The sequence below is a fragment of the Castor canadensis genome, unplaced genomic scaffold (assembly GCF_047511655.1).
Source record: "Castor canadensis unplaced genomic scaffold, mCasCan1.hap1v2 HAP1_SCAFFOLD_120, whole genome shotgun sequence".
In the NCBI taxonomy this organism is placed as follows: domain Eukaryota; kingdom Metazoa; phylum Chordata; class Mammalia; order Rodentia; family Castoridae; genus Castor; species Castor canadensis.
Window position 1 is genome coordinate 3,937 of NW_027395347.1, and position 72,089 is coordinate 76,025.

A 72,089-nucleotide genomic window follows, 5' to 3' on the forward strand; every position below is an offset into this window, starting at 1 on the left:
TAAAAGAAGTAATTTCTTCTAAAGATTACAATTATTTGAAAAAAGGAGAAAACAAGTAACTGATAATATAAGGGAATGCTAAGGAGAATAAATACCAGAACAAATTAATTTTCCAGAAATTGCTAACTGAAAATATCTCTGATCAGCTGGAAATAAATTTGCCATATTCACACAAGTGAAGGGGGAGATTTGAAATACTTTGATGATAGAGTAAAACAGTAGAATATCTGCTTACCTATTCTACTTCTACTTTATCAAAGAAAAACAAGATATTTATGATGAGTTAAGCATAAAATTAGATGAAGAGGTAATGATATAAACCAAAGTAATTACAAATTATTTTAAAATTTCCAGGCTTTTGCTTGGGCTGGCCTGGATCACGATTGTTCCATGCATGGCTGGAATGACAGGTGTGGCCACTATGCTGTCTTATTGTTTGAGATGGGGTCTAGCTAACTTTTTGCCTAGGCTGGCCTCAAATTGTGTTCCTCTCCACCTCCCAAGTGACTGGGTTTACAAGTCTGAGTGACCATGCCCTGCTAAGCATGTAGGTTTGATACGAAAATACTTTCATTAATCGTAAAGAAAGCAAATAAGAAGATTCATGAGTTGAAAATATGCCAAACTTTAAAAAAAAAACAACATAAAAAGAGAAGAATGATAGGATTCTGGAGTCTGTAAATCAATGAGCCTAAAGTCAAACCCATAAAACTTAAGATTGCTAAAGAACTGATTGAGAAGTAATAAAGAAGACAGCAATAACTTTGAGGAACTATTATATTTATTACCTTATCATTTTCTTCCTTTATTTGGGGGGCAGTAGTGGGGTTTGAACTCAGAGCCTTGTGCTTGCTTGGCAGGTGCTCTACCACTTGAGTCATACCCCAGCCCTCTTTTTTTTCTTTTTTGCTTAAGTTACTTTTTACATAGGGTCTTTCACCTTTTGCCCAGGCCAGCCTGGACCATGATCCTCCTATCTATGTCTCCAGGTGCCTGGGATTACATAAACTGGGCACCACACCTGGCCCAGGTGATTAGTGGTTGTGGGGAGGTCTTGCTAACTTTTTGCCCAGGTTGGCCTCAATCATGATGTTCTTGATCTTTGCTTCCTAAGTAGCTGAGATTGCAGGTGTGAGTCATCATGCCCAGCCCCTAAACATTCCTTTTAAAATAGTTCTAAAGTGGTATCAGAAAAATGTCATGCACATCTTCATTCCTGATTTTATAAAGGCTCCCTGTGACATTTTGTGTTATCCTTATGGATATTAGTTGAATTAAACAAATTTGCAGTTGATATAGCAACTATTTTGAAATAATGGTGATTACTGGATCTATATTAATTTGGAATAAAGACTGTTGCCCTCTACAAATCTCTAACCATGATATGCTCAGTTTTACCAATAATGATAAAAATGCAAAAATCATAAAAAATAGGAAGGACACAGAGCTAGCAAATATATAAAGACTGTTATATAACAATCTTTATTGGGATATTTACATACTGTAACACTGAATATAGAACAAATATGAAACAATAAAGTGACAGTTGTAATCTCAAGACTTGCATTTAGTTAGCAAAATCAATTGAACAAAAAAATTAATACCAGAAGGCTTAATAAAGAGCTCATTGTCAGAGATCTGGCAGGCACAGTTATGATGCAATGGCTTAAAAATTTAATGTGATATTTGGCTACATTAGTGGAAGTAAAGTACAAATGAAAATAAAAAGTATTTTGCTGTTTTCTGCTCTCCTAAGACCATCAGACTTCATTGGCGCAACATATATTGGGAAGAAGGACAAGTTACAAATGGTACAAGTATGGCAACTGGGATGATGAGAAGTTTGAAAATCAGTTGCTTCAAGATACAAAACCTGGAGTGAAGCATCTTTAAATGTATCAATCATGTCTTTTTATTTTCTGCTGATTTGATATCCGGGACCTACTGATCCTGGAGAGATTCTTGCTCTAGCTACTTCTTGGAGATAACATAGTCTTCTTGCCTGACTGCACACTCTTCAAATGCAAATCAACCAATCCAGAGCTTCTACCTCAGCCACCAATTATTTCCCTGCTCTAATCACCCCAGGGTCATGGACCAGGCAACTAAGACACCTCAGAACCCATTGAAAGCATTCAAAGTAGCTGACCTTAAGCTGCTTTCCCTGCATTTGCCTTCCCTTCCCTCCAGAAACCACATTTTTGCCTTGTTTCCTCTGCCTCCTGACCAACTCCAGTGCCTCTCCAGGTAGCCCTACATAATACTACATGCCTCTTTCTCTGGGGAACTGCCAATAGCAAACCATCTTTTCAATGTTAGTCATTTCCTGCCTGTTGGATCATCCAAATGATAACAAAAAAGTGCATTTTAAGATCATAATGAATAGAATTTTAAGAGCTTGAAGAAATATTTATTTATTTTCATCTAATAATCATTTATTGAATACCTACTAGATGTCAAGTATCATTCTTCCTAGAAGCTTATTTAAATTTAATTTGCTGCTCTTTTGTGATTTCCTTCATGATTACACTGATTCTAGTTCTTTCTAAATCCTAAGATTGCTGATTATATTAGCCATACTCAAAATAGTTACCAATCAGCATGTTATACTATTGACTAGTCACAACTGCTGGCAGATGAGGGTTGAAGACTGGAGACAGTTTGTGGGCCAGGTTCATTTCGTTGCTGAGTAGCTGAAAGGTTTGGGACATCTTGGGGGAGGGTATACAGTGATAGTGGCATTAGAGATAGTATTGTCACATTTTACATTGTAAATAGCTAGCATGAACATGCCAGCCCTCTTAAGTTGAATATTAAACTTGATAATATATCCTTTAGTCTCCTATCTTATCTCTTGCCCTTCATTTTGTGAAGCCATTCATTTTATGAAGTAAATTTTATATAGACTTTGGCCATCCTGCACTGTGTAATGGCCAGTGTCTTTCTTAAATTGTGCTGCCTAGATTACTCTGGAAGTGTCTACCAGCTCTGAGTGGACTCTGCATCCTGGTTGGTACTCTCCACTTCTATTAAGACCACTAAAATTACACTCTGTATTCAATATTAATAAAATGAAAGTATAGTGTGCCTTTTAATAAAATGCTCCACTGAAATAAAAATGATAGGATTTATTGCTTCTCTACTAGCAAGCAAACTAATTGAAAGATTATCACATATTTCTTAAATCATCAAGTCTTTCAATATATTTTAAATTATATTTTGGTACTATAATCTTTATTTCCATATTGGAAAAGTTAATGTGCTTACCAATCTAAAATGTTATATAATTGGCCATAGACATCTGCTAAACTTGGAAAAGAAGGAGAAAAAGAGCCATTATTTGAAAAATGATGATAATGCAATCAAAACTACAATCCACAGTATGACTTCATGTTTTCAGGAACTTGTTACACTATTAAAAATTTTTATAATATTATCTGAAAGAATGTTAAATATTATCTGATACTGACAAAGAATTCTAAAAAAAACTCTATTAATTATTTTATCATTAAAAATTAAACTACTAGATTTGCCAAAATTTAGGTACAATTCTTCAACTGAGAGTATTTTTTATTGATAATTTTACTTTTCTAGGGCTACCTTCTCTTATTTTTGAAGCTGTGCAGTAGATACTTCAGACAGTGTGGTAGTTCAGTTATCAATGTAAAATTAATCTTTACTTCAGAGATGGTACCTTTCAAAAAAAGTCTCCATTTAAAATTTCAGTTCAATTCTGGAGCTAGTACTTATTTGATAACTAAGTTTTTTTTAGAAAAAATCAAACTCTAAAGCTGCATTCCCTTTGATAGTTGCAATCATCAAATGCAAGTTTGCTTAAGCAATTTGTTTAATGTTCCATACTAAGTTATTAGACAGAGCTTTGAAAGCTAAATTAAATGGGCATCAAATTCCTCTGTGAGTTGCATGTGTCCACATTGTGCAAGAGGATAATAGGTCAGAAGTAATTTTCAATACTCAATGAAAATGACAGGTGTTTGGCTATAGATAGTGAAAGTAGGGCCTAGAGTTTCAGATCATAGTCTCAGATTCTTAGTTGGAAGGAGACTTTAAACATTCTTTAACTCAATCACCCATTTGAATATTGCATCCATGACCTTCATCCTTGGTTTGAACACCTATTTGTTCTGAGGGCAGCCCAATGCTTCTTTGAATGTTCTTTCATTGGGAAACATTTATGTTCATTTAAAAATCGAGAGCCTCCAATCTGATGGAGAAAAGCAGGATATAAACTAATTTAGGAATGTAACAGCGAAGGGTTTCCTCCAGAATAGTTTCAGCTGAATTGGAGTAGTTTCTATATCAACTGGTAAATAATATTCAATCATGTGGAAAGTTACTCTAGAAATCCAAGGGAAAAGTTGCTCTGTAACTTCTACCTCAAATTCTCCATTTCTCTTATATTGCCAGGATTACCAATAAGTAGGGAAATCTACACTTAAACCTGTGAATTGGGTCCAAGAGGCTAGTGGGGAAACCCAAGTGGCACAGTTTATGTAGAATCACAAGACTTGAATTTCTGGTTTTAATTCTGTCACAAAGTAGTTACTATATTTCTGTGATTCTCATACATAAAGGAAAAATAATTATACCTATAAAGAAATATAGGAAATAATACAGAAATATTGTGAGAAATGAAGGAACTAACACAAAATATAGAGAAACTTAAACAATTGGTCTTTTCTTATTAGACCTTTAAATTTAGCTGCAATGCAATTTGGAGCTCTAATGCCTTAATGGTAAGTAAGTCTTAGCTAATGCATGTTTATAAATTGTATAAAATTCACATTAAGGAAATCATATCAATACAAAACAAACTTTTAAACGTACAGATTCTGTCCCTATTACCAGTTACTTTAAACAACTCAAGAGCCCAGGCAAAAATTGAAGATGATAGTTTTATGATATTAAATATAACGATAATAAAAATAACAGCTGCCATCTACTGAAAGTTATGTGCTAACTGCTGCTCTAAATGCTTTACGTATACATTCTCTTTTATGTTGTAATGGCTGGGGACTAGCTAATCCAGGACTCAGTCTTTCTTCCTTATCTATCTTCCCTTGACCAATAAAAAATCCATTGATTTATATTTGATTAAACATTAAAGATACATTTAGTCTTATTTCTGAAGATGAGGATCTTCATCCTCCATGACTGTTCTCTGCTGCCTCAAGCACCATAATCTGGTTTGTCATCATATAGTTAGAAATGACATTCCTAAGCAATCTCTGCTTGCACTTGAATTAGGAGGATAAGAATTATCAGATTATAAGATTATCAGATCAAATCAATTCAGATTTTGATTTAGAATTATTCTTTCAGTTTATGATGAAATTGTAAAAAAAACATGTAACTCATATTCTTACCATATTTGCTCTCAAGTATTAAAAATTTTAAATATGAACACAATATTGGCATCCATTGACTCACTCACATGATAATAGAACATCTATTTTTCTAAATACTGTTTGAGTTGTAAGGGATAAAACAGTGAATGACTTGTCTTTTTATCAAACTTGCTCTGATAAACTATTTTTGAAGGCTACCAAAACAGCAACAAAAATAACAAACCTTCCTGCCTTCTCTCACTATATTTACATATTTTCTTCCCTCACAAATTCCTTTCTCTTTTTCGTTACGGATTTACTTAGCAACTTCACAAGTAATCTCCACATCATCACTTGGTGATTAATATTTTTAAAATCAGCAGTGTTAAACTTCTGCAGATAACAGAATCAATGCTTGCTGTACTGAGATAGAATTTTTAGTCCTATTGCAAATTGCCCAATTTTATATGCTATTTACTATCTTTAGTTTTTTGGAAAAAAGGTGACTCTTCATCTTATAGGAGCTTGTAATTTGTTTCATGATATAAGTTTAGACAAACCCTATTCTTACTTTTTGTACAAGATATCAATCCATAACAAGGATGCCCTCTAAAATGTTTATTTTGGGGAGTAGATTAAAGTTAAAAAACAAGCATGAACTCCTGATTTTTTATGTCTTTAAGAAAGAACAATAGAGTTTATGAATTCTAATACCTTCTTGTATAACTTTGATTATAGTACCACAAAGGTGAACTACTCAAACTTAAAACTTTTACTGTGAATTCCCCTGGTCCAAATCATAAACCCTTCAGTATAAACAATATGCCTTACTTAAGCCAACCAAATGTTCTATCCATATAACATGTATGTTTGGAATATCTTTTCATTTCCTAGATGGAGTCTTCATTGTCTTGTGACCACTTTATGGTCTCTTTCCTGGTATTTTACTTTAGTCTTATTTCACTCCAGTTTATCCCAACACATAAATTTTACTGGTATTTCAGGATGTACCCAATGGCATTTCCACAAGAACTCATCCCTTACCACTCCCAATGACACTTCTTTCTCTGAACTAAGAGTTTTGTATTTACAGTTTGACACTAAATCATGGACTATCTCATTTTGTTGGAGATTTGATCAATGTGTATATTCTGCCTTCCTAGTGCAGTAGGAAGCTCTTTCTGGACAGTAGATAAGTCTTATGAGCTCTGTCCATAGTGTTACAGTAACAGTTTTGCATCTTGTGAAGTGTCTCTTAAAATTAGACCCCTTAAAGCATTAACATGGTGATAAGCACCCAATACATGCTCACGAGCCTCAAACTGAAAGACTGCAATCCCAAGATCTTCTTAATGATCAGAGAGAAAAGCTGCTTAGAGAGGGCCAATATGCCAAAGTCTCAAGGAAGTTTTTAATATGAAAACCTTGTTATTTCTCTAGTCAATATAGGCTACTTCAATGCAGTAGTCAAAGTAAGGTACTTACTAAGGCAAACTTTTTGTTGAGAAACATCTGCTCCACCAAAGATGACTCATTATGGAAGAGGTGGGGCTGCATGTGACTCCACATGTGCGGAAACCACCAGAATTCATCCACAGACCCCAACAGACAGTCATCTCCTTCATCTTCCTCTTGAGTTCCTGCAGGGGAAAATTATTATTCAGTTAATTGAGATTACATCTGTCTATCTATCTATCTGTCTATTATCATCATCATCTATCTGTCTATATTGAAATATGTACATATCATACATGCTATGATATCATATGTGGTATTTATAAGACACCATTTATATTATCTTACATATAGTTGAGCTTTTGAACATAAAATGAAGCAAAGGAAAATCTGTTAGGGAGCAACCAGAGAAAGGACAAACATTCTAAAAATGTTCAACATGGATATAAACATCATTGTGGAGATGGAAATATGTAACCATTCCCAGGAACATCAGCACTCTTAACTTTTAGCATCTTTGTACAATTTGTAGTTTGGAGAGAATGGGGGCAAGTAGCAAATGTAATCATGAGAATATGCCTGCCAAAAGGAGTGTGAGAGTCTCAGTAGTAAATCATTTTGACATGGTTGTATGTGCAGTCACAACAAAATAATTTCATGATTCATTTGTGTCCCTCAGCACACGATATCATTTAAGTCAGTTATTTGTTGCAGTTTTCACACTGAAAATAGGCAGAAGTCTCTTGGCATTTCCCAGTAGTCAATTCATTCCTGACTTCCACCTCCCCAGCAATGAGATTGTGATAAAGTGATCTGAAATTCACTAGTTTATGAAAAGTCTCCCATGCTTCTGCTCCTAAGCTTGATTCCTTGTCATATATAACTCCTATCCTTCCCTGCATCTATCCACTAATTTCTCCTTCATTCATTTTCTAAATAGACTTTGTTCAGAGTTTATCATGACAGAACAACTGATCTCAGGGTTCTTTAGGAAGATAGCTCAAGTATGTGTTACCCTTTTTTGACTATCACAATGAAATCTGCAATAAAAACATTTATGCATTGGAATCATCCGGGAGGTAGGAAAATGATGTCTGCCTTCTGTCAGATTTATCTTAATTCATGGTAGGCATAATTTATGTCTTTCCTTTTTTCTTAATAGCTCTAATTAATCTTATTTTCTTTAATTCTACTTCAGGGATGTTTGAAATCAGAATTATTATCTTGTGAACAAATGTCTGTTGCTTATTACTTTAAACACTATGATAAAAAAAGTTGAAATGCTCATGGTTGGATTGTCCTTGCCTCCTTTGTCAGAACTGGGGGAAGACAGAAAAACCAGAGATCAAATTCCTTAAGTTGTAAAAAATATACTTAAACCTCATAAATTTATTGCAATGTTTAATTTATTTTATTATATGTATGTTTAAACAACAGTGGTATTTTACCTGCATTATTTCCTTCTGTGGTATTATTATCTTTAAAACCATTACTGAGATTTTACCTTGGTCAAGAGTTTTTCATCTTTCATTTAATTATTGCAACACCTTAAGAAGTAAAGGCCACTACTAACTTCCTTGTATAGGTTAAGGAAATTGGTCTTTAGAGAGATGAAATAACTTATCCTAAGTTATTTCATAAGAGCTGAAAGACCTGAATTTCGTTTAGATTAAGCAACTTTAAATTCAGTGTCTTTAGCTATCATTTGCTGACCAAATGTAGTCTAGATATAAGTTTGATATTTACTAATTCATTATCACACTGCTCTTTCATGTTGTTAGTTAATCCGTGATGTCATTAAACCTTCCAGACAACTCTTATTTCTTAGTAATTTAGTGAAATACACCAGCCTTACTAACTAGAATCTTTTGCCGTTTGGCTTCCCTACTAGAGGACTGCCAATTAAATTGCAAAAGTTCAATTTCTCTTGTGCATAAGAATTGGGTTCTATTGTAAGAACTTTTGTAAATGCCACAATGTACCCCCAACCCATCGCAACAATAAAAAATATCAAAAAATGGGTTCTGATTAGTTTAGTGTTAAAATAGTCTTATTTTTGGTACCTAACTAACTCTCTGACCTGGGGCCCTTCTAAGTTTGTTTTTATATAGAAAACAAGGGAATATTCCTAGTAGTCAATGGAAAGGTATAGGAAATGTATATGAATATGGTTATTGCTCATTAGTAGGGAAGTCTGATTTTTATTTTCATGTACTTCTCACAAAAATGCATTAACTCTTCAAAAGTTAAAATTAATCAAAGAAGATAAAGGTTTCTCCTGGAATAAAGTCTTAACTATTGTGACACTACTGCTTTTCTCTGTCCTTAAGAATTAATTTTTAAAAAGGTATTTTTTTAATAGTAAAAAGAATTATTCATTTAGAATGGAAGACCATGTACTTCAATTAAATTTTATAATAACTAATTTGGAAAGACTGACAATTAAATTTTTTATCTCTTCCCACTCAAAAATTATTTTTTTCTAGTCCCAGACAACACCAGCTACAGCTTTCTAGAAGCTTTCATAGTATACAGATACCAAGAACCTTCAAACTTAACCTTAGCTTCTCCCTGTGTTCCATTTTCTCTGGCTTATACAGAGAGAGCACTTTTATTGTAAGGCTGTGGGACATACTTAAGTAAAAAAAAAAAAAGGTCAAGTCTTTAAGAGATAAACATGAAGGAGAGGGACAGCTGGAGTCATTTTCTAGCATTCAGTGTTTGGCAGGAAGATAACTCAGGTGCCAGGAGTTTTTCCTTGTATTTCTTGGGTGAGTTTGGGTTGTCTTGATTTTGTTCCTATGGTTCTTCCTATAATGACTCTCTGTTATGGTTTGATATGAAATGTCCCCATAGACTCATGTGTTAAAGGCTTGATCCCCAGTTGTGGCATGATTTTGGGAGGTTTTGGAGTAAGAAAGTCACTGGGAGCATGCCAGTGTCATGTGTTTGTATTTGTCACAGTGATGAAAAGTCTAACACACCATCTCTCAAACAGTCTAAATATTCTGTTTGTTCTTGATCTTGCCCTGATGATTCCTCATCTGCATGTTAGTTTTCTTTTCTTCAAAGAATGTCAAAGAATATAAAATAATCAATAAATAATTATTAAAATAATCAATTGAAAATAGTATATGTTTAGGGCACTCTTTTATTTTATTAAGTTCTTGGGGCTCCCTATCATAAAATTTAGTAGTATGATGGGTTTAACTTTGCTAGAAAGATGATGGAACTTCTACACATAAAGAGGAAGTTCTCATTTCATGTATCTATGCCAAGGTAGTAGAACTTTACTCTAAGTAAAGTTAGAATTACTTTACAATAGCTATCAAATTGTGCTTTCATAATTGAGATTACCATAAGAACAGCAGCTTATTTGATCATTAGAAAAAGTTAAATTATGATTATGAGATTCCCAATTGTTAATCCTTAAAAATAGAAAAAATGTATTTTATATAGTAATCTAAGTAATTCAGGGGACTAAGTCTTTTAGAATTTCTTACATTAAGTTACTCTTAAAACAAAAACAAATCAATAACCAAAGACATGTAGTTGTATGACTATATACATTGTATGTATTATACATCAAGTGACATGAATATACCTGAGCCAAGTCTCATGACTCTCTAACTGCCATGGAAACAAACAGAAATTCACTTACTACAGAAATGCAATATTACTTCTATCTAAAAGTGAAATTACTATTAGTTACTAATGTGCATATGAAAATTATATTGATTTTGTATATAGGTAGAATTCTCACCAGGGAAACTTATTAAACCCTTGAAGAAGACCATTAAATAAATATGAAATAATTCATGTCCATATTACAAAATTAAAAATTGAAAAGCATTTGAAGTTATAGAAAACTATTTGATAAACTTGTTTGAGTATATCAGTTTTAAAAATTATTTGCATACTTGTTTAGATTACACATGTACAGATGACATAAAATACAAGAAGTACAAAAGTAATACATGAAAGTAACTCCTTTTCATCTCTGATACTCAATCCCCAAATTATCTTCTTCATCGATACCCGCTAAAACTAGTTCATTATGAATCCTTGCATAGATATCCAGTGTCTGTATTAATAGCTGTGTGACAGTGACCACATTACTTAACCACTCTTAGTTTTATAAACTTTAAAATAAGTTTCCCATAGTTACGTAGATTCCATCCCCTTTTATTTTCATGCAAGTTGTAGCATGTTCTAATCTCAAGAGCTCCTTCTTTATCAGTTACATTTAAGATAATATTTGCTTTTTAATGACTGAAGACTATGTCATTACAGGATATATAACTATATGTAATCTTTCTTTTAACTTCTGAAATATTGCCTGATTCATTCAATACTATTGTATTCAGCTATCCTCAGATAAGATAAAATATATTTGAACAGATTATGTTTTGAAAATTATTCTTAATATTTTAGAGTGATTTTTTTCTTTTGCAACACAGCAGGGTCAAATTTCATATGGTGGTCTTGTTCCATGTAGCTACTTACAGTTCAAGGTGATCTTACTACCACTAGCTCATTTGTTCATTAATTCATTTTTAATAGACACTGTTATAATTTCTGCTATTACAATAATAAAGGTTTCATGGGAAATCCATTTTAGTATAAGAAGAGATAATGAAATAATTATAAAACAAACTCCCTTCAACACTCACTCATAATGAAACTCTGAGTAGCCTAGGGAAGGAAGGGAGGGTCCTTAAGATAATAGAGTAGTTACAAAATATTTTATTGCAAGATTCCTCTTGAGAACAAGAAGAAATCTATTGAAAGATTTCCCACTAAGTGAAGAATAAGTGATATTACCATCATCACTTTTATTTAAAATTGACCTGAGGCTAGGCATGGTGGCATAAGCCTCTAATCCCATTACTTGGGAAGCTGAGACAGGAGACTCATGACTTCAGGCCAACCTGGGCTATATAACCAGACATGTTTCAAAAATAAAATAAAATAAACTTCTCAAGATCTGAGCCAGAGTCAGTGCAATCAGCCACAAAAAGAAACAAAATTCATAAGGTCAGCAAAGGAAAAATAAAAATGCCAGTATTCACAAATTACATGATAGCATAGGTAGAACATGTAAAAGAATGAATAGATAAACTATATAATTAGTAACTAAATGTAGCAAAGTTACTAGATACAGCATCAATGCACAAAATCAGTGTATTTTTAAATGCCATCAACAAAAGAGTGGAAAATTAAATAAAAACAATACACCACTATTATACTAACAAATTAATAAGTGTAACTAAAGAAGACCTAAATATATCCAAGTACTTGAAGATGTAACATTTAAAATGCCAATTTCTACAAATTAATCTATAGGTTTAATTCAATCTAAATCAACATTCTTGCAAAAATTGTTCTCAGATATTGGCAAGCTGATTCTTAAAATTTATATGAAAATGAAATGGCCAAGAATAGTCAAGTCAATCTTGAAGAAGATGAACGAAATTGGAATTATTATTGAAGACATGATATTATTATTAATTATGAAGTTACAGCAAATAAGACATTGTGATGGACACAAATAGACCCAACAAACAGGAAAGGAAATCCAGCAAGAGTCCACATGGATATGTTCATCTAATTTGTGATGACACCACAGTGCAGTGGGAAAGGACAGCCTTTCTAATGCTTGGTGCTAACTGGATAACTTTACGTTAAGGAGAAGGTATCTGATACATACACAAAAAATATTCCAGATGGAACACATATTTATAAATTTTAAGAGGGTAGAAAAATATTTTCATGATCTATGATATGCAAAGATTTCTTAAGCAAGACACAAAAAGTTGACCATAAAGAAAAGAAATAATAAATTGGGCAACATTAAAATGAAATATTTTGTTCAAAAATACCAATAGGAAAAAGAAAAGAAAAGCTAGGCAGTGAGAGAACCTATTTGCAACACATATAATTGAGAAAGCATTCATTAAGAATATATAAAGACTTTCTACAAATCAATAATAAAAACCAGCTTGGAGGCTGGGGAAGAGAAGAGGTGGTCAAAACAACGTATACAGGTAAGTAAATGTAAAAACAATAAAATAAAATAAAATAAAAAATAAAAACCAGAAAATAGAAAAAAAGTGCTTTTCAAAAGAGAATCTCCAGAATAACTAAGAAACCTCTGAGAGAAACTCATTTGCTATTTTTCAGAGAAATACACATTAAAACCATCAAATGATATTTCTATATGCCTTCCATAAAGACTAAAATTAAAAAGAAAAACAGGATGAAATAGTGCCAGGTTGTAGAGCCACAGGAGTATCACTCAGACTATTGCGATATAAGTTGGTTAAACCAGTTTGGAAAGCTAGTTGACATTTTCTATTAAAGTTTATCATATGTATGCCATGCTAGCAATTCCACTCCTGGCTGATAACCAATAGAAAAAAGAAAACTTAAGTCCTCTGAAAGGTAGTAGAAAAATGTTTACAATGGCTATTCAAAAAGCCATTGGAAATCCAACAAACCACACTGGAGTGTAATGGACAAAGAAATGTTAGTATATTCAAACAATGAAATAATACACAGAAGTGAAAAATGAAAGAATGACAACATATACATAACAGTATTTATTAAACCAAAATAATGAACAAAAAATATGAGTGCAGGTGGATCCTTTAGCACCTGTCTCAAGTCAGGCAAAACTAACAAGATGTTAGAAGTCAGGATAGTGGTATTCTTTAACAGAAGCCAGCAAGTGTTAATAGGTGCAAGGCGGAGGGATTCAGGAACTGTTCTCTTTCTTGATCTGTTATGAGTTGCACAGCTATGTAGTTTCTGAAAATTCACTGAAGATCACATTTGTTACTTACATATTTTATATATGTAGATTATAGTTCAATTAAAAAGGCATTAGATAGTACCATAAACTTTCAAACCATTAACATTTTCTAAAGGTTAAAAATACTAAGTTCAATGGAGTTAAATGACATGAAGAAAAACCAGGGAAGGATGTAAAGAATGTAAGAAAGTGTGAGTAAGAGGGTTGTACAATTTTAAATAGAGTGACCAGAGGACCCTTATGAGTACAGTTAATCTTCTTTTCTTACCTGTATGGTAAAATTTCCCTGAAAATCCCAGGTTGAATGTAAAATTTGTGATTTGTGCACGCAGAAGATTCTGAGTATCAAGCAGGGCCTGAAATACAGAATTAAAAAAAAATATTTATCAGACTGAGAATGGTATCAGGTAGTTTTAAAGACATCTTCCTTTTTTCATTCAGAGAATAGAACAGTTCTATACATGAGAGAATTAAATGATGGAAAATTGTTTATCACTTTAAGATTGAGGCATAATTCTGAGATTACATAAAACTCATACATATATTTGTCTTTTAGCTTGCAATAAATCAGCAAAAAGTATCATCAGCTGGAAAAGGGAAGTTAAATGAAACGTTTAATCTGTGTATATCAAAGGAATTTGTATCTAGTACCTAAGATATTATCCCTTTCCTCCATCCCTCCCTCTTTTCCTCCCTCCCTTCCTTCCTTCCATTTTGTGGTACTGTGGTTTGACTCAGGATCTCACGCTAATTAGGCAAGCATGCTACTACCTGAGACACGCACCCAATCATTATGTTTTAGTTTGTTTTTCAAATAGGGTCTTGTGATAACTTTAACGGTTCTAGATTACAGGCCTTTGACACCATGCCTGTCTAATGGTTAATCTTGTTAACCTTACTGCATTGAGAATCCCCTAACTGATTATAAAGCATACCCTTGGGTTTGTCTGTGGGGTGTTTCCAGAGAGAATTAACAAAGAGGAGAAGACACTCCCCAGATTGTGGACAGTATCACTCAATAGGCTGGAAGCTGGGATGCAATAAAAAAAGGAGAAAGGCAGCTAGCACAAGTAGTTTGTCTCTCTCTTCCTCCTCTCCCTTCTGGATGCCATGATGTGAGATGCTCAGCTCTATCATTCCCCCCCTAACATGATGGACTGAAACCTTTGAAACTGTGAACCAAAATAAATAATTCCTCCCTTTAAGTTGTTTATGTCAGATGTTTTGTCACAGTGACCAAAACCAAACAATACCCTACTTTTTTCAAGTAAAACTATTTTGAAGCAAGGTTTTGTTATATCCTATAAAATATTTACTGGGCTATGAGTATTCAATGGACTATTTTTTATTTCTCTCCTTTTCTTCTTCTCATTTAAATTCCAATTCTTATGTTCTCTCTTCCTCCCTCCCTCCCTCCATTTCTCTCTCTCTCTCTCTCTCTCTCTCTCTCTCTCTCTCTCTCTCTCTCTCACACACACACACACACACACACACACACTCACACACACACACACTCACACATACAGTAAGCAAAAAGTAGCACTGCTAGTTTTGTAAAGAATCTTGGTTTACACAGGAGGAAACTGAGATGAAATAACTTGCTCATTTTCATAGATAAAATTAGCGATACATACTAGATTAAAGGTATAAAGCTGAATTGGGTCCCATCCTAGATCACTGCCCTTTTTCATTAGTACATCTCAGCCACAACTAAATCTTGTTCTCTTGATAGTAGAACTGACACCTGGGAGCCCTTGTGTTATCATGTTCACATTCTCAAATTTTGGGGAGATAAACAGCATTGTATTCGGTGTCCATTTGATGGCTGTTTGCCTTATCTGAATGCAAGTGATTCTCCCTTTTGTGCATAAGCAGAGGAAGAGGACTCCTGAATCTCAAATTTAAATTCCCCTGACCATTTGTCAATTTTTGAAATTTAGGCATATATTTCTTTTTTTCTAGTACTTTTTTGTTTACATAAGCAAACTCTTTGGTGTATATGATTGACCCATGTAATATGTGGGTCCTGAAGGCCTTAAAAAATGGAAGGCAGGCCTTTTGCTGGGTTCTTCACACTTAACTACAGGACCAAAAGGATTAACTGATGGGATGGCAGTGCCAGTGGAGACAGGTTAGGTCTTGTCCTTCAGGCATTGATTGGGCAGGTAAAGGAGAATTGACCAGCTGAGCACAATGAAGTGAAGAAGGGGACTTCTACGTGGTAAGATAGAACTTGCAGAGTGCAGGAAGGGGTGCTAGCTGTGTGTTAAGGTGTGAGAATTTCCCTTTATGTCCTTGTAGAAGGTGTATCAGGTAAGGTCTCTTGGACTTAGAGTACAGGATAGGCGTGGGAGTCAGATTTCTCAACTGGAATTCTGGATCTAACCATATTCAGCTTTGAGCATATTGTTAAACTTTCCAAGCCTCAGCCTTATCATTTGTAAAGTAAGAATAGTAATTATTACCTCAAAGCTCTCTTGTGAGGATCAGTGAGATAATGAATTTACGCCGAGTTATAGTATGTGTTCAACAATTATTAAATGCTGCTCTTCTTCTACTACTACTGCTATGTGGCTGTTACTATTTTAAGTGATGTGGGGCAGTACATGTTACCTATCTGAACTTTTTCCTTCATTTGTACAATGGGAAAAAAAGAAATATAAGCTCTAAGGGGAAGGGAAGATAGGAAGATTCAGATTGTGGCCCACTTTATTGTTTCTTTTCTTATGGTCAACTTTTTGTGTCTTGCTTAAGAAATCTTTGCATATCACAGATCATGAAAATATTTTTCTACTCTCTTAAAATTTATAAGTATGTGTTCCATCTGGAATATTTTTTGTGTCTGTATCAGATATCTTCTCCTTAACATAAAGATATCCAGTTAGCACCAAGCATTAGAAAGGCTGTCCTTTCCCATTGCACTGTGGTGTCATCACAAATTAGATGAACATATCCATGTGGACTCTTGCTGCATTCTCTTTCCTGTTTGTTGGATTTATTTGTGTCTACCACAATGTCTTCTTTGCTGTAATTTGCAATTAATAATATCATGTCTTCAATAATTACTCCCCCGATTTTGTTTATCTTCTTCAAGATTGGTTTGACTGTTCTTGGCCATTTGCATTTTCTTATTAATTTGAGAATCAGTTTACCTATATCTGGAAGATTACAGGCATGAGACGCTGCTCCTGGCTATACTTCTCATATTTAAATTGTTTTTATAAGCCAGGTTTTGGGAGTGTCTATGACAAAACATAGTGTGCTTATTACTGACCTATCCTTGCAAGAAACATAAGCATCCAGCATTAGTCTCATCTTATATCCTTTCCACCAAACTCTTCATTACCAGAATAATTTCACTCAGCTTTATTCTATTTTAAGTTGAAATAATGTACTCATTATAATGTTCCCAAAATAGTGTAAAATGATATAAAATGATTCTTTATTCTCTATATGCAATATGTCTAAAATGAAGTGATAATATTTAAAACTTTAATCACAGTAAACTAAATCAATCCTGTAATACCTCATTCAAACATTGTTTTGGGCCACCAAACCCTCTGACTTGTGGGCCAAGGAGGAAGTGAGCCGTTGTCTCACTAAACAGTCACCAGTTAGCAGTGTCCTCACACACCAGCCCAGGAACCCTGACACAGATGCTCACTTTCAAAAGTGATTTAACTATTGAAAAATGGTGATTTTATTTTTAAGTGTTCCAATATATAGTATATATTCAGGATGGTAGTGTATATTTACAATTTCATGTGCCAGTGATTATTTTAAAAATAACACAATTTTCTAAGTAAGATAATTAAGTTGATATACATAAGGATATTAATATTATGAGTGTCATTCTTATTTTTCCAGTAATTAAGTAAACTTACGTGCGTGCATATGTACATAGGTATAGGTAAATTAGAGCCATAAAATAAAAATTAGAGTATACCAATTAGGATTAAAAGTAGGTTTAAATTTTTCATTTCACAGTATATTATGACCTTTCGCCTATCATACTAATCTTCCAAACTAAATTTTCTAATGGATGCAGAATATCAGTTACTCAGATGGGTGTACTATAACTCACTTAACCATTTTATTTTATTGTTGTACATTTAAGTTGTTTACATTTTTTGGCATATATTCCTACTGCTTTGTGTGTCAGTGTATATATAGTAATAAGGCAGCCATGTACATGGCACAAAATAATTTTGTTTATTCTTCAACAAACAAAACCACCTTCTGCAAGTCTGAAAATGCTTATCAAGGAATTAATAAGGAGCATAATGTCCAATAAAAATAGATGAGAATTGCATTTTGAGTGTAACTCAGCACAAAAACCTTCAAAATTATTTTTTTCAAATTTGAATCTAAGCTATTACCTTAGTTTTCAAGTCCTCAGACTGAAAAGCCGAGAATATTTGCAAGCATTAAAAAATCTAGTTAAAAGCAAAAATCTAATTTAAAGAAATCAAGCTCCATGAATTGAGCAAAATGGTAGCTTTTATATAACTTTGGATGTTATCCAACTTCCTTTATAGACTGAATACATCAAACAGAGTAAATTAGAGACAAAAAGTAAAATTAAACATAATTATAAAAATTTTATATGGCTATGTTAGTATTCATTACATGTGTGACATTCTTTGGGGGAATATCTGCTAATTTTTGTTTCTCATTTATGCTTTCTAGATTGCATTTTGACCTTTTTTATCATTTGTAAATGAACAAACTAGGTTAGTGAATCAAATTAAGGATGGAGAAGTTTTAGTGTTGGGTGTAGATTTTTAGCAACAGAAAAAACACTATATTTAAGCACAGAGTTTTTAGAGTTAAGATTTTCCAATCAATCATATACTACTAGTATATCCTAACTATATGTATCTATATCTGTCAGAGTAAATGAAAGCAATCAGGAAGTTAATTATAAACTCATTGTAATGGTTGGTTTTAATTGTCAACTTTATTGGATTTAGAAATACCTAGGATGTGGGTCAGGCATACCTCTGGGTGTGTCTGTGAGGACATTTCCAAAAAGGATTAACTGAGGTAGGAAAAAACCACCCTGAATGTGAATGGTAGTATCCCAGGGTCTGGGACTAAAGGAGGAAAATGGAGAAAGCCAGTCCAGTGCTAGCATTGCCTTTTCTCTGCTTCCTGGCCACGATGATGTGAGTTGCTCTGCTTTGCCAGGCTTTCCCCACCATGCTGGACTGAACCCTCTGAAACCTTCAGCCACAATAATTCTTAACTCCCTTCAATCGTTTGTCAGGTATTTCAGCAATGCAAAGTACTAGCACACCCCTATACCTTTCTACCTTTCTCTCTCTCTTACACACACATACACACACACACTTGTGTACATGCAGGCATCAAGAATACTCAATATTCAGTGTAACTGATATTATTCCCATTTCAGACATGGCAGACATGACTCAAATAATTTAAGTGACTTCTCCTTCGTTGCAAAGCTGGTTAAATAGTGAAGAACTGATTTACATAAGGATTTTGGATTTCAAAAGTCACTGCTTCTGTTGTCCATAAAAACAAGAATGCTAACACTGAGTGTTGTTACCACTGATATACAGTAATATAAGGTAATATAATCCTTTAGAAGGGCATAGGATTGTATTGTGAGTTTCATTTTCAATAACTGGTTATCACTTTTAGTTTCCAAAACCTAAAAGTACAGGAGGAATCGGTTGGTCATACAATACCTGGGTTTTAAGATTCTCAAGAGAACCAGGACCAGTAAGAGATTTTATTAGCAAATGTGGTTATGTAGGCATGCTAGAGAACCATGAAGGCTGGTGGTATAATTTGCCTCTAGTTTGAAGATCTGAGAATTGGGATCTGATGCTAAAAGCTTGAGAATAAGGAGTGCTGTGTCTAAGGATAGGAAAGGATGAATGTCTCAGCTCAAGCAGAGAATGAATTTGTTTTTCTAATTTTTTTGTCCTATTCAGGCCTTCAATGCATTGGGCAGTATCCCTCACACTGGGGAGGCCCATATAATTTATTCAGTTCACCATTTCAAAAGCTTGTTTCTTCCAGAAACACCCTCACAGTCATACCTAGAAGTCATGTTTACCATATGTGTGGCTATCCCTTAGCCCAGTCAAGTCCACACATAAAATTAACCATCACATCAACCAAATTAGAAATGTTTACCCCTCTAGATTAAAGAACACTCATTCAGTGAACCATTTGTATAGTTGGGGCACAGGATGCTGAAGAACTATGAAGTGCTCTAATGGTCCTACATTTGGTCTCTTTCTAATCACATAAGAACTGGGAAAACACTGTATATTAAAGACTTATTCCTAGGCAAGGAAAACATTGAAATACACTGAAAACAGTTAACTAGGCTTAATGTTAGAAGAGAGTATCACACACAGCCGGAGGAATGATACCTTTAGAGAAAAATGGAAAATCATAAGCAATAAGGCCAGGATCAACTACTATTCCCCTCTCCACACACAAATAACATCAGCATGGACATCAGTAAGAAATGCAGGGAAGATAATTACTGGGAAACGTAATAGTCACTTTCCGCAATAACGTTTAGACTCTTGTCAGGAAACCTATACACAGCACTGCTCTACCTAACTTACGACATTCCTAATGTTAAAACAATCCCTCAGCTCCAAACTATCCATATTCTTATGTAATGCCTACACACTGAAAGGGGAAATCTGCTTAAAATATAAGAACCAAATGTGAGAATATGCTGTCTATGTCTTCCATGGGCTTTCTCCTCAGAATTTGCTAATTGTAAGAGATGTTTTAGGGATTGTCTTTCCTATCAAGTTGCTACTGGCCAAGGCCACCATCTGCTGAAGGCCAAGTCCTTGAACATGACCTCACCAACATGGCACGATGAATGAGTAGCAGATTTAGAATAAGAGTGGCTTAGGATTCTGACTTTGCCATTTGACAGCTGTGTAAGCTTGGATGAGCTACTGGCTCTTTCCAGATCACGGTTCCCTTCTGAATAGCAGGTCTGGTGTGATGATCAACTGACAAAGCAGTTATCGCCCCCAAACCCTTCCTAACATGTAGAAACTGAGTTGTAGCTCTATGAGTGAAACCTTTTTCACTTTCTTCTACCAACCTTAAAAATTTTTATCCTGTCACAAAATTCCATTTCCTATTTCTTCCTATTTGTTACCCATGTGAAAAATAAGACAAAGGTCTAAAATTTTAAATTATATATTTCAGACTGATCCTTAGTACTTTTAGGATTGTTTAATCAGCACTACAGAGGAATGTTATCTATCAGCTATCTATATAACCTTCATGGGCTTTGTATTTCTTTCTACATGATAGTAGGGAATTCAAATTGCACCCAGTGTTCATTCATTTCTGTTTGAACTGTATCAGCAGAATAAGGACAAATGTTTGTGTGAAAGCTAAGGAGAAAAGATTTACATAGTACTCTCAAATTATTTTTATTGCATACTTTAAATGTTCCACAGTATAAATTATGCATAAACTTTAAATTACATAGTAAGGGATGATTCTCCTAAAACATTTGTTGAAGCAAAATTGGCAGATAATGATATGTGAGAAGGAAACAGAAAATTATTAAGTGCTAGTCTCACTAAGTGAGAATGGTTATGCATATTTTATTTAGATTATGGTTGATATGCTTACATAGTCCAAATACTAACATACTTTTAAAAGAAGAAGTAAGTGTAAAAAGTAGGTCACAATTCCTTACAATATAGTATCTTTGGGAAACCATTATCTATGTCTCGTTCATTTAGTTATACAGAAAAGGGATTTTGTATGTTATCATTTAAATAATTTTAGTATCTTAATACTTTAAAATACTTGCTTTTTGGCAGCAAAGCAAAAAAAGAAGTGAAGTGTAGGATTTCACAAGACAGGACAGAGGCACCTCAATCCACTTACTATTCTAGGGCAAATTTCTTTTAGTACTTGCACAGGTATTTTGGAAATCCCTTTAGCAGCATATTTATTCTGCTCAAGAAGATAAAATGCTAAATACCTGTGAGCACACACACATTGACAATGACCCCTAGATATCCCCTCCAAAAGAGTTGTGTGATATGTGAAAAGAAAAGTGAGTTTGGAGCCTCACTGTGAACTCCAAGAGGTCGCAATTGTCTATCCTGTTCACTGCTGCGTTCCCACCGTCCAGCCTGATGTCATGAGCAAACCAGGGTGAGTATTTGCTGAATAGGGACATGAAAGAATTTCTGATTGATTGATCATGTGATGAAATCATAAATATTGAAAATGATTACATTATTTATTTTGAATATTATTTTACTATTTCATTTTCATAAAATGCTTTGAGTCTTGATAAAATTTGAACATTTGAAATTAAAAAAATCACAAAACATTTAATTTCAAATTATTCTGTGAAGACATAACCTATTTCAGTGCCTCTCAAACTTCTATGTAAATAAAATACAAATCCCTGGATTCCAACCCAGGATATTGAGCATTGTTGCTGAAGCAAGACCAAAGCATCATGGGAGATATCAATATCAGTGACCTCATGCCATGCTCTAAGAATCAGAATTCTATTCCTTGAATTCAATAATTCAAGATAGTTTATAATTTACTTATAGTCTTGCCGTTTACTTTAGAGTAAATCTTTTATCATAATTCTTACTGTACAGCATGCATGAGATGATTTCATGAGCTGTATAAGAAGTTGGTACTGTGAATTCTCAAATTGGAAATCACATAGAAGAATGAATACATGAGGATCAATCAGACTTTATTTGGGCTCCTAGAAACTGTGTTTGCTCAAAAGTACTCTGTGATTTTTAATTTTATGTGTTAATTTGGATGAGGCATGGTGTCTGAGGGGGGTTTGTATAGAACAGTAGTAATATTAGAACTGATAAACTGAGTAATGCCTGTTGCCCTCTATAATGTGAGTGGGCCTTGTGCATCAGTTGAAGGACTGCACAGAGTAAAACACAGGTAAGAGGAATTCTTCCTCCCCTTCTACCTTGAGTTGGGACACCAGTATTTTTCTACCTTTGAATTCAAACTGAAACATAAATTCTTTTTTTTTCCTTTGATGGAACTGGGGCTTGAACTCAGGGCTTCACACTTGCAAAGTAGTCACTCCTACTGCTTGAGCTGCACCTCCAGTCCATTTTGCTCTGGTTATTTTGGAGACTGGTTCTCATTAACTATTTGCCTGGGCTGGCCTAGAAGCATGATCCTCCCAATGTCAGTTTCCCAATTAGTGAGGCTTACAGTTGTGAGACACAGGTGCCCAGCTCTGAAACGTACACCAAGCCTTCTGGCCTTTAGACTGAAACATACACTAGTAGGCCTGGTTCTCAGGCTTTCAAAGTTGGTTTTCCTGGGTGTATAACTTGTGATTGCATATCTTGAGCCTTCTCAGCTTCTATAATCGCATAAGCCAATTCCTTAAATCTATCTATCTATCTATACTATTGACTGTTCAATCAATCATAACTGTGATGGAGAATGTATTAATAGGGCTTTTCCAGTAAAACTGAACCAATAGGAAGTTATCTACTTCTATCTCTTTCCAAACCCTGTGTCTATCACTGCTGGAGTAGTTTGAGTTAGAAATTATACAGTATAGCATTCTAGCCTCTAAAGTTTCACTTTATATCTTTGTTCACTTTATTTTTTTCTCTGTTTATTTTTTAGTTTAATTTAGAAAATATGAATGTCCCTTGTAGATGGGTAGCAGCAATCTGCTAATCAGTTTATCACTTTGGGTTAAGTATGGTAACTTAGAGTCAACAGCTTCAACCTAGGGAAGATAAGGTGTGAGGAAGCAAGTACTTATAGAGTATAAAGGTACTTTAAGAATCACATGTTATAGGACTGTAAAATGATCTAGCCACTGTAGAAATACTGTGGTTCCTCAGAAAGTTAATCAGAATTACCACATGACTCAGCAGTTATCCTATGGAATATACCCAAAAGAATTGAAAAGAGGGTTCAGACATATACCTACAAACATGTTCATTGTAGCACAATTTATGATACTCAAAGGTGGAAATAATCAAAATGTCTACGTGATGGATAAACAGGTAGACAAATTGTGGTGTATGCATACAATAGATAGTATTCAACCATAAAAAGAAATGGTTACACGTTACACGTAACATGTTACAAATGGATGAATCTCAAAAACATTATGCTCAGTGAAAGAAACCACACATAAGAGGTCACATGTTATATGAATCATTTATATGAAATATACAGAATATGTAAATTCATAGAAACAGACAATAGACTGGTGTTTTCCTAGGCAGGGGAAAATTAGGTACAGATACTTAATGGATATGGGGTTCCTTATGGGGGGATGAGAATGTCTGGACTAGACAGAGGTGGTGGTTGTACACTGCATGCACGTGCCAAATGACACTGATTTCTTTTTAATGTAAATGAATTTCACCTCAATAAACAAAAAAAATATAGTGTACAAATGTGAGTATTGCTATCCTTGCTTTTTCCTGAGTTTTAAAGGCTATTTTATGAATTATATGACAAAATTATTTGCAGTAGATGCTCTTTACCCTTTATACCAACTTTAACAAAAGCTTTCAAGATGGTGTCAAGGTCAAACACATCATGAACTCTTTGGAAATAGAACTGGTCTTCACAAGTCCATACATAGTTTGGGCTGTGTCTTAGGCCTTTTATAATTCTTCTTCCTTTTGGCTTGGTTGTGGACATACTTACCTCCATGTGATTCCTGGAACATTCCAAGTTTGGTCTAGGCCTTTAGTTTTTCTGTTTCCTCTTAAAAGATGAGCTTCCTTTCTCCACACATGCATGTGGTTTACTCACTTACTCTTTTAGGTCTTTGCTTAAACATAATCTCAGTAAGGCTTACCTTGACCACATTCTTTTCCTTTTATTTTTCATTTTTAAAGAAACATTTCCTCAACTTTATAAATTGGCAAATAAAATTATATATATTCACAGAGTACAAGGTCATGTTTTGAAAGATGTATATGCTGTGAAATAGATGAATCAAGCCAATTAACATATCTATCACTTCAGATATTGATTTTTTTTGTGAACATCTTCTTTTAAATAGATGCCCAGCCTATCACTCTTTATCTTTTTCCCTGCTTTATTTAATTCTTCTTAGTTTATTACTCTTACTGTTACTATTGACATACATGTACTCCTTGACTTATGATGGGGTTTTACGTGAAGACAAGTCATGTGATAACATCATTAGAGATTCAGTGAGGCAGCTTCAAGACAAAGATTGACAGCTATATTGAGAAGACTGGGATGGTCAGGGAAGGGTCCTACCTAGAGTCTCAGAGGAAGTAAGTCAGGGCTGAAATCGTGACTTTGGACTTCCATACTTCAGATCCACAAGACAATGAATTTCTGTTTATTATATGCCTCCCAGTTTGCAGCATTTTGTTATGGCAGTCTTAGAAAACTAACATGGTGTTCATGAGTCATCTTATCAAATTAGCATCCCTTAATCAATTTATCAAAAATAGATCTCCCACATCATGTCCTGTTACTTGAAATACTCTCAACACTACATTTTTTTCACATTAAAAAAAAGAACATTTATGTTAGCTTACAATTAGGAAAAAACCATCTACCACAAAGTCTATCTTGAGATAAAGTATTGAATTCCTCATCTAATTTATTAATATTATACTGAAAGTGAAAAAAGAATGGTTGCATGTGTATACTTTCCCACCATTTTTAAGTCAAAGCCATCAGTCAAATCATCATAAGTTAGAGATTATCTGTGTTCATACTGTTCATTTAGCACTCCTCATTAGCACAATTCAGTTGGCTTCCCATGGCACAATTCAATGGCTTCTGTCTGGATTTGCATTGCCTAGAGTAGTGTTCAGCACATAACATCTAGGGGTGAGGTGTTTAGGAGGTGAGTAAGCCATGAGAGCAGAGATCTCATGGATAGAATTAGGGTCCTTATAAAAGTTCCATTTTTGAGCAGAGAGATTGGCCCTCACTTGACACCAAATGTGTAGAGACCTTGATCTTGGACTTTCCAGGTTCTAAAACTGGGAGGAAAAAAAATTCTCTTATTTATAAGTTGCCCAGTGTGTGATATTTTGTTATAGTAGCACAAATGAACTAAGACAAATTTATTCTTTAAGAAAGATTTCATGCTCTCACTTGGAGTCACTTTATTTTTCATATAGTTTTTTTCTTTTCTTTCCCACTGTGCAACCCTCTTCAGTGCCAACAGACTACAGGCAGAGGCCAGGCAATGGTTTGGAACCATAGCTTGCTCTGGCATGGAACAATATGAGAGGGCCAGGATTTTTCATATAGTTTTAATACAGCTTTGTGATCTGGTTTGTAAGAATATATCAAGTTAACAAGTATTGATTAGGAGTCCGTAGAAACTGACTGAGAGGAGAGGTACTAAAGAACCTAATGGAAGAGTTAGGCAGAAAAAGTGTGAATTGCCACAAAATTAAATACATATGCAAATTAGAGTGGTGGCAACTGTCTCCCTCAACTCTACAGCCTCTGAAGTATCTCTGCATCATACTTTAATCATTGCTGTTCAATAAAAATGAACATGTTAAAGCTGATGAGGTAAGTTGTGCTACAGAATTAACAAATCAATTTATTAATAGTTCAACTTACATTTATTGAGTGTATTCTATATGTCATATCTTGTGTTTTGTTGCTGAAATAATCAGATTAGACACATTGCTCAGTGATGGGCTATTTTGAGAGAAAATGAGATAATATCTGGGAAAAGTCTTTCTACATTTTAAAGCACTAAGCAAATGTCTAGTCTTAAAATAAGTTTTCAGGAAAATGGTTCAAATTGCTAAAGTCAAATGCCAGTCTTGAATGAATTATAGACAACTGAAGTAATTCTTGGTACCAATTCATTCTTTTCACTTAGCTCCAGTCCACAGGCCTTCTTTTTGTTAGAGAAACACAGCAAGGTCATTCCTGCTTCTAGGCCTCTGTTCTTCCTATTCTTTCTCTCTGCCTTTAAATCCCTTCCTCATATTATCACATTTTAATCACATTTCTTTTATGAGAAAACTCAAATAGTATTATGTCAGGGAGGCTTTTCCTGAAAAATTTAAAATGCTCTTTTAAAACTTGGCACCAATATTTCTCTAGCCTCTGAGGCCCAGACTTCTGTAATTAATTAGTTAAGGTGGTACTGGAGTTTGAATTCAGGACCTTGTGCTTGCTAGGCAGGCACTCTACCACTTGAGTCATGCCCCCACCTTATGCTTCCCTATCTTCTCTGCCTTACATTATTTTCTCCACACTTGCTAACAAGTCTTATGCTGTACATTTACTTGCCCATTATTGCCTGCTCCCACTGAATGTAAGGGACAAGATAGCAGGGAGTTTGCCTGTTTCATTCACTGCACACTGTCCAGGGCATGTAGTAGACACAACTATTTGTTGAATAAATAGATGAATGCTTCTGACATGGAATTGAGAGCAGTTACGTCTGAAGCTAAAGTACAGTTCTGGGTCAAAAAAAGGAACTAAAATTGAGGAAAAATATTTCTTTAGATCAGTCCAGCTTCTCTGGACTGAACATTTAGAGTGATAGTGGAAAAAACAAAAAGGATGGTGACTCTAAAGATGAAAAGAGAAAAGGCCAGCTGATTTGAAAGCACCAGAAATAGACATGGTGTAACATCTGACAGAAACTCCAAGACAAGACAAGCTACCAGAATAACTTTCTGTGACTTTCTGACAAAATTCTAACTGAGACACTATTCCTGAAAGATGATTAATAGCATGGTTCCTGGAGGGAGAATCCTGGGCTCCCATCCCAGCTCAGAGGACACTAAGCAACTTTTCACTTTAGCAAATGTCTTTTCTGAGTCTCAGTTTCCTTGTTCTGAAAAAATGGTAACAATATCTATTTCTTTGGTTTTTAAGTTTTGAATAATGTAAAGTCTATGTAAAGTCTAGTAGCTGAAACATAGTTGTAACAGTAAAATTTTATTCCCTTATCTCAACTCTAAAAAAAGATTTGATGTTTTCACAGGTATTCATACAAGAAATGTGACATTTCATATACTTGATTACAAAAAAGGAGAGAAGCAATAAAGATATACAAATAGTCAATTATAATACAGATGCAAAAATACCAAATAATACTTTGGGCTTTCACACTAGCTCTGTATGTTTGTACTTCAGTACACCTGGTGGGGGTTGTGTATTACTACCGTGGAGAGGGGAAAGATCCCAGGAGTTTTTCCACAGAGATGGTCTTCTGTTTCCTTAGTAGGTGTTTGCAGGCAACGTTTGATGACCAGAACCTGACTAGAGAGTCCTCTGTTTAAGGTTTCACAAAGGATTCATCTTAAACATGATAACTGCAGAGCTGAATGTTAGAGATGGAAGATACCTTACAGATTGCCAAGCTCAGTATTTTTCTCACTGCTGCAGCAAACAGAGGATGAACATATTACTATCTATACATCATACTTGTGGGACCTTGCTCTATGGACTAACATGATTCCTGAAAAAAAAAGGATGTCTATAGGGTCTTATGATTTCTATGCACAATCTTAGCAGATCCTGTAAAAATCTACTTTGATGTATTTTGCCCTTCAGCAGTTAAGCTATAAAACCAAAAAAAAGCAAAACAAAGTGAAAAAACTCATTTTAATTAAATTTGCAAAATATAATTTTAATCACATATATTAATTAATTTAATCTTTTTAAAACTGGTCAAATCAGACCCTGTCATGAAAATGCTTCCACATCATAAAATCTCTTGCATTTGGCCTGGGATTGTGCTTTTGGAAATATCTTTCCTCAATTAAAGAAATATCTTTAAATACTTGGACTAGCTCATGAGACACTTGAAAATTACTTATGTCTGACCAATTTATCTAAGGAAAAGTAACTCCTATGATTCCAAATTTTTCATTTCAAGTGAAGAAAATTCTGAAAAGTTCCAGGTTCCAAATAGATGATGACATCAATAACCAGAAAATACTTAGAGAGTACTTTGAAAACTTATATTCAAGTAAACTGGGAAATGTAGACAAAATGGTAAATTCCTAGATGCATGCAATCAACCACAATTGAACCAAGAAGATATTAACCACCTAAATAGTCCTATTACATGCAATGAAATTGAAACAGTGATAGTCTCCTTACAAAGAAGAGCCCAGGACCTGATGGGTTCACAGCAAATTTTACCAAACTTTTAAAGAAGAACTAATACCAATACTCCTCAAACTTTTCCAGGAAATAGAAAGGGAAGAAACACTACAAACAGATTCTGTGAAGCCAGCATTACACTCATTCTGAAACCAAATAAAGATGTAACCAGAAAAGAGAATTGTAGACCAATATCTTTAATGAATACAGATGTAAAGATTCTCAAAATACTGGCAAACAGAATTCAAAAACACATCAAAAGATCATACACAATGACCAAGTTGCTTTCATTCCAGGGATGCAAGGATGGTTCAACATACATAAACCCATAAATGTAATATAGTACATAAACAGATGCAAGGACAAAAAACCCACATGATCCTCTCAATAGATGCAGAAAAATCCTCTGACAAATTTCAACAACCTTTCATGATAAAAGCTCTGAAGAAAGAAGGAATAGGAGGAACATTTGTCAACACAATAAAGGTTATATATGACAAAACTAGAGCCAGTGTCATACTAAATGGAGAACTGAAACCATTCCCCTTAAAGCCAGGAACGAGACAGTGCTGTCTGCTTTCTCCACTCCTATTCAATATAGTTTTGGAATTCCTAGCCAGAGCAATAAGACAAGAGCAAGAAATAAAATGGATTCATACAAATAGGGACGAAAGAAGTCAAACGATCCCTATTTGCAGATGACATGATCCTATACCTTACAGACCCCCAAAACTCCACCAAAAAATGATTAGAAATTATAAACTCTTTTGGCACAGTAGTAGGACACAAAATTAACATACAGAATTCAGTAGCTTTTCTATATAACAACAACACAGAGACTGAGAAAAAAATCAGGGAAACAATCCCATTTACAATAGCCTTAAAAACAATAAAGTACCTCAGAATAAGTTTAATTAAAAAAACCCAAAGACCTTTTTAATGAAAACTATAAACCACTGAAGAGAGAAATCGAAGAAGACTTCAGAAGATGGAAAGACCTTCCATGCTCATGGATTGGTAGAATTAACATTGTGAAAATGGCTATACAACCAAAAGCAATCTACATGTTCAATGCAATCCCTATCAAATCCCTATCAAAATTCCTATCAAATGTTCTTCACAGAAGTAGAAAAAGCAATCATGCAGTACATATGGGAACACAAAAGACCTCAAATAACCAAAGCAATTCTGAGCAAAAAGTCCAATACTGGAGGCATCACAATACCTGACCTCAAACTATACTGCAGAGTTATAACAATAAAAACAGCATGCTATGGTCACAAAAAAAATAGGAAGACAAATGGATTGGAATAGAAGATCCATACATTATCCCATGCATCTAGCCAGCTGATCTTTGACAAATGAGCCAAAAATACACGATGGAGAAAAGACAGCCTCTTCAATAAATGCAGGTGGGAAAACCAGATATCCACATGCAAACTACATCCCTCTGTCTTTCATCCTGTACCAAAATCAATTCAAAGTGTATCAAAGACCTTACACTTTGAAATCAAAGTCCTGAAACTTTGAATCACCAGACTCAAGAGACAGCCCACAGTATGGGAGAAAATCTTTGCCAGCTACTCATCCAACAAGGGTCTACTATCCAGAATCTACAGGGAACTCAAAAACTCAGCCCCAAAGAATCAACATCTCAATGAAGAAATAGGCACATGAATTAAACAGGGAATTCTCAAAGGAAGAGGTATAAATGTCCAGTAGATACATGAAGAAGTGTTCAGATTCCCTAGTTATAAAAGAGATGTAGATCAAAACAACACCCCAGTTAGAAAGGCCAGAATCAATGGTAATAACAACAACAAATGCTGGCAAGGATGTGACAAAACAGGAACCCTTATACACTGCTGGTGGGAATGCAAATTAGTATAACCATTATGGAAAACAGTATGGAGATTCCTCAAAAAACTAGAGATAGAACTGCCATATGATCTAGTGATACCACTTCTGGGTATCCACCCAAAAGAATTCAAAACAGGATACAGTAGAGACACCTGTACACCGATGTTCATCACAGCACTATTCACAATAGATAAACTCTGGAAACAACCCAGATGCCCTACAACTGATGAATGGATCATGAAATTGTGGTATGTATACACAATGGATTATTACTCAGCTACAAGGAATAATGACATGGAGTTTGACAGTAAATGGATGCAACTGGAGGACATCATGTTAAGTGAAGTCAGCCAGGATCAAAAACACAAAAGACACATATTTTTTCTCATTCGTGGATGACAGATTCAAAGATAAACATATACACAAAAACAAACATGATCATATACAAACTCAGTTGTAGAACATATTTGTAACAGTGTAACTACTATATAGAACTGGGGTAAGAGAGAAAGGAAAGGAGAATGGTAGAGCAACAGTAGTATTGTCTACCACAGATGTGAAGGTAGAGGATATATGGATGTGTACTGAAAGCTGTTGAAAAATGGGGGGTGGGAGTAAAGAGATAAGGGAGAGTAGTCTAAGAGATTGAACAGACCAAAGTAAAGCACATCCACAGAGGGCATACATTGAGACACTGCTCTGAACATCAATTCACATATTTATTATGAAAACTAGGACTATAAAATAGGCACAGTGTGTCCCCTCAGGAGATGGGGGGTAAATGGAGAGGAGGGAGGGTGAACTAAGGAGATTAAGGTGATGGTATAGGGTAGGTGGACTTCATATACCTATATGAAACAGAACTAGAAAACCTCTTGCAATTGCTTTAAGTGGGGTGGGGAAGGGGAGAGGGGGAGAGACGATGGGGGCCATGTAAATAATGTACAATATAAGTCTAATCGGAATTGTCACTATGAACCCTCCCATATCATGACTATATCCTAATAAAAATTATAATTATTTAAAAATAAATATGTGACAATCACCTCTTTTGAAAAATAAGATCAAATGTAGAATTGCTCAATGCCCTTCAAGCCCTATCAGCAGGGTTACACTAGGTATGTAGGTGTAGATATAGGTATCACTATAAGTGTAGCCTTGTCATTCCTAAGGGAGAACTAAGAGGTGATGTAAGACAAAGGATCAGATAGTCCTCTGCCAGGCTGTTCAGTGGGCTGTGAATATATAATTGCTTTCTTCATTTGTGGTAGATGGTGGTGGTCCTTCCCCATGGGTACCCTAACATTTTGTGGCTTTTCTTCTTAGGTGGGCTTTTTTCTTCTTAGATGTCACCTAACATCAGGGGTGACATGTTTTCTTCATGATGGAGTAAGCATGACATGTGCTTCTTTTTTGACTGTATCTTATTAGTTATCACTTCATCTTCCACCTTGTTCTCAAAGTTTGTCTTTTACTTCTCATTCTTAATATGTTCCCATGTATAAGATGTTTTGTCATAAGTTTCTCATTTGAGGAGTTGATACATAAAAATATAAATGCATACCAGAAGTTGATGTGTAATTAGTGCAGGGGTTTCATATAAACACAAATGAGACTTAAAGCATAAACTTCAGTATTTTAATGTTTGAAATAATTGAAAAGAATATCTAAGACCACATTCATTTACTTAGTAATCTTAGACTAGTCTCAGTATTTCTTCTAATAATAGTTTGTAGGCTTGATTTACATTTTGAGTTCTATTTGGCAAGGTGACTCTAAAACTGGGAAAGATTTCATTATTTTTTTCTGTTAGGCCACAAAAGAAATAGTCACTTGCTCTCAGTGACCCAGATCAGCGCTCCAGAGGGGTCTGGAATGACACCAATTCAGTTCCTGATTGAGAAAATTATTGTTTTTCTTTGTAAAGATAACTTCAAATAAAACATTTATTTATTATTTTCAGGAACTGTGTGATTAATTACAGAACCAGAACAACTTCTATTAGTACCTTTTTCTCTTCATACCTATGTAAACATTACTATTTAAATTCTAAACATCTTCAGACTGTTCTAAGACTATTGTCTGAATGCTTCCACTGGACTTTTTTTTTATTATCATATTTTTGTTGTACTGGGGTACATTGTTACATTGACAAAAGTGCTTATAATATATTTTAGTTAAATTCACCTCTCCATCACTCTCTTTTATCCCCCTCTCCCCATTCTTAGAATAGTTTCAACAGGTCTCATTTTTCCATTTTCATTCATGAGTACACAGTTCCTGAAAATAATAAATAAATGTTATAAAATATAGGACAAGCCACCAATGAACATAATATACAGAGCAGTAAAATGTGGGGGATGTTGCAATGCTTCGTTGATAACATTCTTGAATCCAGGTACCTATTCTTGCTCAAGTTGCTCAATCATTCTGGATTATCTTTTCATTATTATAACTTATTATTGTTGTTGTTGTTTTGTTTTGCATATGTAGAGAAAGGGGAATGCATATATTTTTGGATCTTAGTGACCCTTGCATTGTTTTCTTTTGTTATGGTTTTTGCTTTGTCCCCTTAAATTTTGTAGGAGAAAGAAAAAAACAGACATAATATCATGGTCTCATGAAAAATCAGAACACGAAGCCATTAAGCAAAGAATTTCACCCTGTCAACCTGGTGAGCTCTCTCTAGGAGTTCAATTACTGTAGTGGCTTTTATCTGTTCCACTGTGCATTTACTGAGAACACCAGTTATCATTATCTAGCTGCATGGACATATTGATACTTTGCATTTACCTGAAATCCTCCTCAGGGATTTCAATAGAGATTTTTTTATTCTCTTCCATGCTACTGTCATTTGTAGGAAAGCTCTGTTGTTTTACTTGAATGTGAAACTGAGTAGGCTCTTTATTTATTCTAGAGACATACTACTTCTTGTGGCTGTTTCTGAAAAACTCATAAGTTTCATATTCATGAAGTATCTATCCCTTTCATATCATGTTCTTAATGTTTCAATTTTAATATCTTGTAACGCTGTCTCATCCTACATCTTTTTTGAAACTCTAAGCATTTTTTATGAGTTTTGAAGATTGCCCTTTTTATTGAGCTATGAAAGAAATGCTAAGCACAAACAGTGTAGTAATCTCTTCAAAGTTTACCTTTGATTCATTGATACAATCCAGATTTTCATGTGTACATCTCCTGAGAAACCTTCATCTTAGATTTTTTCAGTACCCCTAAGATCTTAAAACTTAGTCACTCAGACACCACCCACTCGCCCTCTGACACCCTCTTCTTGATTGAAAGAAGCATTTTTATAGATGAGTCACCTCCTGCCAGCTTTACAGGAATTACATAAAAGCAATCTGCCAACTAGCTTGGCCTAAGGACAGAAAATAACTGTTAATGTCAAAAGTAATAGTCATTCTGGTTTGTAGAGATGCACAATGGAGCACTTCAGGACCTTAACTCTCAGGACATCATGCCTTAATCTACATTTTATACTGTACATGAGTGAACGCATAAATGTTACACGTTCATCAGTTTGGATAAGCTTCTTGTCCTAGTATTACTAACTCCATCTTAAATGCTTTTGTTTGTGGTAGAAAATGAAAGTTTAGTTCATTTTAAGGGCGATTATATGTATATTGGAGGGAGAATGTGCATTAAGAAGTAAATATAATATGGGCAAAACACCTCATTTTTCCATGCTAACACAAAAACATTGTGTGGAAAGATACTTAAAAAACAGGACTTAGGACAAATGTTGTTTTGTGCTCTTTAAAAAAATGTGAAAGACTCATCTAAATAAATTATCATACCTAAAAAGTGTGTTTGTCAAGATATTTTTACTTTTCCTATTTCTGATAACACAACTTAGACCACATGGCAATACAACTTTAAATCACCTTTTCAGGCTCTTATTTCCTGGATAGGTTTAAGAAAGTCTTTTAACCTGTTTTTCATTCTTGGACTTATTTTTTAATTGGAATTTTCTTGATGTAGCGAATTTTTGACAGAGCTAGAAGCATTATTTCAAAAGATTTTTAATATGATCTGCTGCTGTTAATGAGGACTTCAGGAGGTACAGAATTTTAATTTGGCTGCAAATCTATAGCATATATGATTCTAGTGTTAAGAAGCAATCATTATTTCCCCAGCTTGATTTTCATATAAAAGTGCTTTAAAGAATATATAATCAATATTCTAGATGAAGCTGATATGAAAGAAAATTTCTGTGGGGCTAAATTAAAAAATAATGTTTTTACTTTTGTTTTAGTTTAACAGCAGAGTCTGCCTCTCAAAGTAAAGATAGTGAGTTCTTACAATTTATCCAAATGAGAATTTTCTTATGATTATAGCCTTATTATCACTTGATATTTTCTGCTTAATGGAACACCTCTTGTAAAAAGACAATATACCACAGAATAGCAGTCAAATTCATATTTCTCAAAGGTGCCACACACACACTGTAATTGAGGTTCCTAAGAGGGATTTGAAAAGTGTTAAACTAGGAATCATATTTTCAAAAAGAGTGAGAAAAACATTTAATCAGACAATTTGACACTTATTCTTCTACTTACAAACTGTGTGACTTTTAGTAATGTCTGAATCTCAGTCTACTTATCTCTAAAATAATTCTTTATGAAAATGCTGTTAATAATGAAAAATTATGTATGGAAATACTAGGTCAAATAATTGACTTAAAATACATAATAGGTCTTTAAAAGTATCATATGCTTTTTATTTCCTTCTTGATAAACGCTTCTGCACCAACAAAAAGCCAAACAGGTTCCCAAGCTTCATCTGAAAATGGGTCCAGTGGTGGTGGTTTAATTAAGGAGGTGTTTAAATACCTCTGATCCAATTTTAATTAAAACTAATATTTATTGAGTGGTGGACATGAACTATCTCATTTAATCTCTTCAACACTCATCAAATTAGGTATTATTATTTAATTCACTTCACAGATGCAACTGAGATACAGAGAGGTTAAGTGAATTGAGCACACACTAAAAACTGAAGTTTCAGTTAGCGAAAGAAAAGGAATTTGGGATTTTTTTTTTTTGCAAGCGGTCTATGATTATGAGATCATATCTTCATAGCACCCAAATCCATATTGACTGTAAAGCTCATAGACAGAAAACATTATTAAATTTTAACACACATCCATGGAAAAAAGCTTCAGTGGTGCTGGAAGACTGTTCCTGGGGCTCCTGCATTTCTGTCTGTCTTGTGAGCTGATGCATTGGCCCCTTCTGCTCTGCACTCTTTCCAAGGATATTTGTAAACAGACTTGGAAAATAGAAAGAGTATCTTCCTTTGGAACAAAGGGCAAGTATGCTTACTTTCTAGTATTAAAAAAGACAGTATTTTCTTCTGAGGCAAAGGCCATTCAAGCTTATAGCAAAAAGATTTGGGCTTCCCAAGCTCAGGATTTTCCTCCTATAATGAAACTCACTGTATGTATAGGTATCACCTAGCCCTTTTCACGCCACCATATTGGAAAAGGAACTTGGAGAATCAGCTCAAAAGCTGGTACTGTGGCTATTGCTCCAACTAAGGCAGTCCTTTCTCTCTGACCTGGGAATGTTGTGCCTTCTGCCAGTATTCATGAAACCCTGGCAGGCTGGCTTGTCAGCTATTAGATGAAACCTCAGATACTTTACACTTCTTGACAGGTGGGGAAAGGACACTTGTAAACACAGTTGGACAGCAAAAAAAAAAACAGTTTATTTAAGACATTATCTGAAACAACAACACAGGAGTGTAAGTGGGAAAAATAATCTTCCCCAAAGGCTGTATTTTATGATGTATCAGAAAAGCTTTTTGATAGGGATGTGTATGTGTACGTGTCTGCCAAGAAAAAGAGAGGGCAAACAAGCACATATTGCTTGAAACCATGAAAACCTAATAAATATACACGGTTGTAAACAGCTTTCTAAAGACAGGTACCCTGTGCTGAACATGATTTATATGTTTGCTCCTGGCTTAAAAATGAACATTGGCACTAGATCACAAAAGCTGTTAAATTCTTCTGAGGCTCAATGTTGCAGGAAATTATTACATATCTATATTTTCAGGAAACCAACTGGCTGATTTGGAATTATGCAACTTTCACATCTGGAAAATTGAAAGAAGGGTTAATTTATTATGAGGCATAATTTACAGTTAATAAATTGTAACAAGCATCAGTAAGTAAAGAGACAGTAGCTTGATGGGGATATAGCAAAGAGCCACTTTTCCCCTCTAAATGTACTTAATTAATACAATTCATACTTTGGGAGACAGGAAATAATGAGACCCACAACAGTCTTTGACTCTGGATGTTGCTGTTTGTTCAAAAGCAACAAATAACCTCCTTGTAACAAATACTTACAATTACATGTGAAAGATTTGTCACATATACATTTTCATTTAGAAATAAGCAAAAATTTATGTAAAATTCAATAGTACATTTTTATAGTAAAATGTATGTTTGTATCCACAAATCTCTCTCAGACACACACAATCTACCACTTACACTGTTTGTATCACAGAGTTTTGTATGTCCAAACATGAACCAAATAATGACATTTTGGTCAACAACAGACTGTATATATGATGGCAGTTACATATCACATTAGAACTGAAAAATTCCTCAATTGCCTAGTGAAGTGGTAGCTATCACAACATTGCAGCAAAATGTACTACCAATAGGTTTATGGTGATCCTGGTGTAAATAAACTTACTGCACTGCCAGTCACATAAAGGTACAGTACATACAATTATGTATGTTACCTAATGACTGATAATGGTAATACATGACTGTTGTTAGTTTATGTATTTGCTATACTATTACTGTGTGTCATTATTACAGAGTATACTCGTTCTACTTATAAAAATGTTTACTGTAAAAATGTATGCCCTGTATGCAGCAGCCTCGTATACCTCATCTTACTGCATTTCTTGATTGCATCAAAAAGCCAGTTCAAGTGATTGACTTATACCACCTATGTTAGGTAAGTGTGCTGTATGATGTCTACACAATGATGAAATTGTATGTATGATAATACATTTCTTAGAATATATACCTGTCATTAACTGACATATGACTATACATAACTACAGTCTTTGTACTGATAATAACATAAATTAGTGCAAAAAAATTTATGTAAAGATAAAGTTTGTATGTTTGTTTGTTTAGAGAGAGTCTTGTTATGTAGTCCAGGCTGGCCTGGAACTCACTGTATAGCTTAGGCTGGCCTTGAACTTACTATTCTCTTACCTCTGTCACCTGAATGCTGGGATTATACATATGAACCACTAAGCCTGGCCAAGATGTAGTATATTTTATAAGAGAAATAAGGAAAACAACATATGAGTGCTCCATTTATGACAGAACAAACTGGAAAATCTGAAAACCTCTTCAAACTTCATGAAGAAGGTATTGTTTTCAGCCCGGTTTTAAAGATGGGAAGATGAGTTGAAATGAGTTAAGTAACTTGTTCATGTCTCACAACTTGTATGGATCTGAGCTTTGAGCACAAATTTGCCCAAGTTTAAAGCCTATCTTTTCACTTTTCATTTATTCCCTATGCAGTAGAGAAAGACAACTTCTAGGAAGATAAGTTTATTTATAAGCCTACATTCACCTTTGTTTTCCCAAAGGAGTCATATTTCCCCCATTAAAATAAGTTCAGTTAATCTTCTTTCCTAGAACACAATAATTTATATCCTCAGTTGCTAAATCTTCATATGATACCATGCAAAGACAGATTATTTATCATGATTTCTTTAAATAAATATCCCAACAGGCATTTATTGAACGAGCCTGTGCATGTCACTCTGTGATAGGAACAGTATGCCACATAATCTTATCATGAGGGGCCAATCACTTGATGCGAAAGCATGCATGTGAAATGCAAAATGGGGAACAGCTTGTGATCCAGAACTTCAAGTGAGACGTTCATGAATTAATTTAGGAATACGACATTTCCTAAAAATAATGAATTCATTCAAACTCTCAGATCTTTTCTGTGACATCTAGGCATATCTGAGGCATGTCCTTAATAATGAGGTGCCTACTGGACTTCTTTATTCCCTATTCTCTTGTCTTTTCCTAGATGATTTCATCCAGTGCCAGGACTTTAAATGCTACTAACGTGCTAATGAGTTCTGTATTTCCACCTGAATTCTTCAACTCAAGACTTGAATACCCAAGTGTCTAAAAGGTGTCACAACCATAGCAAGTATAGAAAAGAACTCTTTGTCCCCTTATTAATAACTAGCACTATGAGACAGGCATTATTCTAAGCACTTTACATGTATTTAACCATTTAAACCTTGAGGCACACTTAAAATAGATGCTGTTATGATTTTGATTTTACCCAGAAAGTAAAGAGGGTAATTAACTTGGCCAAGTTCCTAAGACATGAAAATGAGGTGCAAATTTAGTCTATTCCACAGGGCATGTCTCAAAACCACCACAGCACACTCCTTCTCTCAGTGCTCTCCAGCACAGGAAACACATTTTTGTCAGGCTGACCAAGATATTACCCTTGATTCCACTCTTTCTTAATGTTCCCCACACACTATGAATTAGCAAGTTCTTTCAGCTCCATCTCCAATATATGTCAACCTGTCCCACTAACTTCTCACTATTTTTCTTATCATTATCACTTGTCTGGTCTACTGCAATGGCCACCTGAGTGGGTTTTACTTGTAGTCTATTCTCTACTTGACAGCCAGTACAGTACAGCTTGTACAGTGATATGTATGGGAACATATCACTACCTTTCCAAAGAACTCCAATGAACTCTCTCTATGGCTTACCAGATCCCACATAATCTGTTCCCTGCTTGCCTTTCTGAATGTGTCTCATCTCAGGCTCTCTCACATCCGTCACGCTTCCATTCTCTCTGGCCACTACAAGCTTGCTCCATAGGAGGGACTGCTTCCTTTGCATAGATCTCTTTTGTTTTAGATGTTTGTGTTTACTGTAGTCTTTTCTCTTTCAGGTCTCAGTTCCATGTCACATCAGAACAGATTTCCATACCCAGCTTCTTCAATCAGCATTCTTGCAGCCACTCCCATCCCCAGCAATCCAATCTTCTTGTTTCACTGACCCTGTTTTATGTTCTTCATAGCTCTCTTATCTCTGTCTAAGATTATTTAATTTGTTCACATGTTCATTTGTCTGTCTTCTCTCATTAGAGGTAATATGTATGTTAACATAAAACTTGGTTTTTGTGCTGTCACTGTATCACCAGCTTCTAGAAGATTACTCTGTATTGTAGACACCAATTAATACTTCTTGAGTGATTGACCAAAAATAATCTCATTTTCTTCAGAATTATGATTTTATAACTATCAAATATTTAGAAAGCATTTACTCATTTTAGAATTCCTTCCAAGGTGCTGCTCAAATATTCCCTATCAGTGAATGATTTGCTCATTAAAGAAAACAAATGATAATCTGGGCACTGGTGGCTCATGCTTGTAATCCTGCCTGATTGGGAAACTGAGATAGAGGATCATGGTTCTAACCCAGCCCAAGCAAAACAGTTCATGAGACCCCATTTCAACCAGTAGCCGGGTGCAGTGTGCCTGTCACCCCAAGTTATGCAGGAGGCTGCAATCTGGAAGATCAAGGTTCCAGGCCAGCCTGGGCAAAAAAAGTTTGGAAGACCCTATCTCAATGGGAAAAAGCAATGCATGGTGGCACATAGCTTTCATTCCAGCAACAGCAGGAAGCTTAACATATAGGGTTGATGGTCCAGGCTGGCCTGGGCAAAAAGCATGAGTCACCAAAATAAACAGAGTAAAAAGGGCTGGAGGCATGAAGCATGACTCAAGTGGTAGAATGCTTGCTTCACAAGAGCAGAGTTCAAGCCCCAGCAACTGCTAAAAATAGAAAAAAAAGGAAAGAAGAGAGAAAGAGAGAGAAAGCCAGCCTACTGGTATTAAGCATTTAACTTAGCTTGTCATTCTCACAGATGACACACATGCTGCAAAGTGGTCCTTACTTTAAAGATGTGAACTGATAATGAAAGGCAGTAAGAAACCTGCCCAGGAACGTCAGCTAAAAAGGGGCCAGCTTGCAGTTTGGACCCACAGTGATCTGTCTGACTTTCACTCCCAAGTTCCTTTTCAGCAGGAATATTATGTTCAGCTATGTAACCAGTAACGAAAAATAAATAAACAGAAAGATGAAATGACAAAGAGCTTTTCAGTTTACAAAATGTGAAAGTCAAGAGGAGAATGGTTAAGTAGCCTGAAAATTTGGGGAGGTAGAACAAAATGATCATAGATTTAGTAAGAGCAAGGGGCTGGGAAATTTGTTTTAGAATAAAGACAAGCTTATTAAACATATTAAAATAACAAATGGTAGAGGGTGATTATGCAAATATTGTTAAAATATCTTAACTGCATTATATAATAGAAGAATAATAAGTTATTCAGGGAAAGGAGAGTGTTTTGAGATGAGATGCCTCACCTGAAGAGGCTGAGGCCGGGGAAGCTGAGTATACCTCAAAATGCCCTTCATTGGAGTGGTCAGATATGCCTGCACACCACTAATTCTCAGAAGAGCATGTTCTACATGCATGTAAATGCAAAAATGATACCTGTTGAAACTGTTCCAGGAATTAGGGGAGGGGGCATGGGGGAGAACAGAGGAGATGGGGAATTCAGGTATGATATATTTGATACATTGTAAGAACATTTATAAATGCTAAAATGTACCCACACACAGTCCAAAAAGAAAAAAATGATTCACAAGTATTAATACCAATCAAATATAAACAACCACAGATCACGTTCATTTTATTCAAAATTGAATTTTGAATTCGTATCTATTTATAACAAAATGATACATATCCTCTATGAAACATGCTTCAAGTCTTATTTTATTCTGTAATTGAAAATTCAATAGAAACTCAAATATTTGTAGTAACATTTCCCCTAATGTTTATGTGTTATTTTGAAATAAGCTGTTTACCTGAATACTAGAGAAGGAACTACATGTTTAAATTGATAAACAAGCTACCTGATATAACTATTTACTTCTTTAATAATTAATAAAAATAATTGAAAGAATTATTTGATAGGGGAAGACATCAACATATCAACTAACAAGGCAAGAAATGCTTGCTTGCTTTTATGTGTTCAATGTTGTTTCAGATTTGACAGATCTGATGGTCATGAAAAATGCAGTATATAAAATTCTAAGTTATAGCTTTAGAAAGCATCTTCCACCCATCCTTTCCAGTGAATAGTTGTTTGTTTTCTCTTTTGCTTGTTCTATCCCACTTTCTATCATGTTTTTGACTTTTATTGTCACTGTTTTTATATCTAATTCCTTTGTGTGTTATACATTTACTGTAGCTGTAAAATTCATGCTTATATTGAAGTGCTTAGTACAATAAAAATGTTATCATTGTTCAGGATTTTAAAAAAAAGAGAGTGTATTCTACTCACTCTATCACCCCACCTAATTACTCCATTCAAGTCACTTGGTGCGGGCTTTCCTTGCAAATGTTCTAAAAGATCTCAGAGTTGGTAAATTCAATGTTCTAATCTCAGAAAAAGGAACAAATCCAGAGATAATGACTGGAGATAATGACTGGAACCTCATTATCTGTAGGTTCACTCCAATCTTGCAATGTACCGATGGAGAAAGTGGTGTGGTTATGCTCACTGCCATATTTGCAGGGGGAGGGATGAGCTCTGCAGGCTTGCCTGTCACTAAGCTGGTTGCTGCAGGAGCAGAGTGCCAGGCACTGAGACCTGGTGTCTTCTGGTTAGTTGTATGACCTGGTGGTTACATAAGCTTTCACTTTCTGTGATGTTCATGAAGTCCTTTTTATTTAATTTGTAAGAACCATCATGTAGCTTTCAGGGAATATGAATGCAAAAAAGTATAAATCAACTAAGAAATATACTGCTATATTTACAAAATATGAAATAAGAGGAAAAATGATTGGCTGAGAGACCTGAAAACATAAGGAAACTAATTTCTCCCTTTAATTACACACATGAGTGAAAATAATTAAAGTTGTGGGGGGAAAGGCCAAAACGTTGTTTCTCTAAGTGGTTCATGTCTTTTTCTTTGTGAAGAGATAATATCGTGCATACTAGTAACAAAAAATAAACACCCTAATGGAATAATGGACAAAGGACAATTTTCAAAAGAGAAATATAAATGAACAATAAATGTGGTATTAACCCTGTCACAGTTAAATAGAATGAATTAAAAATAATGAAATAAAAAGTTTTACATGTCAGATTTTCGAACATTAAATGTTGACTAAATTTAATGTTTGAAACGTTAGTGTGTAGTAGAACTAAGAGATTTTTTTATTTTGCTTTTTTCCTTGTTTTCTATATTGATTTATTATTGTCACTGCAAATTTAAGTATCAGTATATATTTGAAAACAAAATTCATTTCCATTTTGGGCATTTTGACAATAACATAAAAACCAACTAACCCAAACAATCCTAACTGTAGCTTCACTTAAGACAAATGTTTGAATCTCTGTTTATAGTTTCCTAAGGTAAATTTTCTTTTTTACATTAAAAAATACTACCCTCCCAACATTTTTTAAAAAAGAATCCTCCAGTATGATACCTCTATCTCACCTATAATTTTTTATTTTTTTATTTTCATATCTTGGAATCTTGTATAAAATTTTATTTACAAACAATTTTTACAGATACAGAAATTGTGTTCCATATTTCTACTGAGGATTATATGTGCCATAAACTGTACTGAGTACTTTATAAATTTCATCTCCATGATTTATAAATTGGAGATGCTATTTTTATATCCATTTTATAGATAACAAAAGTAAGATTTTGTGTTTCAGAGAGAATCCCAGTTGACTTGACTCAAAGCCTAATCTTCAAACTACCAAGCTAAGATTTCACAATTATATTTGAATGATTACAGTAAAAACCAAAATAAGTAAATAAAATATAAATGGTGGTTGATGCTAGGTGATCAAATTGTGGAAGCTCTGCTTTCTTCTTTTTTATGATTCCTACATCTCCTTCAGTAAGATTATTGTTTAGAATCAGACAGAATTTCTTGAAATGTGGGTAAAAGAGCTCTGAAGACAAGGTCTGCAGTGACCATGTAAGTTTTGTGCACAAACCAAGACAAGAAACATCACGGGGGTGACCAAGTAATATCTCACCTATAATTTACTCCAATTTGAGTTCATGATTTCCTTGATATTTCGTTATACCAAAGCACATTCAATTAGACAAGAAAACTAAAAATAATTAAACCCCCCATCTCATACACATGCACACACACACACACACACACACACACACACACACACACATTGGTCCTTCTGCTAAAAAAAAATCAAATTTCTCTATCACACACACACACACCACTCCTTCCTCTAAAAAAATCAAATTTCTCTATGCTGATTCTTAAACCTCTTATTATAACTCTCTCTGCTTCTAGAGTCTCTTCTTTTCTAACTGATCTGATTTATAGGTTCCTCCAAGATCACAGAGGCAATGTATTTTTTACTACTTTACTTTAAAATTATCCAATGTACTTTCATTAGGCAATATTAAGCCACCCATTTATGGAATCACTGTCTCGAATCCTCTGCTTCTTATGTAAAATCTACCTTGTCCATCTCCACAGTCAGTTTTACGTGAATATGCATTTGCCAAATTATGCTATAGTTTTTTTAAAACATTAAAAATTAGTAAAAACAACACGTCTTCCAGCAGCAGGTTGAAATCAGTAATTCTATTGTGATTGCTTACTTATTTATATATATTTGTAATTAAATATTTTTATACAACATGATTTTAGCATACTTTCTACAGAGAAAGACAGTAGGACCCATGTCTTCATATTTTGAAATAATATCAAATTCAGTCTATCTAAACCACTGTTTCTTCAGATGTGTGTTTCTACCATCTGTGTTGGAATCATCTAGGTAAACTGGGTTCTCTCCAGATTGACTAAGACTCACATTGATAAGTGATCAAGTACATCTAAATATCTGAGTGAAAGAATGCTTAAGATGAAACTAGTGGCAGATTCTTGTACTGTTTCTTTAAATATACTGTAGCACCCTGCTTTTTGTTCATTTACAAATTACAAGTTGATTCATCCTTGGTGATTTTAACACTTGTCTGTGTTTTTGGCTTGTCAACAATAAAAATACAGTTATGAACAGTTGACTATGTCATCTGTGAGTGACTTGAAAGGTTGGTTTAAATTCGGTAATGATTTTGCTCTTGAAAAGCTTTCAGTCATAATAGAGAGCCAGATTGAGATGTGTTGATGGCCTGAAAACAAAGATGTGTGGTAAATTGCTTGCTCTCTGAGGCTCTCCTTGCTCTTGAGGATGTGGCATTGATATTGTGTCAATTGTTAAGTACAGAGCATTGAACACAGGTCCTCCCATGCCTCTGCCAAGGATGTACCTCCTGTCACTGCCTCCATTAGAGACAAAACCCATTTAGGGAAAGTGGCTTTTTCAAGTGGAATGAGCAGCTGTGTCTTCTCTGAGAATGATGATTGAACACTGATCAGTTCTTGTGAAGTTACAAGTTACAGTACCATTGGAGATCTAGTTCTAGCTAGAATAAAAAATAAATTTTTCACTTCCATTGTTCATTCACCCTTCATTTAAAACAGTGACATATCCTGCTTTAGGAAAGAAATAACAAAGATTGGGAACATCTTTTTCTCCTCTCTCTTTACTTCTTTTAATGCTTTTTACTGCATTTCTAGAATAGATTAGAAAATTATGCAAAAATCCTTTGACTATTAAACTATTTTGTCAAAGCAATTACACTAAAGTTAAAATGGGCTTTCATTATGCCTTTTTGCTCCTGAAAATATTGTCAAATAATTTTGTGAAAATTTCCTAAAGGTATTTTTCAGTATATCAGAAATCTAAGACTTGCAGGATATAGGTATTACTTATTCTGATACCAGCAACTTTAACTTTTGAGCAGTTTACTGTCAAAACCACTCAGTTCATTTCCTCAGCATATCAAGCAAGAATAAGTTGTCTTTCTTTCTATTTGAACTCAAATACTCATTTCTTATTATTCTCAGAGGAGGAATGGCTTAGTTATTTCTTATAATGGTGGTATACAGAGTATTGAATCCAAGATAAAGAATAGCAAAGAATTTATATTTCTTATTAGCTTGGGTAGATCACTGTTCACTGTCTTAACCAGCAGCTGGTTTAATTTCTGTGTGCAACATTTTTTTCCTTTCTTTCTTCGGAAAGCTGATTCTATATATATATAGTTATATATATATAGTTCAGTATATATATATAACTATATATATATATATATATATATATAGTTCAGAGAAAGAAACAGAGACATATAATTACCTAAAAATAATGATGTAAGTATGAAGGATAAGAAAAGAAACACTATTGTACTAATCCAGACACCAGGAAACCAAAGCAAGGAGCTAAAGGGAGGAGGGATAAGCAGATGGAAGAGAATTTATTGTTGTTTTTAGATTGGGTCAATTAGAATACAGATTTCAAAGAAATAAATAAAATAAGCTCACTGAAGCTAAGGTGGATGCAGGAACATAGATAAAGTCAAAGAGAATAAAATGGAAGAGGTGTGATGAAAATGATCACCAGAGTTTAAGTAACTGTGTTAGTCTCAATCAACTGTCGTTTAAAATTACATTATTGTTCTAGCAATGGATGCACTCCTAGAGAAATGACAGTAGAAACTGCTAAAGTAGTGAACTGATGATAATCACATACCTGTTCCAACTGAGTGGACTTTGGAGAGCTAAATTCCCTAAACCACCTAAGTGAAGAGAGGGTTACTTGCTTGCCCATGTTGGCCTTTACAGAGTTAAGGTGTATGTTAATTGGCCTAATTCCCCAACTGACTCTTGAGTCAGCTAAATTAATGATTCGATCATATATATGCTATTAAAACTGCATTTCCTGGTGAGAAGAATAATAGTAAAGTAGTGGAAGTCTTTTGGGGCGGAGGATGGTTTGAGCCACGATAGGAATTGCTAGCATGATTATTTGAAAAGCATGACATGTGGCACACAGAGTGTCTCTCCTACCATCCCTGCCAAGACAACCACACTTAATTCCTGGTACCTGGGATATGCACCTTATGTGGCAAAAAAGATTTTGCAAATAAAACTAAGTTAAGGACCTTGATATATTCTAGATTATGTGTCCTTAAAAGCAGAGGAACTTTCCCAATTTTAGTGAGAGAACAACTACATGAGAGAGATGTAGTTAAGAAAGAAGGCAAAGAGGGATGAAACACTGCTGCCTTTGAAGGTGAAGAACGAGCATGTGAGTTTGGGAATGTGGGCACACTGTAGAAGAAAAGATGAGGCAATAGATTCTCACTGGAACCTTCACAAAGGAGCAAAGTCCTCAGCTCAGTGAGACCAGTGTTGGAGCTCTGACCTCTAGAGCTGTAAAATGATAGACTTCATAGTGAGTTTGTATTATTGCTATGAGTCAATATCTACTTTGTATTTAAGTCTATAGTTTCATTATACATGATTGTCTATAAAAGTTAAGAACAAAAAAATGCTTCAGCTATTAATTCGTATTTCACCAAGTGACAACACTTCAGAATTTTCTCTGACTTTTCCTATTTTGTTTGTGTGCTTTTGAAAAAATTTAGGAATGCCTGTCTAAGGCACCTTAAAACATCATAGACTTTAAAATTTGAGTATATGAAGAAAGAAAAAGTTGACTGAATTCTGAGCATTTCTGTTCTTTAACTGAGCTAGCACCTACTGTATGCTACTGTATCACCTTAATTTGCCCCAACTGTAACAGTTACCAGAATTGCAGGCAAAATGTCTAAAAAGAAAATTCATGTCTAGGAAGCACAACTTTTGCAAAGTCAAATCTTAAAATAAACCTTACCTTGAGTCCAAGGCATTTCAAGATGTGATTGATAAGTGATGTTTTGTTCCGAATTTGCAAGTAAATTCTTGGTAAAGACTCAGATATGAATCATGAAACCATAATAGAAATTTTAAGGATATAATTTTCTATAAAGTAGAGTTTGGTGGGAAAGAATTGGTATGGTATAGTACTGTGTTACATCCACAACTGTGAAACTATGAAGTGGAAAAGCTCAGATTCTAGCGTCAGGCGGACCTGTATTTTGAATCCTGGTAGTACCACTTCCTAGTTATAGTCTTTGTTTTATAGGATTTCTGCAACAATTAAATTGTGATAAAAGTAAAACAATATATATTCAATACGTGTTATTTATTTTGTGAGGAGTCAATTGTATAATTTATGGATCTAATAGTATAAGACATCAGCACAGAAATATAGAAGATTCTTTTATATTTTATTTTTTGCAATCATGTAATGCCAGAAGAAAGAACTCTTAACCAAGAGATGCACATAATTCAACAATGGGCATAGAGTAAAATTTTCTCCTTGTTTCTTGACTTCCTTTTATCAAAATATGTTCTTCATTATCCATTAGTGTATACTTTGAAGTCCCTAACACACTTTGAGAGTAAATGTGTGTAAGTTTGTGGGCAAACTGAATATCTTTCTACCTTAAATCCTGATTTAGAATTTTCCCCCTGAAATCTGCTAGTCCAGACTGTGAAGCATTGCCTAGTTGAGCTTTGGTGCCCTGGTCTTGATCACGTTTGGGCAGAATACAGTGCATGGGACCCTTAAAAAAAAGTAATTAGTCACCAAATATATTTTATACACTATGTGTTCATACAGCAACAACATTTTATCTTTGTAAAATGATTTAGAACTCATTCTTTTAGAATGTCCCATTGTGTAACAAATGACTCCTTAATAGTAATAGTAATGAGGATACATTCCATCTCACAATGCAATAACGAATTTAATAAGATGTATTAAACATAAATAGAGTATGGATATGAAGTCATTTTTTTCTTTGCAAAACTATTTTCTTACTTTCCTTGTTAAATTATAAAGTGATTTCCTGAAAAGTATTCCCTTACAATAACTGTATAGCAGCTAGAACACTGAGGATATTTGAGTGTGATGATAACATTGAAAGTGATTTATTTTCCTGTTTATTCTGATCACATTATATCAAATTTACAAGTATAGAATAGTGGTTTAGAATACCACCAAACAGAGTGAGGAAGAGAGATGCAAACATTTCATTTATGTTCGTAAGAACAGTCACAAGTTGCCTAACTATTTGACAATTATAAATCAATTAGGACCAGTGGAACTGGACATATTTTACTACCACAAATGCTTAGGTGATTCTCAAGGAGTCTAAGTCCTCCCAAGGTGAGCTGCATACAGTGTTCCCACAGGAAGGAACCATTAAGTAAGCATTTAAACTCAACAAAGCTATCTCTTAAGGATGAGAGTAAATAAAGACTTTATGATCCATAAAATGTGAGCTGCTTTACCATGAATAGATTCTCTTGAAAGAAACTTCTAAAGGATATAAAGAATGAGATTCATTCATTTAACAGATAAGCACTGAGCCAGGAACATTTCTAGGAGCTGGAAACACTTAAGAGTAAACAAAACATGAGAAAATATTGCTCTCTCACCAGAGAGCAGAGAGAATGAGGGAAAGGAGGAGGAGGATGTGTGATCTGGGAGATAAAGGGAAACAGATTGTAGGAACTTTGATTGTTAGTCTGGGTGAGACTGGAAGTCACTACAGGGTTCTGAGCAGAAGATGGGCATGATATCAGTTATATGATAAGAGAATCATTTTGTCTGCTCTGTTAAAACAGGGGCTGAATATGGAAGTAGGAAGTCCTAACTGACATGCAAGGGTGAGTGGATAGCAAAGAAAGCAGTAGACACCTGGCTAACTTTGGTCTTAATAAAAAAAATAACGGGTAATATCTGGGTTTAAACAACAAGAGGATAGTCCCGAATGAGAGCAGCTAGCTCATCAGCCAAAGGAAAGCAGGCATGATTGGAAATAAAGGGCTTTTACTTTTTGCCTGCTGTTTGGAGACATTGAATAATATTAGCACTTCCTTACCATACTTGTTTAAGTTTCTGGACAAACTACTAAAAGGATAGAAGTAGGCATATGCATTTCAAACCAGTAGTGGGTAGAAAAAGCAAACTGACTCAAATAAAAGTAAAGAAGGAGTAGGAGAAAGAATCAAGAAGAAACAGAATCAGTAAGACAAATATACAGCACAAATAAGAGAGCTGAAAAAATTCCTTATACATTGATGGTCTAATTAACTGTGTGTAGACTTATCTTGCTAATTAAAGACACATATTGATATGGTAGATAAAAAGCAAAATTTCTGCAGGGTGTGATGATTCATGCCTGTAATCCCAGATATCAAGGAGTGATAGGTAGAAGGATCACAGTCTAAGGCTGACAAGGGCAAAAAGTAAGACCATGTCTGGAAAAAAACAAAAAAACAAAACTTTAAAAAATGGCTGGGAGTGTAGCTCAAGTGGTCGACTGCCTACCCAGCAAACAAGTATGAGGCTCTGAGTTCAAATCCCAGTACTGCCAAAATAAAATCTACCACCACCACCAAAAACAACCCCCCATACACACAAAAAAGGAACAAAACAAAAAAATCCCTCCCCAAAACAAACAAAAAGCAAAACTTATCTAGAGGTTGTTTTCAAAACTAATTTATAGTGCAAAAACACAGGATTGAATGAGGCTGAAAATATATAAAAATAGATTAAGTCATGCTTTTCAAATAGTAGCCAAAAGGAAGATCATACAGCAAATAAATATTAGTCAAAACAGATGTAAAGGCAAATATAATAAAGGCAGAACAAAGGGTTCATTTCAACAGCAATTGGCTTTGAGAAGCCAAAGCCAATTCTTCAAAGCTTCTTGCTTATTTATGTAGTTCTGTTCAGGAGGATTTACCTTCACATGCACAAAGAAGATAATCACAGAATGATAAAACATGAAATATAATTTAAAGCATATGCGCTAAAAATAGCTTCCAAATACTGCAATAACTGATAGAATAACAAGGAAATATTTACAATCCATCATCAGAGTTGGAGAATTAAACATACCTCTTTTTCATTACCTGTCTTACCCCCCCCCACAAGAAAACCCAGAAAGAATGTAGAACCTTTGAAAATACATTTAAAAAGCTGAGCTGATAGATATATCCTGGCTGGAGACTATATGCTCTTGTCAAGTACATGAGTAATGTTATAAATAGCTATGAATTCATTGTAGATAATTTAAAGTATTGATATCAAACATGTACATGTTTCACAATATTATACAGTTAAAATGGATACCAACAAATAAAAGATAAGAAACCACAGAGATAATAGGAAGGAATTAGAAAAATATGGATTAAGGACAAAAGAAAAGGATTGGTATTATATACAGTGTATAATTCTTGACATTCATTCACACAGAGCATATAGGTAATTAGCTATTTGAAGAAATTTTTGTTTCCTTTTCTATTTTTACTTATGACAGAATAATTGATTGCAACTCCCCACTTCCCTAAACATTTGGTATGCTAAGTTCCCTTTTCACTGATTTTATGAAGCCTCTGGCTTTGCCTTAGCTAGGGTGGTGAATATTCATATGAGAAGTGAAGTCAAGCAGCACAGAGCTCACCTTTACACTCCAGTTACAGCCTGCTGGGTCAGCCCCAAGCCAAAACTGAGAAATCAGCCAAGTTTATCTTCTGAGCTTGATACCACTATTTCTCACAGCTTTCTGGCTTCCTACTATTTTTAGCACTTTCTTTTCCCTAGGCTCTTTGGGATCTTCAGTTAGAGAGGAAAATAATGATAAATTTGCTCATGACATTATATTAAAGATTTAAGAACTGCTTGCTCTCTCTTATGAAGCTGTTTTTAAAATGTGATATTTTTTTCTTTAAAGGGTTAATCACAAACTTGCACATTAAGGAATGCTGATATGTAAGTAAACAGTGGGAAAGGTTTAGGGTAGTGTGGGGGAGGGCTGCTGAGTACTTCCAGAAAGGGGTACAGATAATTCTTCATTGTGCTCAGGTGTGAGGTGTGACTGGTTGTGGTTATTTGTGTTCTGATGCTGTTAAAGTTAGAAAGGGAATGTGTGCGTATTACAGAAAGTGATGGAGGGAGAGTTACAGGAGGGAGAGAGGGAGACACATATGCTCTTTTATTTTTTGAGAGTATTCAACTGCAGAAAGTTCAGTAAAACCCTACAAGATCAGCTTTTCCAGAATGTTCCCATTCCACTTCTCTTTTGTCTTGGGACACAAATGTTACATGAATTTGTTCTATATGAATTTTAGCGCAAGAGTGAGCGAAAACTTCTGAAAGAGACTATGGGTTATTAGCATGCATTGGACCATCCTGTGCCTTCTTGTAAAACTAAAATGTTTTAATGATAGGAGTACCACTTTTTCTCTCCAAAAACCCATTCCGTAGATTTAGACTTGAAAGTCTGAGGACAGATCCTAGAGGACAGGGAATTTTATTTTATTTTTTAACATCACAAAACCAGTCCCGTAGTCCAAGAAAGCACACAAGTGCATATACATGCACACACACTCTTTCTGACTTCCATTTAATTTTATTTAGTTAGTCCTGCTCTTTTTGGGAAAAATACTCTAATTGTTCAAACAATTTTCTTCTTTGGTTCCTATAGCTTGCCTATGACTAGACTAATAAAAATACCACTTTAGATTTTTTTTTTCAATTTTCTCAAATTCTTTTCAATTTTCCTAACACTTCGAATAGAGAAAATATTTGCTCATAAAGGTAACAGTTAAATGAAAGGACTTGATTAAAATATTTCTATTAATTATGCACTATTGATGACCAAATCCTTGATCTTTCTTTCCCTGTTTTAATTAGGCCACTCCTAATTAACTTGGGATTCTCTGTGTTTTAGTAGTAAGTACTCTCAGTCCTGGGCAAACCAGGATGGTTAATCAGCTTATCACTAGTCCACTGCCAGCGCTGTCTAACTTTCTCTTCCCTCTTTCATATCAAAATTTCTCCACTGAGTACTCTATACTCTCTTTTTTCTCATCTTGACCTCTTAGTTCATTCCTGAACGTACTGTAACTGGCTTCTGTCTCTATCACTCCACACACATGAGGTTTGCAGGAGTTGTCAATGACCTTCAACATTTCCCTCAGGAGACTGGCCAGTACTCTGCTGGTGGATTTGGGACTGCTGGTCCAGCCACTTAGCTGAAGCTCTTCATTCCCATCTTCTACAGCAACACAGATTCCTGGTTTCTGACTGTTCCTTTAACCACTTATACATGGGTTATCTCCCTTTACTTATTTTCTAAAAGATGATTTCCCTAAAAATTCTACACTTGATCCTCTTCTTCTCTTATTACTCTACAAATCTTTTCCTGGCTGATTTCACACACTTCCATGTTGTTAACCACTCCCTATAGGATGATGACTTTCAAATCTGTACTTGTTACCCAAACTTTTCTTGTGAGCCAACAACCTATGAAACAGCTCTTATAGTGCCTTATATGCAATTCAATAAAGCTAAAATTTTTATTATAAACTGTAATGATCTCCACTATTATGCTCCTCCTCTTTGCTATTGGTATTATCATTAATGGTTCACCTCTGCCAAAAATCCTAATGTCATCTTTGACCTTACATTCTCTTTCACCTCCACTGAATTACTAAATCATTTTAGTTTTAACTCCTAAATAATGTTTAAATTGTCTTTATTCCTCCAACCTTACTCACATTTCCTAGTTTCAGAGCTTGCCATGTTTAGTCTAAATTATAGCCATCACCCCACTGTACTCTTGCCTTCAAACTCTTTCCTGCCTACTTATAGTGTCTGTTACATGGTGCCATTGTACTCACCATGTAACAGTGTTTCCCACAGCAGTTTTTATATAGGATCACGTAGATACTTTTACCTTACCATGTTGCAAGCCATCTTTCTGTTTATCTCCGTCACAAAAGAGTAAATTCATTATGAAGGGAGCTGTACTTTATCTTTGTTTCCCTTGTGCCTGCCTCTGTGCCCAGCATATGGCATGAACATCAAGAACTGAGCATATGATGCAAGCATCATATGTATTTCTATGTTTGTATTCTTTCCTGTCCTCTTTTCTAAAGGGAGGAGACCATGGTTTATCATTTTATATACATGTTATAAATACAGCTCCTTTATTAATTAATTTCTATTGAGTTAAAATCTTGTCAGGAATGTGGAACTCTTTTTTCTTGTTAGTCTTCACACTCTCCATAGTAAGTAATGCTAAGTGGTCCTTCTGATATTTTTAGCTTATTTAACTAGTGTAGTGAAAATTGCTATTATTTGCCAGATACTTAGTGACTAGAAAAATGACGCAGTATTTAAGATGATTTTTTAAATATCTAATTTAGTTCTAGATGCTCACCAAAAGGTCAAAGCTGTAGGGAATAAAAGTTGTATATCAAAAGCCCCTCACTTTTATGAGAAATCAACATGAAGTATAACAGAGATAGATTCCTATAGCATTTTGAATAGGAAACTCAGATAAATGTAGATAACTTTAATTTTGACTTTCATTAATATTAAACAACTAGTTGTTTATATAATATAACCAATTCATAATAATACCAAGCTGTCTTTAAATGATTGCTTCCTGGTTAAGGGAAGCAATTTTACACTAAGAAATATAATACAATTTAAATGCAGCACAATGGGCTTCATGAATGTACCAGAAGTGTTCACTGAAATCAAGTTAAACCCTTACATTGTGTGTGAATAAATATGCTTATACAGTCACAGCTCTCCCTGTTTTGCAGAGTTTCAAATATATGATAAGAGAAAATGAGATGCATATTAGATTTTCAAAAACATCTAACTTGATATGAGATCTGTAATTCCTGAAAATTTGTGAGAGCACTTATTTTCAGTAAAACAAATTCGCTTGATTTCATATTTAAATGGATTTTCTTAGGTTAGCAACAGTTTTCTACAGTAGGTAGTTTCTAAGAAGGAACTAAACAAAATGATTTATACTTTGTTGCTATAAATACACACAGGAAACCATTTCAAGATCTTGCCATACTCTTAATATAAGCTTCAGTTTTCTTTATTCAGAGGGAAATATATTATCTACTAGGATGAGAGATGTGGTAGCCAATTATCCCAGCTTGTCCTAGAGATTCCCAATAAAACAGAAGTTACATGTTCTAGGAAACACCTTTGTCCCAGTATAAAACAGGAAGGTGTTAACCCTGCTGAAAGATGAACTAAACTTTGAAACCTTGAGATAATAGAGTCTTACCTTAACGTCATTGGTGTTCATTTGCGTTCCTTCCTTTCCCACAAATATATCATCAATGTCCACAAGGTGTACCTGTCCAAGGACAATGTCAGCCTCTTTCCTGACAAGAAGGAGATAGCATCAATGAAGATCAGCTTGTGCAGCCAAAAGTTCAAGTTGCTTCCAAAAAGAACTCGCTGAATTCCATCATGGAGCCCTAGGTCGTGTATGATAGTGGCATAAAAAGCACCTTTAGATATGGGAGGAGAAAGGTTTTCTGGGGTCTTTACTTTGGCAAATATCACTGGTTGGTAGGCTGAGTGATTAATCTGGAAAACTGTCCAGTCAGTTCCAGGTAAAGAACCTTTTTCAAGCTTGGAAGATTTGGTCACACGAAGCAATGGAGAATGAGGATTAATACAGCAATCTTTTACTGCAAGGTTTCCATATATGGAAAAAGAGAAACCTTTTATCTGAAAGTTCTGTAGCTTCTTCCAATGACACCCACACCATATTCGACACAGTATTTATCTAAAAGGCTTCGATTCCAGGAGTCCATATTTATATACTTTAAAATATTCTCATAAATAATGAGAATATATTTGCCTTTAGTTTTGTCTGTAAGTGCCGGAAGATCTCCTTTTCCAGGAGCAATTTCAATGTAATATTGGAATCTACTTGACTCTAGAATCATAATGATGTCTTGGCCAAGCGGTGAGTACTGGCTCTCCACAAACACTAAGACTATGGGATCTGTCCTTGAGGCATCAGAAAGCCTTGCTGACTTCATGTCCATCAGCCTATATGGCAAGTGTTGGAGGTCACCACAATCCACTTCTGAAGTCATTTCAGAGAGTTCACTTTCCTGTTTGTAGCCACTGTACAGGTAGTAAGCAGAAATAACAATGCTCACCATACAAAAAGTGGCAAGCAGAATAACTGTCCTTTGAAAGTGTCTGTGAAGCTTCATGATAAAACTCATGTTGTATATCCTTTCCTTGACTATTTTTGAGAGAAGCACCATAAATGTAAAACAAACGATGGTGTTTCAGCTATTTTTTCAGCCTCAGGCAATAGTTTATGTCACCATTGCAGCACATCTGTATTGCATGATCAGGACTCACAGGAAATAGAGTGTGAAAAATAGAAAAAAATAGAATAGAATATGAAATATTCAGTGCCTAGCACTAGAATGTGCAAGCTTTTTTTTTTAAATCTTATTGACCCTGATAAGTGGCAGACTAGTGGACAGATGAACTGGCTTGAAGGAAATTAGAAAACCTCTTTCAGATGTGGTTGAGGACATGAGAGGGATGAGATGAGGAAAGTGACTCCACTGAACAGAAAAAAATAATTGAGCTAATCAGGAATTTTCTTTTGCTCTTTGAGCTCTGCATCAAACTTGGTAGATAATATCACAGACCTCTGACACCACAGAGAGTTTGCCTGAGCCATATACTGCTGTTTTCTGTCATCAAGATATGCATCATGTAATGTATGATCAAACATGTGTGTTCACTTACATGTACTGAAAGTTTATAAAAGTTTGGGTATGTTTCACTAAGTTCCACAATTAAAATGATAGTCCTTTTCTTTTCTAGAAAGTTGTTAACACAAGGAATTTTGTTACTCAATATACATTTCAAATTCATTAGAGAAACAACCTATAATAGTTACTTTCATTAGAAAAAACCCTTTTAAATGCACATATGGTTCCACAACCCAACTGATCATTTTAGAGTGAATATTTACCTAGTTAAGTTTTTCAAAATTCGGAGCAGTCATGTGGTGAGATGAATATGAGGAATAAAACACTCCCCAGTCTCCTTTGGCTCTGTTGTATTATGGATGCATTCAGGCATCGTGCATTGCAGAATGTTTACTGACAGATTCACTTTCTGTACATTCTATTTCTACTATTGAACAAAGAGCTCAGTAATCATATGAAAACATCCTATAAAGCATTTTAAAAGCATAATGAAAATAGTTGTGAAGTCACAAGAAATGCCTTGTTTTGTAATAATTCCAAATTCCTTTCAAGTCTTAGTAACTATTGGAAATTTAGTAACTTTGAAAAATAGTAAGAAAGAAGCACAGGCATTTGTTTCTTAGAACAAAAGTTTAGTAGAGTCTTACGTCCCTGGCACTGTGCAAAGAAATATCACAGATCATAAAAAAATTAAGAAATGTCTTGCCATTGTTCATAGGACAAGCTAAGTAGCTGGCAAGATAAAAAGTGGCAGGAAGCACTGTATTTGGTGTTTACCATAAGTTTAGGGTTTGTTGCACCTCTGCTTCTTAATTGTAGCATTTTAGACTCATACCTTCCAAATAAAATGTTGGAATAAATTACCACTATTAACGAATGCTAGATTTAAAATTCTGTACTATTCACTTATGAAGTAAGCAGTGATTAATACTTTGAATAATATATGTTTATCTTTGTGAAGAATATATTCTGTAATATAACTACAGGATATTTGTGATATTTATTTTGTAAATTATATGTTATAGTTTATTCATTCACATCTTTAGGGCATCTATGTTGTTCATTCAAATATTTATGGGGTAGCTATTTTTCTGTTTAAAATATACATGTTAAGCATGGTGAATTTCTTTAAAAGGTCTTGAATTTTAAAGCATAGACAATGACAAGGGTGATCATTTATGGCTATAAATTAAGGACACGTGACTGTAATGAGATGAACAAAGAAAAAGACTGTAACAAGTGGGGAATCTGTAAAATGTTCTGGGAGGATAGGACTGGGGAGTTCCCTAAAGGATGATGGGAATTCAAACACACATGTGAGATTTAGACAAGGTTATAGAGATAGCAGTGAGTACAACATTGGGCAAGGGACATGAATGAAAACTGAAAGAAATGGTGAAGAATATTAAACAACAATTTGACTAGGAACTGCTTACAGAGATGACAGGGAGATTTGATGGCACAGAACTTTATGACTGTGAAAGCTAATAGGGAAACATTAAACTTTCTGATTTACCGGAAAGTATGGTAAAGAGTTAGAATTAATGAATAACCTGGAAGATAACATAGAGCTGTCTCAGAAAGCTGAGTCTTGCAAGCCAATGTTGTGCATTTCTCACAATGTAATGCTGAAATGTTAATGATCACAGAAAAGGGAGGACAGAGGGAAGGGATAAGTCTGAGGAACGTTTCGGTTGACATGCCATGTGAGGTGCACACACAGCATCGCTCTGCCAGGGAAAATGCCATCAAGTGATCTGACGTGCTCTATAATCAATGGAATATAAAGAAGAACATTCTGCTATTAAAGCATGCTAGTTACAGGTTTAGTTAAGCCAACAAAAAACTAAACAGACAACTTAGAGTTGTTAACTGTAGTTATTTTCTTTTGGTGAGTAATTGTGTTTTAAAGTTGTATACATGATTATGAACATAATCTTCTGCAAGATAATGGCAGGAAACAAAATATCACATCTTTCCATGTATGTGTTTTGATTTTAGCTGTGAATTTTTTTGACTGGATATAAAATATAGCGACACACTTTGCATTTCTGTTGGCAGTATTTCAGTTTGTTCCAATTGTCAGAAGTGATGAACTGAGAGGTCAGGAGTATTTGCTCTCACTATTTAGAGCAGATATTAGAATCCATCAAATTTACCTTTTCTGTTAGCAGGTATAAATGCCAAAGGATATTTCTTTTATATTAGACGCCTCAAGTTTTATTCTAATACCAAAGGTAATTCCACTGAATGTCTTTGAGGTTAGGGTTTGCCCTAACATCGTATTTAAATGGATACATTAAGATTCTCTTGTTCTCTGCAAACCTAGACAGGATCTTGCCAAATAGCCCAAGCTGACCTCAATCTCAAGATTCTCCTGCCTCAGCCTTCCCATTGCTGGGATTACAGGCTTGAACGACCACAACCAACTTCTCTGCAGACCTTTTTAATACACAACACACTTGGCCATGGCCAATTTAAATCTGTGGTGTGGACTCTTAGAATTTTCTGTTAATACCACAACCTTATCTATAAATAGCTTCTTCCCATTCTCTGCTATGTTTCACTTCTTTTCCTTGGGGGCATAGCACTATAGCAGAAGACAGAGGCAAAGGTACAGACCTCTGAGCCCTTATTGAGTGGGTTTATCAGTAGGACACATGGGTGTGGAAAATTAAGCTTATCCACAAATTCCCCTGTAAAAATTCCTTTAATTTTTCAAACTTGGAAAGAACCAGTGGGTACACATGATCATTGTGAAAAGTGCCTCTCTTTGGCACTTATTACTGTAATTATAATTAAAATTTTTCTTAAAATCATCTTTCCTGTTAGCCTGAAAGCTAAGAAGGTAGAGTGGATGGCCCTTTTGTCTATCATTGCACCCCTAGTGCCAGGCATGGAGTAAGCAATCAATGACTATTGGAATTTATTGAATGCATTGGCACATTTATGCTTATAGGTTAATTTGAAAATTCTACTTTATTCTAATGCTGTAAAGTTACCTTTTCAGGTTACACATGACTATTAATACGGTTGTAGTTACTCAAAAATTTACTGGATTTAGTGTCTATTTTATTGATTACTAAGTAAATAAAATCACAGCAGCCCAACATGTGATGAATCTAATATTTGTGATAGATACAAATCTTTACTCACAAAAATTACCTACCAGTTAATCATTCTGCAATCAGCCATCAGGTATTTATTGAACAGCTACTTTGGGAGTAGTACCACTGTACTCAGTGCTGACGGTACCAGAGAGGTCACATTAGGAATGATTCCTTCTAAGCCAGGCTTAGAAAGACAAAAGTCACATGTTTTCTCTTATGTGTGTAAGACAGATCCAAATACAAATATTATCATATATACTTAAACACACACACACACATATCTCCATATAACATGTTTCCAAAAATGGGACGATTAGAGGAGAATAAGGCAGGTGGGAAAGAAGAAAAGAATGATAGACAGTGGATAATATTGAACTACAGCTATGTAGGAACAGGCACAATGAAATGCTCTGAAAACTGTTGGACAATGCAAGGTAGGGGGAAAAGGGTAAGGAAGAGAAAAGAGGGGGTTAGACTGATTAAAATATAATATATTTATGGGTAGAATACCAAGGCAAAACATCACTAACAATGAACAGACAAGGACAGAAATGTAAAACAGGTCATGTTAAGGGGAGGGTAATTGTAGGAGGGGGAGGGTAAAGGAGGATGAATATGGTTGAGATACTTCCTATACATGTGTGAATATGGAACATTGAAACCTGTCGAAGTCATTTCAAGAAGGGGAGTTGGGGAAGAGGAAGAATAATGGGGGGTAGGGGATGAACCAAACCAGGTTACAATATAAGTATGTATGGAAATGTCACAACGAAACCCCCTGTATAATTATCATATACTAATAAAAACATTTTTAAAGAGAAATGATTCTTCCTCTATAAAGATGACTCTCTCAAGGGGAATGAAACTGTGAAACAACAGCTAACAATTTGTTGCATACAATAAGTTATGATTCATGTGGTAAAACTTTATGATATAGAAGAAAGAGAGAGAAAGAGAGATTTAAAAAAGCTTAGGAATGTCAGTGACAGTTCCTAAGATCCATGGTACCTACAGAGTACGTGAGATGACGGGCAGGGCTTGGATATAAAGACGGGGAGAGTAAAGCAGGCAAAATGCCCTGGCTAGGCTAAAGAAATAAAATGGCTTCAATGTGAGTACCTGAGAGTGAGAATAAACTAATTCTAAGACACAATGTGTTGGGATAAAATTGGAAATAATATTTGGTTGAAAGAGTCCTGTGGATTAGTGAATGTCCTTGGAAGTGACTGTGAAATTCAAGGTTATTATCTCAGAAATATCATTGGATATATTTGAACAAAAAGAGACCATAAAAATATTTTCAGATGATTAGTGGAGCAGTGTCAACTGGCATGAGCAAATAGTGGTAAAATGGACAGAGTCCACACTACATAGTACATAGCAAAGAAGTAGGAAGCATCCAGAAAGGCCCAGCTAAGGGGTTGCTGGTGTGATCCCATGGGAGGTGGTATGAATCCAGACATAAGGTCATTATCAGGGAGAATGGAGATGAAGAAACACTTGGGAGGATAGCAGGAATTATGGTGGGGGAGGAAGCAGGCTTGAGGAGTAGAATATAAAGGCACCAGTAATAAGAACATAAAAATTAGGGTAGAAATTAGTTTGAGCTAGTGACATATATTTCAAATGCAGGCAGATGGAACAAGTAAGTGATATGTGGTGAAAGAACAAAACCATTTATGCTCTGTGAAATAGCTTTGTGAAAATCTCTGAAATCAATGGGTCACACACCCATCTGAACATGCTACATAAACCCGGATACTCCGAAAAGCTTTCCTCACCAACTCCACTGTTTTCCCACTTTGGGCCAGACTCATCTCCTTGAAACCTTTACCACAAATCTTGCTAAGTATTGTTAGCAAGAATATCTGCTTAATGTTTCTCTTCCTCGTTAGACTAAAATTTCCAAGGTTACAGGGCTCCTGTTGTTTCCAATAATTTTTCAAATACGAAACAAGATAAAAACACTTTTATAAACCAACAAGATCAATAGATAAGCACTTCAGTACAGGATTACTGTGTTGTTGAAGTGCTCTCACAAAAATACATGGAAAATTATAGACTTTTGCACAATCAGGAGAATAGTGCTGATGGTTGTGGTTGAATTCTGCTCCCTCTTCAACTTATGATGAGGAAAATATGCTGGATGACCAAGAAACTGTAAATTAAATATAGAAAACCAGCAAACCACTTAGACTTGTATTTTGAATAAGCACAGGTTCAGGGAGATGGACTAGTTATGAATGTCATCACTTTATCAGAGTTTCCTGTAAGTCACACTGAAGGAAATAACACCATGCAGAAAGGTAAAATAACAGTAGCATCCTACACCATTAATGAACACTTAACATGTACAAACACTGTGTTGGCCATTCTACAAGGTAAACAACTTGCCAAGATATCACAGCTAGTAGAGGCTGAACTGAAATTTGAATTCTGACAGCCTATATCAAATATCCCACACACTTGGGAAGACAGCTACAGCATATCTTTTCCTTCCACGCTAGGATTGGAAATGGGCATTGGGAAGCTATTGCCTTTAGATGCTGCACTTTCCTCAGATGGAAGCAGCGATGCTGTGATAGCTATTTCATAGACTTTTAATGAAGATTATGAGATAAACTATTAAAATCTCTTAGAATGGTGACTGACACATAGAATGAATAGGTCAAGGAAAGTTCACTATGAATCTATAAAGGGCAGGCACAAGTATTTTAGTTTAAGTGGAGTTGTGGAAAGCAGAGAAGTCACTCTTGGTTCAGGGATCTAAAATCAGGGGGTCTCCAAGCAAAAGAAGAGGCTCAGGTCAAAGCTTAACCAGCAGCCCATCCTTGGGTTTCTTCTCCTTCCTCCTCCTTTTCTTAGATGAGTCACACATTCTCTGGTTTTCATTGCCCTCTACTCTCCAATAAATTCCAAATGTTCATTACTCAGACTTCCTTCATCTAAGCTCTGGGACTTCAAATTGAGCTATCAACTTGACAAAAGAGCAACAAGAAGTCACCATTAACTGTGCCCTTTCTTATTATATACCAGCCAGTTTGGCTCCACTGGAATCATGTCACAAGCAAACTCAACCTGTCCAAAGCTGGATTTATGGTTTTTCCCCTAAAGCTATCTTCATCTCCCCATAATGACCTAGTGGTTCATCCTTGACACCTTCTTTTAATTCAGCTCTGCTTATCTAAATAAACCTAAGTCCTCTCATTTCTGTTGCCCCAAACTCACAGGATCCAGTGCACATTCTCTTTATCCAGGTAGTATTACTCACTTGAACTGCTATAACAACTAATCTCACCCCAAATGTTCCTGGCTCCCCCCCACACTTTTCTCAATGCAGCATCAAAGTGGAACTGATTTATTTCTTTCCAGTTGAGAATTCATCAATGGCTGATTATTTCACTTGCTGATTAAAACCCATATTCCTATCCACGTCCATTATGCCCCTTTTGGTATGCATCCCACTCTGACCTCTCATACCTGAGTTTATGGTGTACTTCCATCTAAGTTCTGGGGAAATAGGTCAGCTTTTAGTTCTCCCAGAGGCAACCCTTGTTCTGTCTCAGGGTCTTCTCACATGTTGTTACCTTCATCTGGAATGTTTTTCCTTCCATTTCATCTGACTTTATCCTCCCAAATCCTATGGTTCTAAGTATAAATGTCCCTTCCTTACAGAAGTCTTTCCTGATCCCCTAAATCTGTAAGGCCTTCACATTAAACACTCTCTACTTTAGTCTATAGCTCACTTTACAGTTACTAGTCATTCTATGTTCTGTGTAATCTTTCTCTGTAGACTGGAAGCCTCATTAAGTACTTGTTTTACTCATTTCTTTGTTCTTGATGTCTAAGGATGTTTAATGTAAGAACATCACATTGAATACTTGTTGAATGGGTGAAGAAAAGCCTCTATTAATATTTATAAATAGCAATTGCATTCACAAACTAGGGAAATTATCAAACAAAACCATCTTCCATGAATTTTTTTTCTATCAGTCACATTGGCCTCAAACAGTCAGGGCTGCCCGACTCTGGTGACTTATGCCTATAATCCTAGCTACTCAGGAGACAGAGATCAGGAGGACTGCAGTGTGAAGCCAGTAAGACCCTATCTTGAAAAACCCTATTGCAAAAAAATTGGGCTAATGGAGTGGTTCAAAGTGAAGGCCTTGAAAAAAAACAAACAAAAAAAAAGAAAAGAAAATCCCAAAACAGTCAGGGCTATATATAAACACTGAGAAATAGCAGTGACCATTTTGACCAGAGTCATAAATCAGGTGCATACAGTATGTGCCTTTTATTGAATCTTACTCAAATATCTATTTTTTCTCATTGTGAGAATTTTCAGAGCTTCATGTGGCTAGAGTTTGCAATGCATCTGTTTTTAAAGACTCCACCAAGAAAACATTAGCCATTATCTAATTATGTACCATTAACAAAAGGCAGAGGGTGTAATTACTTTTGGAAATCCCAGGCTATTCCACTTGGATAGTGACAAACTGAATGAATACAAACATACATTTTACAAAATATTGCAATATCTGCAAGAGGAAGTACCTACTTGTCAATGTAACCTATCTTTCCTCTTCCACTAACACCTACCACCATTCCAAAGTAAAAATCAATTTCTAAATGAAACCGAATCATGTTAAAGTTGGCAGTGCAAGAAATGTGAAAAAAAGATTACCATCTGGAAAATGAGTATTAATAACCAAAGAACTTCAGGTTCTAACATAAATGAAAGATATTTAAAAGATTTTGACAACATTCTTCTTTCTCTAATTTAGCTATATTTTATAGTGTTGAAAAATGCAGTTGGAGGCTTCAAATACGTATCTTGAATTTGCTCAAAGTAATTTAGTAGTATTGAAATTTGACAGAGTATGTTTTTCTTTGGGAAAGAATGTATGAAATTGTGTCATATTAATTGAACCCTGCTGTAGTAGACAAGTAATGCATGGAGCATGACCAATAATACACTCTGTCTCTGCTGGGATTTTTGTTTTCTTAATTTAAAAATTTTACCTCTTTTTTATTAGTGCATATTAATTGTACAAAGGGGTTTATTGTGATGTTTCTATACATGCATATAATGTGCTTTGATCAAATTCACTCCCTCTATTACTTGTTCTTATCTCCCCTCCCTGCTCCTTAAATAATTTTTAATGGGTTTCATCAGAAGAACTGGGATTTTTAAAAAAGATAAATGATAGAAAAGCATTGTTTGGTACATTGAAATGGAAAATGACTATTGTAATATTCTCTCCTTCTTTGCATTTGGAAATTAGGAAGGTAAAAAAACATGTTCTTGTACACTTCCCTTAGTGCTATGCCATCTAGCAATGTGAGAAAAGAAAACTATTCCATGGCTGTTTGCTGTTGGTTCTGGTTGTATGGCTTAAGGGGAAAATGACCTCTGATTTTCTCTTAGATTGAGCTAGAATGTGCATGTAACAGCAGGTAATGCCAATGCAGCTTTGAGGATCTAATCTACCCCTTATCATCTTTGTCTTTATCTGAAAATTGGAAGAGAGTGTTAAACAACCTCACAATATTGTGTGGACCATATGATGCAAAGTTGCAAATCAAGTTTGGCTATGTTTTAGGGCAGATTACATGAACCAGAAAAGGAAAGTCAACCAATCTGCAGTGAGAAGATGATGTAAAAAGAGCAGAAGAAAAGAATGGGGAAATATGACAGGCGTCTTGAAGAGGCTATAGATGTGGTAGTTCTATTATTCTCTGTTCTATAGATGCACCAATGAAGAAGTTAAGTAAAAATTTCCTGTTTCTTTGGTACTCTTTTAGAATAAGTGACATTCAATCCCATTGACGTAGTACAGAGAAAGAAATCACGTACACTAGATTATATATGCTTTATTAGGAAAGGTGCCACATATAATTGTCCTGGGCAGTACTCTATGCCTGACAAAAAAAGTAGAAGTTTAGTAACTACATCCTGAATTATTTCATATGCAGGGGTAGAAGTGGTTGAAATGGTTAGAGTGATTCATGGATTGTTCAAATCATATCAAGAGGTGTATCAAGCATAAAAATTTAAGTGAGAGTGTGATGTAGTGATAAAGACCACTTTTACCACTTGACAGATTAATCTTGGGCAAGTAAGGAATATCTCAGTGCCTCAATTTCCTGATTTTTGAAATAGGAATAGTATCTCCTCAGACAATCTCTGTGAAGACCACATGCACTAAAAATTTATGTCAAGTTTGTGGAACAGTGCCTGGTACAAGGTAAACATTTTGTGAATGTAAATTATTCTGACAGCTTACATCTCTACTAGTAATCTAAACAATAGCATTTATCAACAAGTTAAATTGTATGTTATTCTCTACTGTTTTTTCATATATATTTGTCTTATCCTCCTGAGAAATTTCTACAATTTTGGACAACAAACAGGACAGGATAAAAGTCTCTGAGATTCCCATTCTCCCAGTGAGGAAACCAAGCCCCAGATCTATGAAGGGTTCCAATGACATGACTCTCATGGCAAAGTGAAGTCTAGAATCCAGACTACTTTCAGAATCCAGTCTACTTTCATATTTTCAAGTATTGTAATCAAACAAAAAAAGATTAAAAATTGAAGTGTGTATAAAATGGATGCCCACATTGAGTTAGTTAAAGGCCTTAGGATAGGGTTATAAAATTTGATGTTTAAGCTCTTATTTAGTAGAGGTACTCAAGAGTTACAGTCCTCATTAATTTACAAGATTTTTTGAAATGTGTTATACACATTGATCCTAATAGGACCGGGATACTTTTTCCCTAGTCATGTAACTTACATGACTTATGTGAAATTGATGCAAAATGTTAAGAATAACATGAAGGGATGAATCACTCATTGTGATATCAGGTGCTTAAGGATATAACTTTTATTAAAATCAGGCATTCCAACAAATTCTAAAACCAATTCTTTGTTACAAATCTAAGAGAAACTTCAATCACAAAATAATTTTGAGTGTTGTTCAGACTAATTATCATTATAATGCATGCCATTACTTTTGTGGCCTGGAGTATCCCTTAACCTGGGTAGGAATTTTTCAGTGCGAATGCTTATCTCCAATAACCACAGCATGGGGAAAGTAAACTTCTGCTGCTTTTCCTCATTGTCTAAATTATTGAACAATTAGACATATAAGGTACTCATACAGTTGAGAATAGTGGGTTTATTCTTAATTGTCTTTTACTGTTTTTATTTGTATATAAATCACAAAGTATTTAAATATAGTTTTCTTTGAATATAATTTATACCTCAACAGATAAACATTTACGTTTAGAAATTGACTCTAATCACTAAAATACAGCTGAGACTCAACTAGGTTTCAAAGGAGTCATCTGAATAATTCTCTGAATTAAAAGAAATGTGTATAATCTCTTTCCACTTTTTAATTTTTGAAATCCTAAGTCAGCTATTAAATATTTAGGTTGTAACTCCTAATAACTTCTTTAGCAGAAGATGTGGTCCAGAAAAAAAACCTCAAATGCCTCATTTTCTTCTCTATTTTTTTTCAAAAAACCTTTCAGTTACACCAAAAACTAGTATTAGCTTTAACCTTCAGAAACAATACTTTTCTGAAGGAAATTTATTGAAAGACAAGGTATTCCATACCTCAACCAAACTAAACTACAAGAAATCTCTCCAAAAAGAGATAAAAGTTTCATTTTATCCTAAATATTTTGGTACCTGAAAATCCCTCATTCTAAAGACTATGGAGAAAATTAACTGAAGTAACCAGTTTACTGTAACAGTTACACAAAGAAACAGGCCTTCTGTTTTACTATCAAGACCATAAAGACAAGAATAACATATCACAGAAAGAAAGATCCTGTGTTAACTTGGGAAGAAAGGAAAGAAAAGAACTTCTATTAGTGAAACCTCTTGATATGTTCAGTAGTATTTAAAAAAGAATGTCTTTCAAATTTAGTTTTGAAATCTTCTCAAACACAATATCGATATGGAGCTATGGCTGAAGAAAAAGAAAAATGATTCCCTTCAGCTGAATATCAGACTTTCCCTTTCATCATTCTGCTCTCTGGTGGTGAACAGCATTGCTCAGTAGTTGACAATAATATATTTTTCTATGGAGAAAAAAAAGAATGTTTTCAGGATCAGTTTAACACATGACTCAATATTTTATTTGCATCTGAATTTCATATTGGGAATGTAGCTGTTTGCATTGTTTAGAGGTGTTTTTCTCAAAACTTTTTCAGATTATAGGTTGCTATATCCTGTTATATTTATAAAGAATTTAGATAAATTTTTAATTTTAAATGACTTTGAGGCTTAAACAGTGCCCAAATATTCAAAAACTAGTTGAAATGATCTGAGTAAATCCCTTAAAGAATGCAATTGGGTTCTTCCCTACCCCTCCCCAAAAGTGACTACATTAAGTGAAAAAATATATCTAATTTCATTTAATTTAAAACTTCTATAGTCAATCAATACTTAGGCTGATTTTTTTCCAGCTACATTTAATTTTTATTAATCATACAATCTTAAATAACATTGATAAAATAAACTGCATCAAATACAAAGCTTCACTGGGAATCATTGCTGTCTAGATTAGCAGGTAGTTATTGCTTAAATCTTAGATGTTACTTACAAAATTCTAACAAGGCAACAGACAATGTAGTCTATTTAACAACCCCTTGACAAAATAATTTTAGTCGTTCAGTGGAGATCTTAGTCAACTACAAGGGTTCATCTCTTGAATACTTTAATCTGATGAAAGTGAAGTTTAAAATTATCCTAGAAGGATAAGATAGTTCATTATTTCATTTCACTTAATCAGTAATGAAATGAGGTATTTCTTCAACACTGGAATTCTTGATTAACTGCAAACAAAGTTATCTCTTATTAAAAGCCCCTTACATTGACCAGTAAACCTTTACTATACAGTATAAATAAACAAATCCACTTACCTGGAATTAAAGTTCAAACATTTGAAAATGCCGGAGAAAGTTTCAATTACAAAAGAAATGGAAACAGTAGCATGTGCAACCATCAGCCCAGGCTATTTGGCTTTATAAGTGGTAACAATGCCAGTTCTGGCCCAGTATCCTCGTGTTATGTAACATCTTATTAATATTAGCCATCAAACTGCTACCAAGCTGGTGAGGCACTAGAGGGCAAGAGTGTCACATGCGAGACCTTCACCGAGGGACAGGCTTTAGTACCACTCCGGGAACACAGATGCTAACTAAGCTGATAAATATCAGGATGCCTGAACGCAACAGCCAACTCGTACTGTTCCTCAAAGACTATTTTAAATGTCAATTTTCTGACTAGCCAAAGAGCTAACAGGTTAATAAATATGCATAAGCAAATAACCACACCATGCAAAAACTTTCAGGATTATGTTTACAAACCCACAAGTCACTCTGGAGGCGGTTTTTTTTTTTTTTTTTTTTTGCTCCCATTGTTTAAATAAACTTATTTCAAATAGGAAAGAAAAGGCTGAATAAACAAGGCGAGTGTTAATTTCAACACCCCTTCAGGTCAAGAGGCAAGAAACTTGTCCTGATCGCGGTGCCACGTCTAAAGTCCGCATTTCACGTCGGATCAGCATTTCAAGCTCGGGTTGGGTTTCCCAGCGAGGATCCGCCAGGTCACCCGCGGTGATTACCTCGGGCGGCAGCGGTGCGCGGACATCCTGCTCCTCTCGGGTCCTCGGCCTCCGCGGTTCCTCGAGGCGACTGTGAGGTCCCGGCTGCGCGGAGCTCCGGCGGGGCGGGGATGACTGCGGACCGTCCCCTCCCGCGTCCCGGGGCCGAGCCTGCGGCGGGTCGGGCTGGGCAGGCGGTGCGGGCGGCGCAGCGCGGGGAGCGGCTGCCTGGCGACAGAGCGCGGCGGGCACGTCCGGGACTCCTGCGCTCTCTCCCGCGGCCCCGGGACCCGCCTGGCCGCGCCGCCGCCGCCCTCACGCCGCCTCCCAGCTCCCAGCCGGCGCGCGCCCGCCGGGAGAAGAAGAGGAGGCGCGAGGGAGCCGGAGACGCAGCCTCCTCCATCCGCCGGCCTCCAGCCCGGGCGGCCCCCGCGCATCAGGAGGCTCTAGCCTCGAGAAGAGACCTTGGAAGTCTCCCCACACCCCAGTCTGCGCCGGTTCCTATCGTACCCCAGAGTGGATCGGTAGAAGTCAAGAATGAGTGGAGTGTGCGGGTCCCCGGGGCGGCGCCGGGAAGGCTAGGCGCACCTGCGTGGTCAGCTCTGATCGTGCTCCTTGGCACTGGACAGGGCAATGCCCGGTGGGCTGCTGCCAGGCCAGGAGCAGGTGTCTCCTCTGTTCGCCAGTTTCTAAAAGGCTATGCGTTCCGGCCCTTGAAGACAAGTGGAGGGCCGGCAAGCAATGGGAAGGAGCTTCTGCACTCGTGGTGGGAGGTTATGCGCTCCAAAACTCTAGTGTGATTTGGATCCTGAATTGGAAAGACTGAAAAATCTCACCGGGCTCCAGTGACACCACACCGGAGAGTGTGGTTTAGTGGGATCTTACTAATGGCTACTTTAAGGGACATTTGCAGTTTTGCTTTCCAGTACTTACTTTTTTTTTGGATACAGCACCCCTCTTTATTTTGGAGGATCCAACCACCATTCTATGCTGCTGCCCTTTTGCTTACGTGATGTTGGTCTATGCGCTAACGCTGGGGCTCAGGTCTGGCCTGTGGAGCTCTAGGTCTTCCTGTAAGCTGGGATTGCATGTGACCAGATCTGATCAATCAGAGATAAAGATGCGCCATTCTGGGCCCTTTTCGGGGCCTTCCTGAAGCAAGTGGACTATTTTCTTCTGGACTTTGCACAGTGTAGATAGGAACATAGCGCTTTGGTGTCAGCATGTGAAGTCTGAAAATGACTCCCGTGATTAGGTAGGCAGACCTGGTAGTTGTTGAAAAGCTAAACCCACACAGAATTTATTGCGCCCTGAACCCAGTTATTACTGAAACAAGTTTCAGTTCTGGATATTTTCTTACGTGAATCCATAAAATCACTTTCTACTTAAGGTAGCCTGGGTTAAGTTTTCTATTCATTAGAACTGGAAGAGACCCAAATGATATAGACATAGAACATTTTGGTTGTTTATTAACTTTGTGAGGACATTTGGATAATATAGCAAGACCTTCAGTTAACATCCCAAAGTCCTTGAGTTCCTTGGGGTTTTTGTTTTATCTTGTTTTGCTTTGCTTTGCCTTGTTTTGTTTTTAGGTGTTGGGAATTGAGCCTAGGGCCTTGCACATAGCTAGGCAAGCGCTTTACCGCTGAACTATAGTCCTAGTCTGATTTTTTTTAAGCCAAAATGTTATATAGTATTTTTCTTGCTTCAGGTGTAGAAGAGGATACAGAGGTGACTGAAGCAATTGCACCTTCAGGAAAATGTCAGGACGCTAGAATTTTTTGTTTAGTTGACATGTTTTATATTGGTTTTTGTCCTTTTATTTTTTTACTTGGAGTTTCCCTTGGGAGTTTTGTGCCTGTCAAGAATTTTAAGAACCCTGGGGTCAGGGGCTAGTAGTGGTGGCCTCAGGCTTGTAATTCCAGCTACTGGAAAGGCAGAGGTAGGAGGATCTTGGTCCTTGGGAGACAGAACAAACGTTGAGAGATGCTATTTGAAAAACAAACTAAAGCAAAATGATTGGGGCTGTGGCTCATGTAGTAGAGCACTTAAATACAAGGCCCTGAGTTCAATCCCTAATACCACCTTAGAAAAAAAAAGATTTTTAAGAACCTATATTATTTTTTATATGCCTTACTCCAGACAGCCTGTTCTGTCATCCAAGCAGCCATCAATTCACTATATTAGTCATCTAAAAATTTATTGACCTAGATGGCCATGGAATCACAATAATATTAAAAAAGCAAAAAAAAAAAGCAGAAACATTTCTTTCACTTCGGTTGCTTATAATGTATTGATATACACATATAATGTGTTGATCCACAAGATTTCAGAGAATGGACAAGATTCATAACTCCATACATTTCTGAAGGTTCCAGTGTATATAGGCAGGTTTAGTAGTGGTCTTCCTTTTCTTTCTTTTTCTAGCTTCTCTGTACAAAAACAAAACCCCAGAAAAATCTCTTTTTCAGAATAAAGTAGTGTATTTAGGACTGTATTTGGGGCTTTCTTTGCTTAGGTTGTACTGAAGGCATAACTGGACTGGAGGCATAATCAACTTTCTCATTGCTTTGGGGAGAGTGACTGCTTCCATCCATCCATTTGGAAGTTCAGCAGCTTAGTGTTATGCTATCTTTCCCCATGGTGTAGTGAAATCTTACAGATCCATTCCACAGAAGTTTCCATCTGTGCACATGTGACATTCAAGTGAGTGTAATAGCAGCTTAATATATTACCTATATTTTCTCCCATTCCTGGGCTACTTGCCCATCGGGGAGGCAAGGAGAGAATATACGTGAGCATCAGCCCTCACCCCCACTAGCTCTCCTTTTCTATCATCATTCCCTGGTGCAGGGACATCGACACCAGGGAACAATTTTTCCTCTAGAGAGATATTCCAGTTTTGTCTAATACTAGTTATAGACAACCAAGAACCTCTGGTAGGGCCCAAGTGGAGGTGAAGGCCATCTGGTCAAGGGACTCACATTGGTGAAACTCCTCAAATTTAGTCAACTCCAAATGAGCTTGTGCAATAT

At 35.4% G+C, this 72,089-nt stretch overlaps 2 pseudogenes; both read right to left on the minus strand.

Moving 5' to 3' along the window:
- Positions 1 to 6,684: 6,684 nt before the first annotated feature.
- On the minus strand, positions 6,685 to 55,886 carry LOC141420318 (bifunctional heparan sulfate N-deacetylase/N-sulfotransferase 3-like; annotated as a pseudogene).
- LOC141420319 (small nucleolar RNA SNORA42/SNORA80 family) lies at positions 25,815 to 25,938 on the minus strand (annotated as a pseudogene).
- Positions 55,887 to 72,089: the final 16,203 nt, after the last annotated feature.